At 44.4% G+C, this 60,948-nt stretch overlaps 2 protein-coding genes across 7 annotated transcripts in view; one reads left to right on the top strand and one right to left on the bottom strand.

Moving 5' to 3' along the window:
• The first annotated feature begins 1,695 nt into the window (after positions 1-1,695).
• RUFY1 (RUN and FYVE domain containing 1) lies at positions 1,696-54,816 on the top strand. 2 transcript variants are annotated; one of them, XM_073221741.1, is made up of 18 exons: positions 1,696-2,012; positions 9,929-10,102; positions 11,490-11,607; positions 15,630-15,731; positions 17,465-17,588; positions 22,371-22,432; positions 23,438-23,503; positions 25,649-25,718; positions 28,090-28,191; positions 29,710-29,826; positions 31,828-31,995; positions 45,540-45,637; positions 47,126-47,245; positions 47,830-47,959; positions 49,877-49,971; positions 51,484-51,532; positions 53,135-53,212; positions 54,240-54,816. In XM_073221741.1, the coding sequence occupies exons 1-18, from the start codon at positions 1,727-1,729 to the stop codon at positions 54,384-54,386; spliced, it is 2,106 nt and encodes a 701-aa protein (XP_073077842.1). In that variant the 5' UTR covers positions 1,696-1,726; the 3' UTR covers positions 54,387-54,816. The 2 variants fall into 2 exon arrangements, with proteins under 2 accessions (XP_073077842.1, XP_073077843.1); XM_073221742.1 differs by lacking the exon at positions 1,696-2,012 and adding an exon at positions 9,646-9,796.
• A 2,804-nt stretch (positions 54,817-57,620) lies between these two features.
• HNRNPH1 (heterogeneous nuclear ribonucleoprotein H1) overlaps positions 57,621-60,948 on the bottom strand; it is a 9,170-nt gene continuing 5,842 nt past the window's right edge. Inside the window, exons 8-13 of one of the 5 annotated variants that reach the window (XM_073221746.1) lie at positions 60,809-60,944; positions 60,392-60,451; positions 60,195-60,284; positions 59,460-59,552; positions 58,954-59,003; positions 57,621-58,360 (exon numbers count right to left, since the gene is read on the bottom strand). In XM_073221746.1, coding sequence (XP_073077847.1) covers positions 58,954-59,003; positions 59,460-59,552; positions 60,195-60,284; positions 60,392-60,451; positions 60,809-60,944 — 429 coding nt within the window. In that variant the 3' untranslated portion in view covers positions 57,621-58,360. Of the gene's footprint in view, positions 58,361-58,953; positions 59,004-59,459; positions 59,553-60,194; positions 60,285-60,361; positions 60,452-60,808; positions 60,945-60,948 lie in introns of those variants that run through there. The other 4 variants (XM_073221745.1, XM_073221743.1, XM_073221744.1 and 1 more) reach the window with 4 other exon arrangements.

Raw genomic sequence — 60,948 nt, 5'->3', positions numbered from 1 at the left:
TCTAAAAGGACAGCCAATGCCCACTCCTCCAGTTTCTTGCCATCAGAGAATATACTCTGAGTTGCCAACTCTTCCAATGTCTCAAGAGAGGACATTGGAATCCAGATTTTTATAAGTCTTTTAATTTCTAACCATCTGCAACAACTTCAAAAAAATCTTAAAAGCTGTGGAAGTCATCAAAACAGCTCTCCTAGTTTTGATGAGGCCCACCACCTGGCACTTTGCAAAGTGTCAAATGGTAGCAAAATTTTGAGTTTCTATTTAGCCAAATTTTCTTCTTTTCCCAAAGAGTAAAGAGACTAAACTCCCTACAAGGGGACAATGTCTTGCCCAAGCCACTTAGCTGATTAAGTCATTGATGCCGGGGTTCTTGTTCACAAAGCCAAAGAATGAGCTTCACAAACAGTCAAGGTAGGAGTGCAAGGTACAGGCTTTTATTTAGAGATAAGTGAAAGAACAGAGCTCCCGGCTCACGCCAGGAGGGGACAAGAGAGTCCGTGGTGGTGAGCTGTCTAGGGGATTTATAGGCAGTTGAGAGACCAAGAGTTAGGGATGTGGATCCACCAGATGGTCTCTAAGTGTTTCTTTTCAAAGAGACACTAAGTTTCTTATCAGTTTTTCCGCTTATTTTGTGGAGTTAACATAAGAAATGTACTGTTTTGATCCTTTCTCAGAATAGCAGTTTCTTGGTCTGGGAGTATATCAGTCAAGGCTGCTTGTTTTGCTTTCAAGGTGAGCTGAGTTACTGACTTGATTAGGGCTGGAGGAGGAAAAGCAGCATTTGGGCAAAGTTAAAGATTAACTGGGCCTTTTAGCAGGCTAAAGTAAATTTTACAATAGCATCATTTAATTGGCACAAACAAGACATGGGCTATGCTGAGGTATTTTCTTATCTGGAGGATGTTCAAACATTCCAGGCCAGGTTATTCCTGGCTTTTTAGTTTTAACTAATCTTCACTAAAGAATGCTTATATTCCTAGTTTGATATGTTACTTTAGAGAATTAATGTGACTCTTTAATTGTTTAATATGGAGTTTTGGTAGGGGTCTTTTTCCGGAGGCCCTCGCCCTACTCTGACCACACCCACGGTCCCTGTCTCATCATCACGATTGCTAGCATCTACCACGCACTCCTTACTGCAAAATCTTAACTGAATACTGAGGTAGGTTCTATTAAACCGTTTAACTAATAAAAAGCAGAAGTTGAACATTTTGATTACCAGTCCACTGCAGTGTGCTCTTTCCTGCTAAGCCGTCGTAGTCAATTTCTTTGTAAAAATCCTATTTCCCTGCCTTGCCTGCCCCAGTTTCCTTCCCCGCCCTTTTAGGGCTGGTTTTGCTGGCTGCCACGGAAAATTAACGAAGTAGAGAAACTAACTTATGAAATGAAAATAAAAAAGAGGAACTAGTGTCACAAAGTAATCTGAAGTCATGGGGGCTGAGTTCTAAGCCAGATGGGTGCATCCTTTAAGGAGACAAGGCCCAAGAGTAACTTCACAGAAACAAGTCCTCCAGTTGGTGGATGTTTCTTATGTGATGATTTGTACTTTCCCAAACTTTTTTAAAGTTAAACAAAAGAAACGAGGGAGATAAAGAGGAAGAAAAACGTAGCGAACCGAATAAAACCGGTGACGGAGGCCCAAGAGCGCCCGCCTGCGCCACCCGCGCCACCCGCGTGCCCGCCCGTGCCGAGTCCGCCGTCTGCCGGGCCACGTGACGCGGCCAAGATGGCCGACGGGAAGGACGGCTGTCCAGCAGGGCAGGCGCCGACGCCGGAGCCCGGGCCCGAGTCGGGAGAAGAGTTCGAGATCGTGAACCGGAGCCAGCTACCGGGCGCGGGCGAGCTGCGGGGCACGGCGAGGCCGCGGCCGGCGGCCGAGGGCTGGTCGGTGCCCATCCTGACCCTGGCGCGGAAGGCCACCGGCAACCTGTCGGCGAGCTACGGAGGCGCGCTGCGCACGGCCGCGGGCCTGGGCGGCGCGGACAGTGGCGCGGACGGCGCGGCCCGCGCAGGTAGGCTCCGGCCGGGCGCGCCCCGCGTGCGCTCGCGGGACCGCGGCTATTGGCGGTGGCAGCCAGGCGGCCCCAGTGCGCTTCGCTTCCTGAGCCGGTTAGACGAGTCGTTAAAAAACAACCTGTTAACACACCTAGCTACCCGTCTGTGTTCTTTACACCGTGCAGCCCAGCCAAGATAAATACTTGCAGTCGGATGGCCTGAGATGGGGCGGCTCCCATACTGGGACCCTTCCCTGCTAGCGTGTGCCCCAGACGGCACCTTCATTCTCTTTGGTGGACTCCAGGCTAAGAAAACGTACGAGCTTAAGTTTGGTAGTCTGGAATTTAAAAGTACTTGAGAAATGAAGCCAGTACTGTTCTCTCCTTTAAATCTGAAAATGCCAGCACGGCTCACAGCTCCAGGAGTTGGAGCGTATCCCGACTCACCCAGGAGTAAAGCACGAAGGTGGTGGTTCCAGGCGAGCCCTACCAGCAACTTGCTGTGTGATGCAGACGACTCACCACATTTCCCAGCCTGTAAAGTAGGGACTTTTTGATTCACCCAGTGATCGCTGATCACCCTTTTCAGCCTTTGTCAAAAAATGAAAACATTAAATGGTCATGCTATTGAGAGCCTGATTTAGAAAGCCCAATATTTAGAACTGTGCTAAGAATACAATACCCACTTACCCATCTGTGATATTTAAAGGTTAAATTTAATTCCATCTTCATAGAAAGTGCTCTGAGGCCGAGCTGACTAAGTATCTGAGAAGCATTACGTGCCTTTGAGGTTTCTTGATTCCCTATCTACTGGGTAGATTTGCTGTAGAAGTCATCAGCCAGCAGTACTAGAATAGTGAATTGTGAGAATTTAAGTGGTTAAGAAAGATTAATGAGTAGAGAAAAGTTTAAAACCTGCTTGATTGAGATTCTGGCAAGGAAATTAGGACTAGAAAGTAATAAAAGAGCCTGTTCAACCCAGGGATCTAGTCCCACCAACTCGCCACCTTTGTGCAAGTCAGTGAGTGTTTAATTGTATATCCACCTCTAGGCAGTCAGCCCTGAGAGTCGAGGCAGGGGGTCTTCCAGAGGCTTTTTAGGTAGTTCATGGCATGTAGTAAGCCAATGATAAATGTTAGCCATTCGTTGCCAAATGAAATGTGCTAGTGCGTAGAACAGCACAGAATATTTGTTGAACAAAAGCATATTTGAAAAGTACTTGTTTTCCATTTATAGTAGTGCTATTAAAGCTAATACTGATACTGTGCTTACTGAGTGCCAGGTATTAGCCTTAGATCAGTACATACTTTAATTCATTTAATCCTCACAGTAACCATAGCTGATAGGAGGACTGGATTTGTGGTGTGTGTGCAGTTAATGCAGGCTTTAATCACTGTGGCACTCAGAGTAACCCCCACTTGAAATTCTTATTAATTTTATCTTTGAATTTGTGTTTGGGGAGTGAAGTCCGGTGGAACAAAGGAGCATTTGGGGGCCTTGGAGCCGGGCTCATGTGTGGTCCCACCTTCCACTTGCCTTCCTGGGACAGGTTCTCAATTGCCCTGGCCCCCTCGAACTGCTCCCTACCTCTCCCTGACCCCAATCCGGGACCACTGCTGGCTTGGGGAGGGTTGAGGTCACACCCTCTGAATCTCAGGGCAGGGCTAGGTGTCTACTGCCTTGCCCCAGGCTGGCACTGGCTCAGCTTTTAGGCAGGTACCTGGGCAGGGCAGGGGCCTTGCCCACCCAACCAGATAACCGCATCCCTGCAGCAAGTCATGACCCCTTGGGATCAGGGAATGGGGAGATTGACTTCCAGGCCCCTGCCTATGTTGCTGGCCCCATGTGATAGGTGCCATTTTTATCCCCATTTTACAAAGAGAGAAACTGAATTGACAAAGTTCAAAGGGACGGAGCCAGAACTTGAACCAAGACAGGCTGCCACTCAAGCCCATGCTCTTAATCATAATGCTTCAATGCCTCCATGCCTTTGACTTTATAAGCAAAACGCCATAATATATCCCATGTGGATTTTTTTAATTAGTTGATTTAAAGGAAATAATAAGTAAATAATTTTTGCACAAATCTAGGAAAAATTATGAACATGTATTACTTACCAAGGGCTGAAATGTGGGGACCTGCCAGGATAAGCTGTGTGGCTAGTGCCCAAAGGTAGCCAGAATTTGAAGTCATCAGGTAGGACAGGTGTGGGGTGGGGAAAAGGAAGTGGACCCTGGGCAGCAGGCTGTGCAGAGGCCTCAGAAAGGCTAGGCAGAAGACAGTGGCCACCACCTCAGCCAGGGCCAAGGGCTAGGCCAGGGCCGGCTCATTTGCCTCTTTCATTTAGCTGCTCACCCAGGCAGTGAGGAAGAGGTTTTCATAGGGAGCAGTGAAGGGGCAGAGATTGAAGGTGAGCAGCACTCTTGCCAGGCACAATTTTTTTGGTGATACAGGTTAAAGGATGATGTGATGGACTGCTTTGAATACTTGTTTTTAAAATCTCATCCCATGTGGGGCCTGCTACCATAGCACGCCACAGTGATTGCATTCTTTGGAGTTGTCTGGTTAAGTTTTTTGTTGTTACTGTTTTTTAAGTAATAAGAGCACGTGGTTAAAAAAAAAAGACCAAACCCTACAATAGAACATTCAGAATAGAGCATGTCCTCCTATCCAGAAACTGCCTCCAATCCTATTGTATTTTTCAGAGTGTCAATGCACGTAGCACCCTCACTCATCTCTATACATACAGTTTTCACATAAATCACAGAACATACACACACACCAGGCTCTACATCTTGCTGTTTAGAGAGGCGCTTCCTCCCAAGGAGGTATCACAAAGCATACATGTTCTTAAGAATTAACGTACACAGCGTGATGTCCTCACGTGGTTATTCACGGAAGAAGGCATTCTTTCATTGCATAACTATTTAAATAGACAGATATATGCCTTTAGGTAGGTGGTCTGTTCCCTCCCATGAATTGTATTTTCCATGTGCCAAGTGCTCCTGAACAGCTGGTGCAGCTCCTTGCAAAATGAAGCACATTAACTTTTTCCACTTCATGTTGCTGAACTTAAGTTGAGATGCTATTGAGATAAGTGAAAATTCCTGAAAACTAGCAAGTGTAAAAATGGTTTTCCTCCTTTCAGTACAGTATTATAAGACCTTTTGCGACACCAAAGGGCTCCTCAAAACTAAAAAGTCAAGTTTATAAAGAATCTAGTCACTTCTCCATAATTCAGAATCCCAAGAACAAATCTGTAGCGCCCACACCCCGAGTACTTACACTGTACACCAAAGGTTACAACAAACTGACAGCTGTTTAACTGATAGTTAAATTATTTTTTTATCCTGCACAGTATAAAAGCATTTTTTTAAGCCAATTAGCAGGTTTTATCTAAAAATCCAGATCTTCATCTTGTGAAAACTCCATTGACCCGGCACCATTGACCAGCATTTCTCCAGCAAGAGGCTGGTCCTTGGCCAGGTTGCTGCCTGGAAATGGGCTGTAGGTTCCCTCCAGCTCATCATCCCACAGGCTCCTCTTTTATGTTCCAGGCCCCACCCCCGTGTGACGGTCAAGGTCAAGATCCCTGATCAGACCATTTATTTGGCAATTCAGGAAGTGTAGCACTTGGTGACATTTTGTGTGTTGTGCTGAAACTATTTTTACTGAAGCTTAAAGATGTGAATAGCTTGGCCAAGGTCACAAAGCTAGTAAAACTGAGAGATGGAACAGCTTAAAGATCCTTCCTAGAATTTTCCATAACTCTGTAAATAGAGCATGAATGAAAATAGATGACTAACAGAGCAGGGGGATGGATGAGATGGCTGCACAACACTGACGCGTTCCCCGGAACAGTGGTAGTGAGGTAGGGCAGAGACATGGGACATCGTAAAATCTACTTAGCCTGTGAAAAAGACCCAGTTTATTCTTTAACTTAATCTATAGGCTGTTCTTCCTCTTCTTCCAGTCCCCTAATTAAGTAACCAGGACAGGAGATAGACCTCTGAAGTGTAAATGAACCTATGTGGATAAAGAATGCCAAGATCAAGGTCAACCCAGTCACCTAAATAACCCTATTCTTAAAACAAAACTTCAAAGGAATTATGAATCACCTGTATACATCATGCCTTATGTTGACCCCTACCCAAAAGGCCCTATAAAACCCCAAAACCCAAACCCTTAAGTGCACCTCCTCTCTGAGGTTGCCTGCACTCTTTTTTTGAGTGTGTATTTTTTGCCTTAAATAAAAACTTTACTGCTCAACCTAATGCATTTTGTCTCTGCGCTCTTCCAGTGGTAAGAGTCTTTGCTACTTTGCTATTTAATTCTATTTTCCAGACTTAAGCACAAGTCTTCACCCTCTCTGTCATCCTTCAGACGAGTAGGGAGGACTACTGAGATCTCTGATTTGGGGTCGCAACTTCCCGTCACCTGGGTGACCCGGACAGGACACAGCTGTGCCATCATGCTCTTCAAGTGGCCTGCCTGAAAATCTCCTTTCTTTGCCTTTGGGAAGTTCTCAGAACATAATCTCTCTCCATCCAGTGCTCTGCGGCTCCCCCAGATCCTGGGTGGGAGGGACTTAGTTCCCACACTGTGCAGATCCAAGCAGACACTGGACAACAGGTGCCCTGGCTTTAGGGGTTGTCAAGGGATTTGTCCCATGCCGAACAGGAATTCAATGAACCTCCCTTTCCTCCCTCTGTTCTTCCTTGCTTTCTGCTGCCTGCAAGGCAGCTGCCATTCCCTGCTACTCTCATTTTAGTGAATTCCTTCCTTACCTACCCTTGTCAGACCTGCTCAAGAATTCTGAGAATTCTTTTTCCTTCAGAGTCAAGAACCCTCCCCTGTTCAGGTTGAGGCTTCACCTAGTGCTCAGAGAGAGACCTCCCCAGACGCAGCTGCCCAGCAACAGTAGGAGCCATGGCCACCCAGCTCTGACCAGCTAAAACTTAGTGTTTGCTCACATGATCCCCTAAAAAAAACTTCAGCTTTTAAAGTTGACATAAAATTCTGTCATAATTATAAAGTTTACATTTTCTGGTTTATTATAAATACAGAATTTTTTTTAAATTGTCACATCATTCTTCTAAGTTTATAAAGTGGTATGTAAATACCTTAATGATTTGATATATGCCACTACCCATCTAAAAAATATCAAATACTTGAAAACTTTATATTTTCCCTTTCATTCTTTGAACTTGAATTTCTATTCCACTTCCATGTTTTTAAAATTTTTATTGGTCATCCTATCTCAGCAAAACTTCTAAGTAAATTAAAATTTAATAATTCTTGTGACCAAAGCTTGAAGTGTATAAAATACTTTTCTCCTGGAATGAATTACCATTAAAATTATTAGTAATGCTAAGGTGACAAAAGGAATGAAAGTATAATTTTTATAAATAATTATCATACATGAACTTTTTCTTGGAATTGCTTCTCCTTATAAGCTGGTGTTAGTTTTTTCACAACATGTATCTACAGATGAATATATATGTCTTACTGATGAAATATGATAAGATTTTATCCGTTTTTTGGCTTTTTATGGATATGATCCCCGAGAATACAGAAATTATGGATGAGGAACATGGTTCATATAAGAAATAGAAATGGAGTTTTTTATGGTAATGATATCAAGTCTTTGAACTCCAACCAGTAATGTGCCCCAAATCACACTGACCTATTGTCAACAATTATTTTTTTGTTCCTTTATTTTTTATTCAAAGCAAATGACTATCACCTGAGTTGCAAAAGGATGCAACCTCGTCATATTAAAGGAATTTCACAACCTCAAAAAGTTCCCAAGAAAAGGCTTTACCAGGACTTCAGATGATAATTATACTGTAATTCTTTCACTTAGTTACCTTGTTGAACTGAGAACACTCAAAATGGTTGAACACCTAAACATTGCTTATTTCATTACATGTTTGCCAATACAGTATTTTTTGACAAGAAGACTTAGTTTATGTGTACTTCAAATCCATTTTCATTAAAAACTTGGAGCGACAGTTTTGCCTTATTCAATTTATGGAACATGCCCATCACATTAATGGCACATCCTAGGGAGGGCTACTGAGATTGGCTAAAAATAATTACATCAATCTGTAGTAGGAAAAAAAATTTTGACTTTCTAAATTAAGGCTACCCTGAAGAGGGCTAGTGATCACCCCCTTCCTCAAGACCAGGTTCCCTGAAATACATAAAGCAGTGAGAAATCTGAGGCTCTTCATGTCTTCCCCTACAATTGGTTTGTTGAGCTTTCTGCACCTCAGGTCAGTGCATCTAGAGGCAGAGGCGGGGTAGGAAGTGAATTGCTGTTCCTCTGTAAACTGGGAGAACAAAGTGTGCCTGTGAAACCTGAGGATCTGGAAAAACACTTCCTTTTATCATCTCGGCCTACCTACCCCTGCACAGGAATGCCGTACATGCATTCCTCTCCGAAGACCGCTCGTTTGTGGACCGGCGCAGTGTCTTCGGGAGTAAATATTTCCAAGTTGCTTCTATGGTCATTGGCCTATTCAGGGTTTCCCTCTCTAGATGAGCTTTTATAATTATTTCCTTTGCCAATTATGCCATTCGGTACAGTTTTCAAATTTATAAATGTAATTCATAAGATTCTCTGAAAATTTAAAATAATTGTACCACCCCGTTCAAAAAAAGCTTTACTTAACCCATTTTTCTCTCCGCACAACCCAGATAAAATGTTTAGGCCGATTTTTCTTTCTCAACAGCTGCCTTGGGTTTTGCTCAAAGTGGAAATTTTAGTTCCAGTCTGTCTCAGGTCTCAATAATATTTATCAATACCTTTATTATAAATTCAGTCACAATATAGTCAAGATTTAGTTATACATGTATATGCTCTTTTAATTATTTTTATAATCCGTATTAATGGCCATGACATAAAACAAAGGATTAATATTCAGAATATACAGATGCGTTAGACAAAGGCAATTCAACAAGAAGTTAAAAGGCTTAAGAGGCAATTCCCAGGAGAAATGCTAAACGACAATAAACATGAGAGGCTGCCTACCCTCAGTACTACTCAGACGAGGCCAAACTAAATACAATCCCTCCCTGCATCCAATTGGCAGGTATTTGGAAGACGACGTTCGCGCTGGTGCGGAGCGGCCCCGGGGTCCCCGCCTCGCGCCCCGCGCTGTTTTCCTGCCAGGACTGTAAAATTTGGGGTCTACATTTTTAATTTCTAGGACAGCTTCCTGGACTTGAAGAGGCACTTGTAAGCACATGTCATGGGTATAATACTGGGTGCAAACAAACTTTTACTTTCAAAACTGACGAGATGAAAGTAACTGAAATGGAAATGCAGCCGAGTTCATTTGACTCTCAGTTTTACTTACAAAAAAGTGCAAAACTCGTAATTTTCGCAGTTTGTGTACAAAAGACAGGCAATGACGAGAATGTGAGCTCGGAACTGAGGAGCAGATGCTTCCCCGATGGCTGGTGGGCTGCATGAGGGAACCAAACAGCAGGCCCGGGAGACCGCCTGGGTAGGACGCGGAACGTGGCCGCCAGGGCAGAGACGCAAAATGGCGCCTGCACGCTCTGTGGGCGTGGCCTCGGGCTCGCCCAATAAGAATGCCCAGGGGCGGAACGTTTTCCTTGCACGCCCTCTAGTGTGGGGCGGGGCTTCCTGGAGTTTGCGCCCTTCCTTGGGCCGTTTCCCTAGCAACTTCTGGGCGAGCCCTCTGGAGACAGACAGTAGGCCCAGGTCTCCCAGGTGCCGCCGTGACCTACAAGGATAAGGGGCCGCCTACGAACCTTGGTTACGGCCGCCGGTACGTCCCCGCTCCGAACAGACCGCCTGGCCCCACGCCTGGCCTATCTTCCCTCGGTTTCCCCGCGTCGATCCTCCACGCCCGGGACCACACAGTCCTCTAACGAAGCTGTCTCTGCTTCTGCTCCAACAGCTTCCAAGTGCCAGATGATGGAGGAGCGTGCCAACCTGATGCACATGATGAAACTCAGCATCAAAGTCTTGCTCCAGTCTGCTCTGAGTCTGGGCCGCAGCCTGGATGCAGACCATGCCCCCTTGCAGCAGTTCTTCGTAGTGATGGAGCACTGCCTCAAACATGGGCTGAAAGGTGAGCCTGAGGGGCGTTTGGGGGCGTGGAAATTCGGGCTAGCTGTTTGCCCAGCATGTATTCACCAGTGCCAAACATTATTCTGGGTGCCACGATAACAGCAATGCACAGACAAGGTTCCTGCCCACGAGGCTCGACGTTCTAGAACAACGCTATCCCACAGAAATGCCAGGCGAGCAATTTTTACTGTTTTAGTAGCCATGTTAAAAAAGGTAAAAAGAAGCAGGTGAAACTGGTTTTATGAATATACCTTATTGAACCCATGTACTTAAAATACCACCATTTTGACACATAATCAGTATTAAAAAGCCTTATTAATGAGATGTTTTACATTGTCTTTTATATTAAGGCTTAAAAATCAACTTTGTGTTGTATACTTACTAACACATCTCAATTGCACCAGCTACATTTCAAGTGCTCAGTAGCACATGTCACCAGCGATTGTCTTGGACGGCACAACTCTAGAAGACCAGACAAACCATAAACACAGAAACAAACAACCCTAATTATAAAATGCTACAAATTCAAGGAAGCAAAATGGATTAAATGATAGAATATCAAGGAAAAAGCCTTTCAGCTAGGGTGAGAGGGGACGGTCTTTCTGGGGAGGTGAAATGTGAGCTGAGACCAAATGAGACCTAAAGTAGAGGTAAGAGTTAACCATGCAAAGATTTGGGGCAAGAGCATTCCTAGAGAGAGGGGGAAAAAAAGCAAGTGCAAAGGTCCTGAGTGGGACAGCCTTGGTTTAAGGAAGACACTGGGTAACTGAGTGTGCCGAGAGGGCTGATGGGAGAAAATAGAATAAGGGAAATGGAGGATAGAGGGAGACTGGATCACATAGACCTTTATAGGTCAGGTGAGTTGGATTTTAATCTAAGTGTATTGGAGGTTAAAATCCTTTAAATGTACTTAAAATGTAAGTGGAAAAACATGACCTGACTTACATTTGTAAGAGAACTTCCAGATGTGTGGAAAATAGATTGTGAAGGTAGGGAGGTGACAATATTAGGATCAAGGAGACCCATTAGAAGGTTGTGGTAGCAGTTCAGATTAGGGATGGTGGTGATGATTTGAAGTCAATCACTGATTTTGGCATAGATAGGAGGGAGAACGGGCAAGGATTTTGCAGGTGATCATAGGAAGGTTATTTCATGGAATAAGTACTTGGAGTTAGAGCACAAAAGGTCGATCAGAGAAACCCTGTCCAGGGAAAGGAGAGCTCATTTGTTGGCTGGCCTTTCCCAGTCGCTGAGACCAACTCAGAAAGGATGAAGTGGTAGAGCTCTGCATCATTCATCTGGCTTTTGCGGGAGAGACTGTGGGCCTCTGAAGACATTTTGCAAACCTGTTCTTATGAATAACACTTCTGTTTTCCCTTTTATTTTAGTTAAGAAGAGTTTTATTGGCCAAAATAAATCTTTCTTTGGGCCTTTGGAGCTGGTGGAGAAACTTTGTCCAGAAGCATCAGATATAGCCACTAGTGTCAGAAATCTGCCAGAGCTAAAGTGAGTGTGAAGCAGTTACACCGATTTGATGTGAAAAAGACTCCCCATTTCTCAGTTCCTAACTGATAAAGCTTTTTCTGACTCAGAACACACTAGCATGAGTCACGCAGTAGAGTTTAGTCCCAGCCCTGATGCTCATTAGCAACAACATCTTGAAGCAGAATGTGCTCTCTGAGCCTCAGTTTCCTTTTCCTTAAAATGGAGATAGTGATTCCTGCTTGTCACACAAGGTCAAATAGTTCACGAATGTGTCATCCCCTGAGGAGCAGTTACAGGAGGAAAAGAAGTCCTTGTTACACTCCTGCAGTCACTGCTTCAGACGCAGCTGGGCAGTTTTCTGAATAATACAGTTCGGGCCAGATTTTAGATTCCAGGACATAGGACATTTGTGAAAAGGCTGGGACCCACGAATCATTTGCCATGTGTGGGTCTGCCCTCGGAATCCCTATGCATAGGTTCAAAATTTTAAAAACTGGACAGAACACAAACAAGGCATCATCCTGGCATCTACATTTAGAAGGGGCCCTAGAGATCCTTGGGCCAATGCAAAAGAGTCTCCTGGGGGAACTTGACTGTCTAGCCTTGTTTGATTTGACTTCTGTGGAGCCAGCCTGTTCAATTTTCAGATAATCACAATCACCATTTATTAACGGCTGCCATGTGCCAGGCATTGTGCTTAAGACATCTCTTCCCATTTAGTCCTCCACAACAAAGCTGTAGGAAAGTTGTTGGTATCCCCACTGATAGCTGAGAAACTGAGACTCAGAGGGGCTAAGGAACTTGCCTGAGGTCCCTTGGCAAGTGAGTGGGGAGCCAGGAAGAGAACACAGGGCTGTTGGGCTCTGAAACCTTCTAATTTCACTACATTCCGCTGCCCCCTGCCCTGTGCATTCCTCGAGATCAAATTGAAGCCTTCTGCCCCTTTCCCTGGTTGAGCCCCCTGGGCCTGTATCACACAAGGTCCTTCTGCATGTGACAGTGTTCAGTTACTTATGTGGTGACCCCTCGTGAGCCTCCCACATATTCTGCCTTGTTTCTTCAGTTTTTCTTCATGTGGTCCCCCACCTTCCGATCAGCTTCCCCTCCCCTCTCAGGAGTGAAGCCTAGTTTCAGATGAACAACTTAGTGATTCATCCATTAGATACATTACTAAATGCTCACTGTGATGAGTGTAGTTACCACCTGTTGCCTTACAAGGATATTAAAATATTATGAGCTATATTCCCTGTGCTGTCCTTCCATCCCTGTGACTAAATTATTTTATAATTCAAAGTGTATGCCTCTTCCCCAAAAATACACTAGTCATAACTTCCAAACTGCTGTAGAGATTTTAGAACTTTTAAATAGTAAAACACCGCAGTTCTTTATGGAGCTAAACAGCTGTCCTTTCCCATGGGGCCCCCAGTGAGGCCGCTCCTCCCCAGGCATCAAGATGGGACCTGCTGTGCATTTACTTTTTGGCAGACAGGGAGGACTTCAATATTTAGGCTTGTCCCTTGCTTGCTCCACTGGGTTTAAGAGGAAACAGTGGGTTTAGCTGACAGTGAGCTCCTTCTTAGTGTAACAGGACTTCAAAAATGCCTCCTGTGTGTAACTCCTCCCTGTGCAAGAGGAGCGCTCGCCCTGGTCCCCTGCTATCAGAACACACTGGAGCAAAAGTCACACTGTACTTAGACTTCAGTCCCAGCTCTGCTGCTCATTAGTCACATGATCTTGAGCAAAATTTGCATCCTCTGAGCCTCAGTTTCCTTTTCCTTAAAATGGTCACCATGATAAGTATAGTTACCTTCTGTCACCATATAAAGATATTACAATATTATGAGCTGTATTCCCTATGCTATACTACTATCCCTGTGACTAAATTATTTTATAATTTGAAGTTTGTACCTCTTTATCCCCTTCACCTATTTCTGCCCCCATCCTGGGAACCAATTGTTCATTTTCTGTGTTTATGATCTGTTCCTGCTTTATTTGTTTTGTCACATTTCACAGATAAGTAAAACTATATGTTATTCCTCTTTCTCTGCCTGGCTTATTTCACTTGGTATAACACTCTCTAGGTTCATCCATGTTGTCACAAATGGCAAGGTTTCTTTCTTTTTTATGGCTAAGTAATATTCCATTGTGTATATGTAGCACACCTATTGATGGGCACTTGGGTTTCTTCCATATCTTGGTGATCGTAAATAGTGCTACATTAAACATAGGGATGCATATATCTTCTCAAATTAATGACTTCCTTTCTTCAGGTAGATTCCCAGAAGTGGAATTACTGGGTCATATGGTATATCCAGTTTTAAGTTTTTTTGAGGAGCCTTCATACTGCTTTCCTCACTGGCTGGACCAATCACATTCCCACCAACAGTGTAGGAGGGCTCCCGATTCTCCACATCCTCACCAACACTTGTTATTTCTTGTGTTTTGAATAATGGCCCTTCTGACTGGTGTGAGGCTCACTGTGGCTTTGATTTGCATGTCCCTGATGATCAGCAATGTGGAGCATCTTTTCATGTACCTGTTGGCCATCTGTATGTCTTTGGGAAAATGTCTACTCTGGTCCTCTGCCCATTTTTTAATGATACTATATATTTTTTTGGTGTTCAGTATGTGAGTTCATTATATGTTTTGGATATTAGCCCCTTATCAGATCAATTGTGTGCAAACATGCTCTCCCATACCATAGGTTGCCGTTTCATTTTGTTGATGGTGTCCTTTGCTGGACAGAAGATTTTCGGTTGAATGTAGTCCCACTTGTTTATTTTTGCTTTTGTTTCAGAAAAAGATTTCTAACGTTGATGTTAGTGTTAGATTTTAAACACCTTTCTGTGTCAACTATTCAGCTACATCATTTTGAAGCGGGCTCATAGCATTTGGTTGTATAGCTCATTTATTTACCGCCCCTTTGGGCTCTGTAGTTGTCTTCAAATTCTGATTATCCAAACAGTGCAGTGGTGACCATCCTCAAACATACATGTCTGTGTACGTCCGAAACTAAAATGCCTTAGGACATACCACTAGATGTAGAATTTCGGAAACCTGTGGCCACCAATCGCCTGCCCTAAGAGCTGTGTCCCGTTATGCTCCCACCAAGCAGCACCTGTCTGTTTTACACCTCATGCCAAAATTAAATATCTTGTTCCCTACTTTATTTCCTTTTTACTCTGGTTTAGCATCATTTGGAGGGTGGGAGGCTCAAAGCCCTTTGTAGTGGCGAAGTTAGTTAACCCTTGTGGACCTCGCTCCTGAAAGCCCCGGGACGCAGAGCGAGGCCTTCAGCCGCCGGGAGCTCCTTTCAAGGCAGAAACGGATTACAGCAGTGCCTCTAATATTTTCCTGGAGGTTACAGATGCAGGTGCTCTGCTTAGTCCAAGTCTTCTCCTTAAACAGTGTCAGGTCTGCTGTTGGGAGGCTTTCTTTTCTTCTGACGCTTAAATCAGGCCCTTTCAAAATTGCGTGTTGGAGACTGGTTGCACAACAATGTGAATGTACTTCACTACTGAAATAGCCACCTAAAAAAGGTAAATTTTATGTATTTTATCACATTAAAAATATAATTGCACCTTTGAGCTAATGCCTTAGAAATCCCGTCAGACTTCAACACTTCAACAAACACTATGTTCCACATATTCATCCTTTGAAAGAATCTTTGTCCATATGCAGATCTAGCTAATCTAATATTTCCTGGCTCCCTGTGAAACATCATGAATATATGCAAAATTTTATCTAAGTGTATTTGTTCTAGAAATCAGATTTTCATGGATTGAGATTTTTTTTCCTCTTCTATCAAAAAACAAAACAAAACAAAACAAAAAACATTCCCGTGATAGACAATTGAAAGAGTAGCCAGGGGTCTCGGGCATCCAGGCAGTGTGGTGCCCCTCAGCCTCAAAGCAGCCCTCCTGCAGTGTTCTCTGCACTCACAATGTGTCCATGTGGGAATGTGTGCCTCTCTCTGGCTAGATTGAGTTTTTCTTTGTTTTCGTTGTTGTTATGCCCTAACGGTTTGATTCTCTGAATTCTAGGACAGCTGTGGGAAGAGGCAGAGCCTGGCTGTATCTTGCACTCATGCAAAAGAAACTGGCAGATTATCTGAAAGTGCTTATAGACAGTAAACATCTCTTAAGGTATTTCAGCACCTATCTTTGCTCATCTTTTGCTTTGTAAATAATTAGAACATAGTTCTAGAGATCATTTTGAAATAAAGAATATATAATGTCCACAGATTTTATGCGAATTATTATTAATCGTAAATATTCCATGACTTAGTTTTAAATGAGCAGTAAACAACACGGGTTTACTTAAAAGGCCCTTAAACAACATAGGTTTGACCCGCACAGGTCTACTTACATGTGGATTTCTTTCAATAAATGTATGGGAAATTTTTTTGAATTTTGCAACAATTTGAAAAAATTCACAAATGAACCACATAGTCTAGAAATACCAAAAAATAAGAAGTTAGGTATGTCATGAGTGCGTAACACATATATAGATACCAGTCTATTTTATCACTTACTACCATAAACCAATAGTAGGCTATTAGTACTTAAGTTTTGGGGGAGTCAAAACTTTTGCTCAAATTTTTGGCTTTACAAGGTTTGGCATCCCCAGCCCCAGTGTTGTTCAAGGATCAGCTTTATTTCATCTTTTGAGCAGCAATACCTAAAAGTCATTATGAATGAAGATTTATATATTGCTTTTCATTTTGAAAAGTAATTTTGAAGACAGTCCTTCAGAAATTCCTAAGACTGAGTAACTGACAACCTACTCCCTCAAGTTTCAACAAAATTGTATTTATTAGATTGGAAGGTAATAGGAAAAAATGATTTTAGCACTAGATGCAGTGGGCAATTTTAGAGTATAAACCTCTGCTTTTTGTAAGAGACCATACTTCTATAACCTATTTCAGGATTCCATATCCAGTTTGTCAAATTTTGAATCTCTTAGCATCAGTAGAGACCAACTGGCTATCTCTGATACTTATGACTGGTTATTTTTTATAACTATACAAACAAAAATCTTTATAGAGGGAATTTCTCTAGAATATGAGAATTAGTAAGGGAGGACTCTTTCTAGAGTTAATTCTCTTGTTGAAATGAGGTAAATGTCTTAGAGTATGAGCCTGCCACCCAAACTTTTTCACTGTTTTCAAGCCATGGCTTCTGATTGAACATATCTTTACGTGACAAATACTGATTTCAAATATTTCATGTCCTTTGACCTTTGAGTACAGTTACAGTGAGTAACTTTGAGGTACAGATTTTCTGCTAATGAGCAAATTCTCAGACAGAAAGTTCTCATGCCCTTGCACACATGTAACAATTGACAGGGATGGGGCCCCACTGCATATGGCTGAGGCGACTAGGAGATAAGGAAGTACAAGCAGCCAGCATCTGCACTTTGCTCAGTGGGATGCAGGAAAGAGGGAAGAGTTTTACTCTTGGATGCAGGGGTTCTCTGGGACCCTGCTCCCCTCTGACATGAGTGTAGGTGTAGAATTAGTTCATAGCAATGTGGAAGAAGGATCCAATTGCAGACAGGATGGGTGGAGTACTAGTCAGGAACAAAGGAGCCAGGAGGAGATGGAAAGGTGAGTCCAGTCCAAGGCCAAACAGAGGAGAGCCTTAGACTGGAAGTAGGAAGAGCCCATCGAAGCCCCTGAAAGGGAGGGAAGGCCAGAGAAGAAATAGCCACCCTTGAGGTGGAGAAGGAAATAAGAGGCAGAAGGAAATTCACACCAGGGAGCTTCTGGCTCTTGGGGAAGTTGGCAGCCAGGCAGTCATCTGAGGAGGCCAAAGGCAGGGCTGTGGGAGGCAGGGCCGTTGGGGAGAAGGGGTGGTGAACTGTCACTCTCTTTTAGTGAGTTCTATGAGCCCGAAGCGCTGATGATGGAGGAAGAAGGGATGGTGATCGTTGGTCTGCTGGTGGGCCTCAATGTTCTTGATGCCAATCTCTGCTTAAAAGGAGAAGACTTGGATTCTCAGGTAGAACAGGAATTTGTACTCTACATGGAATGCCTGCTTTGGGCCAGGGATTGAACGTAGAATCTGCAGACCTGTACGTGTGCTGAACCTGAGAGGGGCAGGTGGCAGCAGTGTCCCCTAGAGGGTGGTGCCAGGCCAGAGGCACAGAGGCAACATGTTTGGGAAGAGGAAACAGCTCTCTGCAGCTGGAGCACAGGGTGCTCCAGGAGGGAGGCGGAGGCGGAGGCCGGGCCGTGTGTTGGGCCTTTGGGCCATGCTGAGGGGCTCCGCTCTGGTCCCTGGAGCTCTGGGACACTGGTGGAGGTTCTTAGCCCTGTGCTTACATGACCAGGCCTGGGTTTGAGGTAGATCAATCTAGCGGCTGTCTGGGTGAGAGTAGCCAAGAGTAGAGACAACCAAAACCAGCTCTGGAAGTCCCGAAAGGGGAGGGAGTGGCAACAGAGAGTCAGGAGAGTTTCGGGAAGTCAGATGATCAATCTACGCTGGCACCAATGAAGTGGGTAGTGAGAGCAGAGTGCCCGGAGAGACGGGACGGCCCTCTGGGGATGGGCTGGGCGACCAGGGCTGAGGCTGGAGCACAGGATGCCCCAGGAGGGAGGCGGGGGCGGAGGCCAGGCCAGGAGCTGGGCCATCGGTGGCAGGGACTGTAAATGTCTGAGGGGCACAGACACCCTGAATCCCCGCCCCCCACCCCCACCCCCGACCTCCACCGTCTTCAGGGCATTTGTAGCTGTGGTGGGCCACTGCCCAGCCTTCTTCCCGCCATTCCCGCCATTCCCGCCACAAGTGTGGACCTGAAAGATCTAATGCTTCCCCAATCCTTCCGTGCCCAGGGCAGCTTTTTTTTCGTAAATTCTCCTCCCTTTTTTCCAATAGTTCTGTTGTTTACATATGTTGAAATTTTTTCAAAAAATACAAAGAAGTATTTTTTTTTTTTGAGAGGGCATCTCTCATATTTATTGATCAAATGGTTGTTAACAACAATAAAATTCAGTATAGGGGGGTCAACGCTCAATGTACAATCATTAATCCATCTCAAGCCTAATTAAAGAAGTATTTTTTAAAAGAAACAAAACATCACACATAATCCCATTATTCAGAGACAGCTAATATAGTGTTCCGTTCTGGTATATTCCAGCACATGAATAAGGGTATGTGTGTGTGTGTTTATATATTTTAGAGAAAGGTGTTTGGAATTTTCTTTTTTTGTTAAACCAAAATACGATTAATCCAGGCACATCATTTTATAACTTTTTTATTTAACAGTATGTCCCCCATAGCTCTGATGTTAATAGAGATATAAACCATTTTAAGTGGCTGTATGGAATTCCGTTTTGTGAATGTACCATAATTTATCTAACCAATGCCTTCTCAGTTTAGGTCGTTTCCATATTATAACAGTATTGTAAACATCCTCATACCTGTTTGTACTCTTGTACATTTATTTCTGTAGGACACGTGAGATTGCTGAGTCAGAGCACACACACATTCGCATGAATGTTGCGATGTTGTGATGAGCATTCTTTGGCTTTCTCAATCTGATATACCAACCAACTCATCATCTCAAGTCCCCAGTTGGAGAACTAAGAAGCCAAGTATTTATTTCATGTTGTGTTTGCCATTGGCATCTGGTTCAGCTTCTGTGACTACCTGTTCATCACCTTTGCCCATTTTTCTGAGTTTTCCATCTTTTTCTGCTCCTTTAATATAGATTAAGAGCATTAACTATTTGTTGGAATTTTTGTTAAAAACTTTTTTTCTGGTTTGTCAGGGCTGGAGCTGGTTTTCCCTGTAGAAGGTATTTTTTTTTTTTGGTAGTCAAATGTAATGACCTTTTCCTTTATACCTCCTAAGGTATTGTGCTTAGAAGGTCCTTCCCCATCTAAAATTAACCTAATTTTTAAAATCACTGTGTATTTTTTACATTTAGATAATCTGCCTTTTGTTGTTTGTTTTGGTATAGCAGGAAGTGGGAGTCTAGATTTCTTTTACATATAGTAAACTAGTTTTCTCAACATCCTGTATTAACTATATTTTTCTGCTAATTTGAAATTCCACCCATTGTCATGTGTTGAGTATCCATCATACACTAAGGCCCGTTCCCGGGCTCCTTCTAGCCCCAAGATCTCCTTACTCCTGTGCCATTAGCACAGTCTTTAGTTCCTAGTGCCACACATGTGCCTTATGCTCTGGCAGTCACCTCCTGCCTACTTTGTTATGCTTCTTTCTCGGAGATAGTTCAGGCTGTCTGCCAGATGAACTTGAACATCATTTTGTCAGATTCCAAAATAAAAACTCAGTTGGAATTTTTATTAAATAATAGATGTGACTGAGCCCCCCTGGTCTGTTCTTTAATGCAGTTCCTCTCTTATGTTACCGTGAGGTATGAATGTTTGCTGTTAATGTCTGAAGGATCCTTTTGCTCATGGTTTGAAAGTACCATTCTAGTCTAATATACTTTATAGTTTTATTATAAATGAATGTTCAATGCTGTCAGATACCTTTTCTGGCATCTAGTGAGATGTGATATCTGTTTTTAACTCACAAATGCACTGAATTAATTTATGGGTTTCCTATTATGGTATTACCCCTGCATTCCTAAAATAAACCCTGCTTGGTCATCATATAGTACATTTTCAGTGTACTGCCAGATTTTTTGTGTCTGGTTTATTTGGAAGTTTTGTATTTCCACTTATCAGGGAAACCTCTGAATTTTCCTTCTATACTGCTTTTGTCACTTCATAGTGTCAGAATTGCATTGACCTCATAAAATAAGCTGGATGATATTCTTCTCTCATTTTCTATAACCATTTATTAGGGCAGGAATTATTTTTTCTCTGAAGGCTCCCTAGAACTTACTGGCATGACACTTCAGCCTTATGCTTGTTTTGGCCCTAGCTCTTTGCCACTGTAGTTTTTTGCATTGCTTTTGGTCAAGTTATTGGTTCCCGATGTCTTGGGCAATTGTGAAGTCACTTCTCTGTTTTCAGAAATCCTTCCCTCCATTCAGATCTACTACTTGTATGAGAGTAGCCTCTCACAGCTTCTTAAATCCCACTTCCCTCAGCTACTAAATATCGATCACACCTAGTAGAGCTTTGTCTGCTCTGTTGACCCTGTAGAACCAGCTCTTGCTTTTATTCATCAGTTCTGCTTTGGGAAAGGGGCTTTATTTGCTTTCTAATCCATTCATTTCCACTGTTGGTGTTAACTTTCCTCGTTCTATTGGTTTTTTTTTTCCCAGTTGAATATATATTTCCTTTTTATTAATTAATTTTATTGTATTATTTCTTTTTATTGTTTGATTTTATTACAAAAGAATGCATACTCATTGAAAAATGTTAATACAGAAGCATATGAAGTTAGAAATGAAATCAAATTCCCCTCCTCCCCTGCCCCCTGCAGTCCCATGCTCTTGCCCACAGACAATGGTAAGAATTGAGGGGACAATCTTTCCAGAACTGTTTCTGTGGTTTTTATGCATTTATGCATGCATAGGTTTTGTTCCAAACTAAACCTTCTCTGGTTTTCTGGTGGGTAAGAAATCAACAAATGTAATAGCCACTGACTTGCAGTTGGGGATTGGCCAGGCACAGTGAGGCCAGGACCTCTTGCTGGGGGCTCCCATGGTCACAACCAATTGGCAGCCGAAGGCTTGTTGTCCTGCTGGTCTGTCTTCTGGGCCGAGGTGGCTTGGGGAGGAGGGAGCTGGATCAGCAGGGCCTTCTTGGGTATCTCTGTCCTCCTGTGGTCCCTCCACCTGGTCTCTGGCTGGTGGCTTCACAGTAGCCAGACTTCTTTCATGGAGGCTTGGAATGCCAAAGGCACATGCCCTTTGAAAGATAGAGCCAGGAAGAAGCCACTGTTGCCTTCCTTAACCTGGCTACAGATGTCACAGCATAATTTCTGCTGCTTTTACTCATCAAATCAGGCACTAAGCCCACCTAGGTTCAAGGGTCGGAATGTAGATTGGCGGGAGGCATGGCAGAGAAGTTGCTGGAACCATCACACAGCTTTGAATTCACATAAGGGGGTTACTGTAAAGGATTAATGCTTACATATTAATCTTTGACTTAAAATTTTACTCTGGAGCTTTCTTTATGTCATTTGCACCTCCACTGGCTTCATTCTGTTATGGTTGCATTGGTTCTGTGACATGGCTATACCAGAATTGATTTAAACATTTTTCCATTGATGGATGCAATTTTCCTGTATTTCAAATAGGCGTGGCTTTACTCACTGGAGTTAGGGGGGTGACAGACCAGCACCCCCACCTGCTCTCTCCCAAGGGCTTTATCCCTTGCCATTTAGATGTCTGAGGGGTCTGGATCCTCCCTAGTGCCCGCAGCAGCGGACAATGTTCCCGGAATCCCAATGGGCCCATTTCACCACAGCTGGGACAGGAAGGAGTCAGAGTCAGTTAAGGTCACCTCTTAGTATAGAGACCCAGATCTCTTTTTTTATTACTTTTTACTCAAAGAACTTTGTTGATCTTTGTCAACAACCTGCTTATTGAATAAATATACAAAGTTAATCAACTATGTGGTAAAATTTCAGAATATTTGTTAAAATTCAGATTTTTAGTAAGTTTTTCTCCTAGATAATGGTGGGGTATTTTCATTTGGGTTTGTTTGTTCAATTGGTTACTGTTTTATGGAGCTGATTAGCCTAACAATGTAGGAAGGACACAGGGATGTAAGCACCCTAAATTTTAAAGACTGGGGTTTGTGGAAAGGGGAAAGGTTATTTTTTATTTACACTTGAGCATTTTATTTTGACCAGGTTGGAGTGATCGATTTTTCCCTCTACCTTAAGGATGTGCAGGATTTTGATGGCAGCAAAGAGTAAGTACTGCATTGTATGCTGTTGTCATTCGCGTGTTTAGTGGAACTCTGGCAAAGAATGCTACGTTTGTTTTGCTTTGTTTGAAATTCTAGTTTTTATTTAGCTGTATTTAATTACAGAGGTAATACGTGAATATTGCCATTGCGCAAGGCATTAGGCTCTGCAGAGTAGAGAATCTGAATGAAACTTCCCCATCGCACTGTGCCCTCGTCTCTCTCTCACTCCCACTCCCATTCCTCCCTCAAAGGAAGTTACTCATGTCTCCTCCCAAACCTTTTCTTAATGCCCTGCGGGTGTATATTTGCTGGTAGTATAATTTGCTTTACAGTTTATCTGCCTGGAAAGGGGACGGTACTGCTACATATATAAGTTGCCTTTGGGCTTCTTTGATCCCAGTGTGTCATGGATGTGCTTTCATGCCTGGGTAGTTTGCCCTCATCCTTGTTTACAAGAACATTCTTTTTAAAAGAAGTCCTAGAGAAAAAAGAAAAGAAAAAGCAAATTCTGTATACATGCTACCATTTATGTTATGATAAAAAAGAACTTGGATCCACATTTCTGTGTGGTACTTCAGAGTGTATACTACAGAGAAAGAATATATGTAATTAAAATAGAAAACATACACCAGGGATGTCTCAGGTTTGTTGACAAAAGGCTCTCAGTCCCCTTTTCTTGCATCTTGACAAGGGCGGCTGCACCTGCAAGTGGCTGTTGGTGTCTCCGCCTGGCACGCTGGTGGCCTCTCTCCTCTCCCCTGGTGCCCTGCCTGCCACAGGGCTCCAGGGCACATCCAGGGGGCATTTCTTCTGTCTCCCAAGACCCTGGATGCCGTCCACCCAGCAGCCTTGCTCTGTGTTACTCTGGGGCAGTACAGACATTAATGGGCTCTGACCATCTCTTGGTTTCCTTGTGGTACTTCTGGCTGATTCAAAGGTTGGGAGACAGTTACAGAGTATTAACCATGAGTGAAAAGAATTTCTCTTCTGTTTATGCTCTTTTGAAAGGCATGAAAGAATTACTGATGTCCTGGACCAAAAAAACTATGTGGAAGAGCTTAACCGGCACTTAAGGTAAGGCTCTGCTTTCCCATGTCTCAAAGCTTAGAATTAAGTCTCCATCGTCAGTCACAGTGGCAGTACTTTCTCAGCACCTGGTACTTGTTTCATGGGACCTTTTTGAGTTGCCATATATTTATAACGATTTTTCCAAACCAGGAAAAACATACCGTGCAGTGCTCCTGTGTACATACCAGAGAAGTATGCTTTTTTGAGAAATAGATTTTAGGAGTTCTTTGGTTCATTCTTTTGTGTAGTCATACAATTTAGAGAATAACTAAAGTAAACCTGGACTCTACCCCCAACCCTCAGCCACTCAGTTGGAGCCCTGCTGTGATGGCACTGGTGCTGCGGGGACTCAGCAGACATCTGTGGTGCACTGGGGCGGGACAGAGGGTTGACAGCCACTGGTCCTTTGAGGACAGTTCAGCAGCGATAGCGGGCTTCTTTACCTTGGGTTTTCATTTCGGTTGGAAAGCTGCTGCTGTGTGTTATGAAGCTAATTGTCAGAGGTGTAGGTGGGGGTGGGAAGAGACCCCGTTTAATGAATCTGGGAGACATGCTATCCTCTCTGGCTGCGCCCCCTTTGGAGAGCGTGTGGTGCCCATGAGTGGTGCTCCGCAGGAGCAGCTCTGGCCCCCAGAGCTAGTGAAACAGTGGAAGGTGCTGGCACGTGGGCTGGAAGGGAGCGAGGGAGAAGCTACTCCAGACTCTCCTTAGGTGTGATTTGGCTGTTATTTTGAGAGATCCTCTCTCTCAAACTAGATTCCTAGTTTACTGAGAGCTTTTGTAAGGAGTAGATGTTGAATTTTATCAAATGCCTTTTTGCATCCACTAAGGTAATCGTGACTTTATCCCTTGATCTCCTCATGTGACGGATTTTATTCATGGCTTTTTTCATACTGGACCTGCCCTGTGTCACAGGGATAAACTGTACTTAATGATAGTGTAGTAAATTAATCATTCTTTTGACATGTGACCTGACCTGACTGTCATGCAGTTTTTCCCTCCAGTGTGGTAATAGGGTTTGTAGTTTCATGTGAGTTAGGACAGTTGCCTTGTTTCTTTGCCTGGAGACAGCTACCAGTTTGTGAGCATCATTTGCTCCTGGAAAACGTGAAGCTCAAAGCCTTTATGAAGGCAAAATACTTGGCCGGCTTTTCATTTTTTCTTAAGTGGTTACTTCAGCTAGGTTTTCTCCTCTTGAGCATTTGCCGTTTTTGGTAATTTATAGTTCCTAAGAAAAATAGAGATGTTATTGATATTTCTGTTACATAGTTGGTATAGAATTGACACGTGTATACTCTGAAAACTTTTAATTCCCTTGGATCTTTTATTTGTTCCCTTTTACATTCTGTGTCATTGTATCTTTATTTGTCTGTCTCCCACCCAATCCTTAAACTTTGACTCATGAGCCTTGTCAGGTCTCCTTCTTTCCACCCCCAACACTGGCAAAAGGCACCAGTTTTAGGCAGGAGGGAGCTGTTGCCTAAAATACAGGTTCCAGAGCCAGGTGACCACCCCGTCAGAGGGGTAGGAACATGAATGAGTTTTTCAGTATAAAGTTATGGTTTCCTTATCTGTAAAATAGGTTTACCTCGCAGAACTGTGGGAAGAATTACATGGATCAATGCATTTAAAGTGCTTAGAACAAACAGGGCCTGGCACATCATCCAAAAAGATAGCCACTACTATTATTGTGGTGGTTATTATTCTTTATCAAGTCTACATTAGCTTTTTACATATTTTTCAGTATGAAAGTAGTACAAACTACTTAAAGAATATTTGAAAAAATGGAGCAAAGTATAAAAAAGATTAAAAAACCACTTGATCCTCCTACCCTAAAGCACCAGTATCTTTTTGGGAATATTACTCTGTCTACTGGCCACCAGCGCCATTTGGTTCCCATCTGTTATGTTGGGGAAACATGATTTTCTTTCCAATTGGCTGATAAAGAAATAGGTAGCATATTTTGGGGAGAAAACTTCTCAATGAATGTATACACATGCACACATATTTAGAATTCTCATCTCTGAGTTAATTGGAGACCCTTGGACACTCCATTTCATACAGGAAATCTAGTAATCCCTCTTCTCATTGCTTCCAGATCAGAGAACAGCTTTATAAGTTCACATTTGCTTAATGTTTCATTTTCTATAGTTGCACAGTTGGGGATCTGCAGAACAAGATAGATGGCTTGGAAAAGACTAATTCAAAGCTTCAAGAAGAGGTTTGTAACTTATGAAATTCTTAAAACGGGAAGACTCAAGCTTAAGAGAAATGGTATGGTTGGTTTTTCCGACCAGAACTTCTCAGTAGACAATTGGGAATGGCTATGCTTAGGGTGAGCTGCACGTGCCTCCTCAGACTGTCTTGTTCCTCCCTGTGTGGGGCTCCCATGAGTCAGTGAGTGCAGCTGACCGTGGGCCAGTTCTAGGTGACTAGGTTTACCCCCTCGAGGTCATCCTGCAGAAGGCCGGCTCTTCTTCTTTTCCCGCCTTCCTACGATGCAGTGTGTACCCCCCTCCCCAGAGGCTCAGACTCTGTTCTGAGGGAAAAGTGCCTGACCTAGCACTCGCAGGTCCCAGCCTCGCAGGAGCATGGACGCAGCCTCTCCACAGTGTGGTCTCTCTCTGCTTTCTCACTAGGAAGAGAGAGCATGAAAGGACAGGAAGAAGGAGGGTGAGGCCGAGGAAGAAGGCTTGCTGCCAGCTGCCCGCCAGTCTCCTTGGTGGACACATCTTGTCTCCTGTTAGCAGTTGGGGGGTTGCCCGGCCTTTCTGAGGCTTTCCACAGGTAGTGGTCCCTGGCTGCGCGGGCCTCCTGCCAGGTCCCCTGGGGAGGAAGAGGGCTGAGAGAGGGGCCGGAGAGTGACCCCCACTCGGTGTGGAGGCAGATTGCAGCTGAAGGAGAAAGGCAGAGCTCGCCTTTGTAGTGCAGGACCTGGCTGCAGGCTCACTTTAAACTGACTGCTGTCTCCTGAGAGGCCAGCCCTGGAAAGCTTTCAGGAGAGATTTGTGTGAGGTGAAGGAAATCGAAAGGCAGCGTCCATGGGCAGGCATCCTGGGGCAGACTTCACACACTGAGAACTGGAGGGCGTGCGTTCACCCTGGGTGGGTGGGCCTCAGGGCCTCCGTGTGGGTAGGCAGGTCTTTGAGCCTCAGTGTTCTCATCTCTTAAGTTGGATGATCATCCACACCTTATAATATTGTTGTAAAGATTAAATTAGACGAGTATGATACAGATGCGTCTAATCCAACAGGTGTGTGTGAGGCATTCGAGCAGTTAGTTGCTTTAGAACAGATTCACTCTGCTCTCCCAGACAAGGTGGCATGCTTTGGAAACTAAACAATTGGGTTATTTTTTCTTCAAAAGCAAACAACTATAACAGAAAATGTCCTTTAGAGAAAAGCATGCCTCTCTTCAGGGGTGCGCGCTATATCTTCAGAGAGTGGAATGGGAACTAGCTTATGCTTTTTGCCACTTCTTCCCTGGTAGCAATCGGCACCTCCTTCAGAGCTTTCAGTTTTCTCATTTGGGCTTGGCAATTATGTTCAGAAACCCCAGTCCTGAGCTCTGAGCCTGAGTGGACTTGGGCACTGCTGGTGAAGAGGAGGTGAGGAGTTAGCGCTCCTGGGCCCCGTCAGCTAACGACCAAGAACACAGCCAGGCTGCAGGGGCAGGTGGCCAGCTTCTTTCTCCTTCTCCAGCTTCGCCTTCTCTCTCCAGGCTGTGTTCGGAGGCCAGGGAAGGAGGGCTTGGTTCACATATCTAGCCCTGTACCCTTCCTCTCCTGGTAGCCTCTCCTCAGCAGGTCCAAAAGGCATTCTGCCTGTATACACGCCTCCCTAAACCCTGGGAACTCATCCAAGGCGAGGAAGTCTTCCTAGAGCACGTCTCCAGTGGTCTGGTTGGGATGCCTCTCCCAAGACTCTTTCATTCTCCATCTTTTGATAAAGTACTCTTTTGCCGACTGGCTAGAAAAAAACTGAAAACAATGAAGAATCAGGAAGAAAGCCCATGATTCCTTTGCTAAGTGACAGCTATTTTTATCACTTGGTATCTATGGTCCCATCTTTTCTTAAACATTTTAACATAGTTGGTCTTTTAGGTCAGAGGTGAGAACTACTATATAACCTGCTCTTTTTCCCTGTTGATATTATATCACAAGTATGTTCTCAAGTCACTACAAGTTTTTGGAAACATTTTAATAAATACATATTTCTGTTTTATGCTTCCACTATAATTTATGTTAAGCCATTTCCCTAATATTGGACATTCCGGCTATTTTGTGTCCACTAATCTTTGCCCACATTAAGTAGTATGAATGCTATCACTTATAACAGGAGAAAATCTGAGCAGGGCAGAAATGGCCAGGGGAAGGGGTGGGAGAGAGATTTTACTATATGCATTTCTGTATCTTCGGAGTTTTGATTCATGTGAATGTATTACTTCTTCTAAACAAGGAAATAAAATTTAAAAATAAAGTATCAAATATGTGAAAATACGTTGCCAGTTGTGAAGATGCCAAATGTTAGCTTTTAATTTGAACAGTAAAATTAAATGTGATGTTAAAAAATATAAAAATCTTTCTTAATCAGCTTTCAGCTGCAACAGACCGGATTTGTTCACTTCAGGAAGAACAGCAGCAATTAAGAGAACAAAATGAATTAATTCGTGAGAGAAGTGAAAAGAGCGTGGAGGTAAGAGCAGTCTCACAGCTGGGCAGCTGGTTTCTCTGCCGTGTCCACCTCAGATCACCTCAGATCTCAAGCTCATAGTTTAACGATGACCTGGGCCTCAGAATGTGCAAAGATATCTTGTTTGATGCCATTACACACTCTCACGTCACTCCCAGGCCACCTGGACCACTTGGGGTTTCCCAAGTGCACTGCTCCCCCGCCTCTGGGCCTTTGTACTAGAGAGTTCCTGTTCCCTCTCCAGCTTCTGCACATGCACTGGGTCCTCTGTGATGCACCCCTGGCACACATCGGTGACCAGAGGCCCTCCTCCTCCCATGTTCCCACAGCTCTTTGCCCCTCCCTCCACTAGAGAATCCACTTGTTGTTTTGTAGAGTTCCTGGCTTGCAGCCTCCTCACCTGATGATTTGGGGGTAGTGAGATAGAGACAGACTACATCTGATTCAACTCATAATTCACCTAATGCTGAAAACATGCTCAATAAATAATCCATATTGAATGATGGTTCAAATGGGGGCCTGTCCCACCAAGAACAGCCATTCCATTTTAAAGAAAATTAAATAGAAACTGTTTTCTGAGCGTAACTTTTCAAAAGTTAGTTGGCTTTGAACTTGTCCTTCAAGTTCAATGGTATTTCAAAATACTAAAATTTTAACCTTTCTCTGTTATGCTTAAATAATAGAAGTTGTCCTACCTTTTCAAAAATTACAGTGTATTCTGCTGGTGGGAATGTAAATTAGTTCAACCATTGTGGAAAGCAGTATGGAGGTTCCTCAAAAAGCGTAAAATATATATACCATTTGACCCAGGAATTCCACTTCTAGGAATTTACCCTAAGAATGCAGGAGCCCAGTTTGAAAAAAACAGATGCACCCCTATGTTTATGGCAGCACTATTTACAATAGCCAAGAAATGGAAGCAACCTAAGTGTCCATCAGTAGATGAATGGATAAAGATGATGTGGTATACATACACAATGGAATATTATTCATCCATAAGAAGAAAACAAATCCTACCATTTGCAACAACATGGATGGAGCTAGAGGGTATTCTGCTCAGTGAAATAAGCCAGGTGGAGAAAGACAAGTATCAAATGATTTCACTCATATGTGGAGTATAAGAACAAAGAAAAACTGAAGGAACAAAACAGCAGCAGAATCACAGAACCCAAGAATGGGCTAACAGTTACCAAAGGGAAAGGGACTGGGGAGGATGGGTGGGAAGGGAGGGATAAGGGCGGGGGGAAAAAAGGAGGGTATTACGATTAGCATGTATAGTGGGGGGGACACGGGGAGGGCTGTGCAACACAGAGAAGACAAGTAGTGATGCTACAGCATCTTACTACACTGACGGACAGTGAGTGTAATGGGGTGTGGGGGAGGGAACCTAGTAAACATAATGTTCTTTATGTAATTGTAGATTAATGATAACAAAAAAAAATTACGGTGTATTTTTAATACTTTGTAGTTAGCTTGCTCCTGTCAGTAAACCATTCCTCCTGGTGTTCTTATTTGGTGCAGATAACAAAACAGGACACAAAAGTTGAGCTGGAGACTTACAAGCAAACCCGGCAGGGTCTGGACGAAATGTATAGTGATGTGTGGAAGCAGCTAAAAGAGGAAAAGAGAGTCCGTTTGGTGAGTGTGCAGGACAGAGTGTCTCTAAAAAGAAATCCCTACTAACCCTAGTAAGTTACTTCTCTCAGCACTTTCCACACACATACTTAGGCCTGCTTTATAAAACAAATGAGCTTTTATAGCAATAGAGTTAAAAGTGTGGAAAAAAATATGGAGAGTCAGATCCCAGAAATGGGTTGCTTTAATTTGTCTGATTTCTCTCAGACTGTTCAAGTACAGTTGGACAATATCCATCATATCATAGACAAATTTTCACAAATGCCTAGGGTGCCTAAATGGTTTTCTTGGCTTCACTGGAGATGGCTGGTAATTATAGATTTGCTTTGTTTATGTTACCGTATTCCTATTATGTTAATATGTGTGCGCAAGTTAGTTAGTAGTTTAAAACCTATACATGCTTAAGGTACTCTACAAGAAGATATGTCAAAGAAATAATCAATCCTCCCATGTTTTCTTCCATATGCTACCTCTACAGCTTTTCTTCTTCCTTCCTAATTATAACCCTTAAATAGAATTCATGCCTCATATCGAATTTACCGAGTATCATAATTCCTCTAGGTGGTAAAGCTCGAGACAAGTGCTGGGCATAGAAGCCACAGGGCATAAATCTGCAAAGAAGTAAAAAGCTAACCTTTTCAAACAATATGGCTTCTCTCTCACTTACCAACTTTACATTTCCCTGTATGGCCCCAGAAGATGACTGGTTAGCCAGAGACGTGTAAGATTCCTCAAGGGAGGAACAACCTAAGATAGGCACAGTCGCAGGGGGGGCCAATCAGGTGAGAAATCGGGGAACAATAGTGTTGAAGCTTAGAACCTCACCCCCTACTGTTTTGAGAGAAAGCTTCTGCATCCGTGGATGTTTTCTTGCCCTTGTCTAGGGCACATAGTCTACAGGCACACATCTGATCATCTACAATTGCTCTCTTACAACACTAAACTATGTTTTCTAACTTTATCTCGCATCTACCTGCCACTTCAGCATTTTATTAAAAATAATAATAATAATAAAGGGAGAAATGTGGGATCCACATATAAATCAAGTATAAAAATCAAACGAATATTCATATTTGACCTGATTGTTTATAGTTCATAATGCGTGATCAAAACCGAAAGTTTCTGTGATGAATGCCCTTGTACTGTTCACCATGTAAGAACTTATTCACTATGTAAGAATTCGTTCACCATGTAAGAACTTGTTCGTTATGCTTCAGAAGATTGGAGACTGATGAGAATTAGGCTTGAGATGGATTAATGATTGTGCATTGAGCATTGAGTCCCCTATATAGAATTATATTGTTGTTAACAACCATTTGATCAATAAATATGAGAGATGCCCTCTCAAAAAAAAAAAAATATGGAGAGTCAGAATTGTCCCTCAAAAAAGAAAAGCTATATTATCACTCAGTTCTGCATTTTTTCCAATATCATAATCCTTTTTATGAAAAGGACCAGACTCCGGCTTTCTTTGGCCACACAGCTCCCTCAGTCACAGCTTCTGGTCTGATTATTTCCACCCAGTTTGTGTGGCAGTGACCGGTGTTTTTATTAAACACAGCTCTTGCATTGGCTTCATCTCCTTCCATGGATGTGGGGAACATACGTCCCGAATTATCCAGTAGCAGAACTTTTTCCAAGTGGCTGCACCCTCGATGCCATCCATTTGCAAACTGCTCAGGAGCTCTAACACTGCCAGGCAAGCAAATGTCTCTGGCTTTCAGACCCGTGCCCTCTGATCTTGGGGTTTAAAGAACATGGTGCTGGAGTGCTAGCTGATACTGCCACCTACCAGCTTTCTGTTAACTTGACCCAGAACTGCTTTTCCTTGTAAAATGAGAAAAAAAAGGAGAACTTCATCTAGGTACACTCCGGACAGACTTTCCTAAATCTCTCTAACCTATTCTGACCTTCAGTTTATATTTCAGTCATTGCCTAAGATACATCAGTTAAATACATTTCTCTGATCTACTTAAACATTTTCCTTGTTCATATCCTTTTAAGGAACTTGAAAAAGAACTGGAGCTACAAATTGGAATGAAAACCGAAATGGAAATTGCAATGAAGTTACTAGAAAAGGATACCCATGAGAAGCAGGACACTCTTGTGGCCCTCCGCCAGCAACTGGAAGACGTCAAAGCAATTAATTTACAGATGTTTCACAAAGTTCAGGTGGGGGTTGGCTTTGTGTCCGTATCACAAACCTGGCTTCCCACTGCTTGTCTGCAGTGCAAAGCTTAGCACAGCCTGCCTTCCAGCCCTGTATCCTCCTCCCTGCAGACACTGGGAATAGACGCATCTGTGAGGACCTGGTGTGTGTCTGACCTTGCCCTAGGCCCTGTTAATGCATTATTGCATTTATTTTATTTGAGTCTCCCAGCAGTCCCTGAGAAAGTCACAGAGTGGGAGGAAATGTAAGTGACAAGGCAGAACCGAGTGCCAGCTCACACGCACCTGGTGGCACAGCTAGTAAGTAGAGCTGAAAACTGAGCTGTGTCGTTTGAGCCAAACTTGAACTTTGCCTGCCATACCTTCACTATCTTCCTGCTGTCTCCTCCTGCCATTACTGATTGTTTGCCCCAGTAAATAGAGAAGTAGGTTAAGGGTAGAAGTTAGTATTCCTCCCAGGCTTTACCATTAAGTTCATCTTGCTGGGGCTCCAGGCCACACAGCAAAGCTGCCTGTCTCCAGTCATTTCAGGGTGGTCAGGGGAGCTCGCCCAGCCAGAGTCAGTCGTCCAGAGTCTGAAAGATGGAGTCTGAAATTGTAACACTTCCTTGCCCAGAAGCTACCCAGAAGGATACTATTCTGTGTCCTTTTTACTTTTCTTTTATTGAAGTTCTGTTTCCTATTTGATTGCCAAAACACTCCCATTTCCTTTTCCATGATGGGGTTACTTGCGGTAACGTCGGTGTCAAAGAGAATGTAAGCACACACGGACAAAGTATGTCATTCGGTCCTTTTTTAAAGCTGATACCTAATCAGTACTGTTACCATAGCAACTGTGAAAACTGAAGGAAAAGGAGAAAAGGAGGAAAACAGTCTCACTCTCCTAATAAGTTGTCTATATTAATTTTTCCATGTTTTCTTCTGGTGGACATGATGTTGATGCATTTCAACTACTGTAATGACTTAGCAGACCCTGCAACAGAGAGGCTTAAAAATGTGGAAGTGTGTGTCTTACATAACAGTTCCAAGGAAAGCATTTCAGTCCAGTAGTGTGTCTCCCTGCAGGCACTCAGGGACCCAGGCTTTCAAAGCCACTCTGGTTGTTACGAGGAAAGCAAGAGTCCAGAGCCTGAGATTTGCTCAGACGGAGAAGTTGCACACATCACTCCATCCAATTACACAGGAAAGTTCTTGGCAGCCCAGCTAGGCTTGGCTGCAAGGGGAGCCTCGGGCCATCATTTCTGGGCTGCAGGCCAGATCGGGGGAGAATGTGGTGTGTCTACCACAGTCAACTTCACGGGGCCAACGGGAAGTCCCATCCAGTCCCTGCACCCTTGGCATCCAGTGCCCAGGTGGTGGGCAGCACCCCATCCAGCCCACATGGCCTGTGTGCAAACCAGAAGACCAGCCATCTTTCTCACATAATCCATTCCACCTGGCATGAAATGGCAGAGCAGAAGCAGGATCAGCTCAGTGGAAATACGTTTACAAAGGGGACACAAAGGGCACACACGACAGTCCCTGGCCCACAGTAGTCCTGGCATCCTCAGGGCAAGGACAGTGAAGGCTGCCTGGGATGCCAGGGGCTCCATTTCTTAGCATGTCTGGTTACCCTGCTTCTGCCTTCTAAGGAACTTGACCCTGACCTTCCTGGTCCCTGAGAAGCCCACCATGGTCCGTGGGACATCAGAAGTGGGCTCTTGGGGCATGCGGCCTGGAGGGTGTATCGGGATTACACAGTCACAGACGTGTGCTTGCTTTGACCATCCCTCAGCCGCGGCCTCCAGTGAGTGTGCCTCCACTCAGACCCCGTGTTGGCCACCATGGTTCAGCGGCCGATTTCTTAGACACACTGCTTGGCCTGCTTCTTTTCTTTGCTGTGTCCCCACCTCTCTCACACACACTGATGGCAGGAGCAGCAGCCTGAAGTGGGTAGGAAGCACCCTAACCTGAGCTCTGCTGCAGGTAGTCCCAGGCTTTTGCCAGTCAGTTTGCAGTTTCCTACCTCCTGGTCCACAAGCAGTGGGCTTTTCTAGCCCGTGAGGCCCCTGCCTTGGGACTCTCCATTCCTGTCCGTCTCTGCAAACCCCTAGCTTACAGGCCCTGTTTGGAAGGCAGCCCCCGCACACACTGGTGTCTGACACACCCTGGAGCCGAGGCCCTGGGACCATGGGTCCCATTTTCTGGGCCTGAGCAAGTGCCCCTTTTCCTGGCTGTTTGTCTCAGCTAAGGAGGGTCGCTAGTGTGCTAGCCTGCACTGTCCTCTGACAGCACCACAGCTGAGCACCAAGCCAGTGCCACTTTCGTCAGGTTTCCTGTGGCGGCAGCCACCCCGCATCCCTCCGGCACTGCTGGGAGTCTGCCAGCCTGTGTTCTCTTCACACCCTTCTCCTCTTCTGGGCCTTCCAGGCAGAGGACGTAGCTGTATCCCTCCGCTCGAGGCACTCTGTCTCCATCTCTCCCCATGTATCTATAGTCTATACACCTCTCTCCCTGTCTCTGCTGCCCTCCTGCCTTTTATCCCCCATCCCGACTCCCAACTTTCCTCTAGGCCAGTGTTCTAAAGTGACTCTTTTCATTTATATGTGTCATTCCGAAACCTGTAGTATCATTTGGAGTACCTGAATTTTAATATGCAGAGCAGCATCGTGCTGCAGCTCTCCTGTCCCTTCGGTCCCCTAGGAGCTGCGTCCATCGTGTGTCTAGCTGACTTTAGCATCTACGTGGTTAGTGTCCTGGCGGGGCTCCCAGTGAGGGACAAACGGTGTTCCGCCCCCTCGCTGGCCAAAGACGACCTGGCAGCTAGCCCACGCAGCTCCCCCAGGTCGGGGAGCCTCTTCCTGGCAGCCGTAAGCTGTAGCGCCCTCTGGCTCGTGGGATGCTGTGTGAGCAGCCAGGTCACCTTCTGGGAGGGCTGCTGGGCTTGTGCTGTGACTGGCGTGGGGTTTGTGCGCTCACTTCCCAGCCCAGTGAGCTTGTGCCTCCCTCCATGTTTGCCTGCCATTTATGTTTCCTCTTTGTGACTGGCCTGTTCCTATTTTTTGTCCTTTTACGGGGATAGGGTTTTCTATCTCTTCCTTTTGGATTAGTGGTAATTCTATCTAGGATCTGAATATTGGTCCCTTATTGGTTTACACATTATAAACATCTCCTGCTCTGTCATCCAGTACCCATCAGTCCTTATTTCTGACGTAGTCAAATGTGCCAGCTCCCACGTTAGGGTATGCAGCTTGAGGTTTTTGTCTGAGAAGCCCTTTCTCAAGCCTAGGTGTCAAAGATACCCTCCACTGGTTTTACAGACCTCTCACATTCACGTTTGTCCTGCGTCTAGAGTCAGCCTTTATATACGACCTTACCTAGGAGTCTGGTTTTCTTTTCCACTGTACAGCAGACCCCTTCAGAGCTAGTCCATTCTTTCCTCACTGACAGGTGGTACCAACTGTCTTGTACCAACATCCTCTACAAAGCGGAATGTCTCCGAGTTTCTGTCTGAATTACCGCTGCTTTGCGGGAAGTGGAGCATCTGGCCGGTAGTATTAGTTGGCAAGGGCTGCTGTAACAGAGTACTGCAGACTGAGAGGCCTAACAGATACGGTCACACTGTGTGGTCCTGGGGGTTAGGGCTCCCCCATACGAACTGGGGAGGGACTCGACTCAACCTATCCCTTAGGTCAGTCAGTCCAGCTCTCTTTGCCCACTTTTTTCCCCTCTTTTCTTTTTCAAGATTGATTTATCTACTTGTAAACCTTTATTCTGGATAAAAATTTTAGAATAGTTAATAAATTTTCTTTTAAAACTCCAGCTGAATTTCATAAATGGAGATTACATTGAATTTATAGGTTAATTTGAGAAAAAATTAACCTCCTGGTATATGAAGCCATTCCATCCAGAGCATCTCTCTCTCTCTCCCCGCTCCCCCGTCTCTCTCTCTCCTGTCCTTTTTACTCTGTAAAGGTCTGGTGTTTTCTCTTGGTGGGTTCCTGGAGTCTTTGTAGTTCTTGTTGCTGGTGTGACTGGCGCTTTCTCTGGCCGCAGCCTCCAGTTGGGCCTTGCTGGGATAGAGAAGTGCTTTGTGCTTGTGAATTGGTCTTGTGTTTGACAGTTTTATTGACCACCTACATGTAATAGTTTGCTTTGATCATACTGGTTTTAGATGTAATTGATCATATGATCAACAAAGACAGCTGAATCTCTTCACTCTCAATTTTTGTGCTTTTTTTCTCTTTTGCTTCTTACCTCTCTGACCAGAGCCTCTAGACTATATTGAACAGTAGTAGAAATCTGAGCAAGTTTGTGGTCCTTATCTCAAAAAGAATGCATCTGAAAGTTCCTCCTGAGATGTCTGGTTTTGAATGAGTTAAGGAAGTTGCCATCTAGTTCTTGTTTGCTCAGAGGTTTTATCATAAATTATTAATGCTTTCTTTTTGCATTTTATCTATTGTGGTATTCATGCTTTTTTTCTCCCTTAGTTATGCTGCAATTTATTTGATAGATTCACACTGCTGGAGTCCTACTTGATTGTAATGTATTTAAATATACTCTTGATTCAGTGAGCTAGTACATTTTATTTATTTATTTTTATTAAGGTATCATTAATGTACACTCTTATGAAGGTTTCACATGAAAAACATTGTGGTAACTACATTCACCCATATTATCAAGTCCCCACACATACCCCGTTGTAGTTGCTGTCCATCAGTGTAGTAAGATGCCAGAGAGTCACTACTTGTCTTCTCTGTGCTACACCGTCTTCCCTGTGACCCCTCCTACACCATGTGTACTAATCATAATACCCTTCAATCCCTTTCTGCCTCCCTCCCCCACCACCTCTCCCCTTTGGTAACCACTAGTCTCTTCTTGGAGTCTGAGTCTGCTGCTGTTCTGTTTCTTCAGTTTTACTTCATTGTTATACTGCACAAATGAGGTAAATCATTTGGTACTTGTCTTTCTCTGCTTGGCTTATTTCACTGAGCATAATACCCTCTAGATCCATCCACGTTGTTGCAAATGGTAATATTTGTTTTCTTCTTATGGCTGAATAGTATTCCATTGAATGGGTAAAGACATCCCACATCTTCTTTATCCATTCATCTACTGATGGCCACTTAGGTTGCTTCCATATCTTGCTATTGTAAATAGTGCTGTGACAAAAATAGGGGGACACCCTATGTTTATTGCAGCACTATTTACAATAGCCAAAGAAATGGAAGCAACCTAAGTGGCCATCAGTAGATGGATGGATAAAGAAGATGTGGTACATATACACAATGGAATATTATTCCATTATATGATTTCACTCATATGTGAAGTATAAGAACAAAGAAAAACTGAAGGAACAAAACAGCAGCAGAATCACAGAACCCAAGAATGGATTAACAGTTACCAAAGGGAAAGGGACTGGGGAGAATGGGAGGGATAAGGGTGGGGAAAAAGGGAGCATTACGATTAGCATGTATAATGTTGGAGGGGCATGGGGAGGACTGTGCAACACAGAGAAGACAAATAGTGATTCTACAACATCTTACTACACTGATGGACAGTGACTGTAATGGGTTTTGTGGGGGAGACTTGGTGAAGGGGGGACCCTAGTAAACAATGTTCTTCATGTAATTGTAGACTAATGATAAAAAAAATAGGGGTGCATATATCTTTTTGAATCTGAGAACTTGTTTTCTTTGTGTAAATTCCTAGTAGAATTCCTGGGTAAAATGGTTTTTCTATTTTTAGTTTTCTAAGGAACCTCCATACTGCTTTCCACAGTGGTTGAACTAGCTTACATTCCACCAGCAGTGCAGGAGGGTTCCCTTTTCTCCGCATACTTGCCAGCATTGGTTGTTCCTAGTCTTTTCTATGTTGGCCATCCTAACTGGTGTGAGGTGATATCTCACTGTGGTTTTAATTTGCATTTCCCTGATAATTAGCAATGTGCCTGCCTGTTGGCCATCTGAATTTCTTCTTTGGAGAATTGTCTGTTCATATCCTCCGCCCATTTTTAATAGGGTTATTTGCTTTTTGGGTGTTGAGGTGTGTGAGTTCTTTATATATTTTGGATGTTAACTCCATGTTGGATATGTCATTTACAAATATATTCTCCCATACCATAGGATGCCTTTTTGTTCTGTTGATGGTGTCCTTTGCTGTACAGAAGCTTTTTAGTTTGATATAGTCCCATTTGTTCATTTTTGCTTTTGTTTCCCTTACTGAGATGTGTTCAGAGAAAAGTTGCTTATGTTTGTATTCAAGAGATTTTTACCTATGTTTTCTTCTAAGAATTTTATGGTTTCATGACTTACATTCAGGTATTTGATCCATTTTGAGTTTACTTTGTGTATGGAGTTAGACAATAATCCAGTTTCATTCTCTTACATGTAGCTGTCCAATTTTGCCAACACCAGTTCTTAAAGAGGCGGTCATATCCCCATTGTATGTTCATAGCTCCTTTATCATATATTAATTGACCATGTATGCTTGGGTCTATATCTGGGCTCTCTATTCTGTTCCATTGATCTATGGGTCTGTTCCTGTGCCAGTACCAAATTGACTTGTGGTGGCTTGTGTCTTGTGTCTTGATTACTGTGGATTTATAGTAGAGCTTGAAGTTGGGGAGTGTAATCCACCCCGCTTTATTCTTCCTTCTCAGGGTTGCTTTGGCTATTTGGGGTCTTTTGTGGTTCCATATGAATTTTAGAACTATTTGGTCTAATTCGTTGAAGAATTCTGTTGTTATTTTGATAGGGATTGCATTGAATCTGTAGATCGCTTTAGGCAGGATAGCCATTTTTTGACAATATTAATTCTTCCTATCGATGAGCACGGGATGTATTTCCATTTATTGGTACCTTCTTTAATTTCTCTCATGAATGTCTTGTAGTTTTCCAGGTATAGGTCTTTTACCTCCTTGGTTAGGTTTATTCCTAGGTATTTTATTCTTTTTTGATACAGTTGTGAATGGAATTGTTTTCTTGATTTCTCTTTCTGCTAGTTTATCATTAGTATCTAGGAATGCAACAGATTGCTGTGTATTAATTTTGTATACTGCAACTTTGCTGAATTCAGTTATTCTAGTAGTTTTGGGGTGGATTCCTTAGGGTTTTTATGCACAATATCATGTCATCTGCAAACAGGGACAGTTTAACTTCTTCCTTACCAATCTGGATGCCTTTTATTTCTTTGTGTTGTCTGATTGCCATGGCTAGGACCTCCAGAAGTTTGTTGAATAAAAGTGGGGAGAGTGGGCATCCTTGTCTTGTTCCTGATCTTAAAGGAAAAGCTTTCAGCTTCTCTCTGTTAAGTATAATGTTGGCGGTGGGTTTGTCATATATGGCCTTTATTATGTTGAGGTACTTGTCCTCTATACCCATTTTGTTGAGAGTTTTTATCATGAATGAATGTTGAATTTTATCAAATGCTTTTTCAGCATCTATGGAGATGATTGTGTGGTTTTTGTCCCTCTTTTTCTTGAAGTCATATATGATGTTGATAGATTTTCCAATGTTGTACCATCCTTGCTTTCCTGGGATGAATCCCACTTGATCATGATGGATGATCTTTTTGATGTATTTTTGAATTTGGTTTGCTAATAGTTTGTTGAACATTTTTGCATCTATGTTCATCAGAGATATTGGTCTGTAATTTTCTTTTTTTGTGGTGTCTTTGCCTGGTTTTAGTATTAGAGTGATGCTGGCCTCATAGAATGAGTTTGGAAGTATTCCCTCCTCTTCTACTTTTTGGAAAACTTTAAGGAGGATGGGTATTAGGTCTTCACTAAATGTTTGATAAAATTCAGCAGTGAAGCCATCTGGACCAGGAGTTTTGTTCTTAGGTAGTTTTTTTTATTACCAATTCAATTTAGTTGCTGGTAATTGGTCTGTTCAGATTTTCTGTTTCTTCCTGCATCAGCCTTGGAAGGTTATATTTTTCTAAAAAGTTGGCCGTTTCTTCTAGGTTATCCAGTTTGTTACCATATAATTGTTCATAGTATTCTCTCATAATTCTTTGTATTTCTGTGGTGTCCGTAGTGATTTTTCCTTTCTCATTTCTGATTCTGTTTATGTGTGTAGACTCTCTTTTTTTCTTGATAAGTCTGGCTAGAGGTTTATCTATTTTGTGTATTTTCTTGAAGGACCAGCCCCTGCTTTCATTGATTTTTTTCTATTTTGTTCTTCTCGATTTTATTTATTTCTGCTCTGATCATTATTATGTCCCTCCTTCTACTGACTTTGGGCCTCATTTGTTCTTCTTTTTCTAGTTCCATTAACTGTGAGTTTAGACTGTTCATATGGGATTGTTCTTTCCTGAGGTAAGTATACTTCCCTCTTAGCACAGCCTTTGCTGCATCCCACAGATTTTGCAGTATTGAGTTATTGTTGTCATTTTTCTCCTTACAATGCTTGATCTTTGTTTTTATTTGGTCACTGATCCATTGATTATTTAGGAACATGTTGTTAAGCCTCCATGAGTTTGTAGGCTTTTTTGTTTTCTTTACATAATTTATTTCTAGTTTCATACCTTTGTGGTCTGAGAATCTGGTTGGTGAAATTTCATTCTTTTTGAATTTACTGAGGCTGTTTTTGTGGCCTCGTATGTGATCTATTCTTAAAAATGATCCATGGGCACTTGAGAGAAGAATGTGTATCCTGCTGCTTTTGAGTGTAGAGTTCTGTAGATGTCTGTTAGGTCCATCTATTCTAATGTGTTGTTCAGTGCCTCTGTCTCATTACTTATTTTCTGTCTGGTTGATCTATCCTTTGGAGTGAGTTGTGTGTTGAAGTCTCCTAAAATGAATGCATCACTTTCTATTTCCGCCTTTAATTCTGTTAGTATTTGTTTCACATATGTACGCACTCCTGTATTGGGTGCATAGGTATTTATAATGGTTATATCCTCTTGTTGGACTGACCCTTTTATCATTATGTAATGTCCTTCTTTGTCTCTTATGACTTTCTTTGTTTTTAAGTCTGTTTTGTCTGATACAAGTACTGCAACTCCTGCTTTTTTCTCCCTGTTAATTGCATGAAATATCTTTTTCCATCCCTTCACTTTTAGTCTGTGTATGTCTTTGGGTTTGAAGTGAGTCTCTTTTAGGCAAAATATAGACAAGTCTTTTTTTTATCCATTCAGTGACCATATGTCTTGATTGGTGCATTCAGACCATTTACATTTTGGGTAATTATCGATAGTATGTACTTATTGCCATTGCAGACTTCAGATTCATGGTTACCAAAGGTTTAAGGGTATCTTCCTTACTATCTAACAGTCTAATTTAACTCACTTAGTGTGCTATTACAAACACAATCTAAAGGTTCTTTTCTTTCTTTCCTCCTTTTTCTTCCTCCTCCACTCTATATGTTAGTTACCGTGTTCTGTACTCTTTGTCTATCCCTTAACTGACTTTGGGGGTGGTTGGTTTCATTTTGCATCTGCTTAATAATTAATTAATCTACTTTCTTTACTATGGTTTTATTTCTTCTGGTGGTAGCTATTTAGCCTTAGGTACACTCCCATTTATAGCAATCCCTCTAAAATACACTGTAGAGATGGTTTGTGGGAGGTAAATTCTCTCAGCTTTTGCTTATCTGGAAATTGTTTAATCCCTCCTTCAAATTTAAATAATCTGATAATCTTGCCGGGTAAAGTATTCTTGGTTTGAGGCACTTCTGCTTCATTGCGTTAAATATATCATGCCACTCCTTTCTGGCCTGTGAGGTTTCTTTTGAGAAGTCTGATGATAGCTTAATGGGTTTTCCTTTGTATGTGATCTTTTTTCTTTCTCTGGCTGCTTTTAACAATCTGTCCTTATCCTTGATCTTTGCCATTTTAATTATTATGTCTTGGTGTTGTCTTCCTTGGGTCCCTTGTGTTGAGGGGACCCCAACACCTCCATGGCCTGAGATACTGTCTCCTTCCCCAGACTGGGGAATTTTTCAGCAATTACTTCCTCAAAGACACTTTCTATTCCTTTTTCTCTCTCTTCTGTATGTAGCTCCATGAGCATGTTTATGATTTTTATATTGAAATCTCTTTCATGTAGATTGATAAGTTCAGTTTCACTTGGCCCTCTTTCTGGTGTTTTGCAATTTTGGTTTGAACCAGGTTCCTTTGACGTTTCATATTTGTATGTGGCACCCTCTAGTGCCCAGAAGCTCTACTCTTTGGAGCTGCTCAGCACCTGGAGTGATGGCAGGGGTTGAGTTGGTGCCTGTCCAGAGGAAAAAGGTCTTTCCTGCTTCCCAGCTGCAATGACTGTCTCCAGTGCCAGGGCCAGCTCTTTCAGGATTTGATGAATTTGTATATTTTCATGTTATATGTGGTTTTGGGAGGAGGTTCTCTAGCTAGTACATTTTATTATGTGTAACATATGGGTTTATATAGTTGACCCATGGACAACACTGGTTCCAACTGTGTGAGTCCACTTACATGCAGATTTTTTTCAATAAGTATCTTAGAAGTTTTTTTGGAAATTTGCAACAATTTGAAAAAAAGATTTTCTTTTCTCCAGATTTATTGTAAGAATACAGTAGGTGATACATATAACACACAATATGTATTGGTCAGTTGTTTATGTTATCAGGAAGGTTTCTAGTCAACAGTAGCCTATCAGGAGTTAAGTGTTGGGAGGGGATTAAAAGTTATATGTGGATTTTCAACTATATGGGGGGTTGGTGCCCCAACTCCTAAGTTCAAGAGTCAGCTGTGTATTTGATGGACCTCTAATTTTCTTTCCTTTTACTAACCTTATTTGGCTTCACAATCTAGGTTGGATTGGCATTACAAAATAAGCTTTCCTGCTCTCTTTATCTGGAATAATTCATACTAGATGGCAAATCTGTGTATTTGTGTGTGTGTTATTTTGGTTTGGTTTGGTTTTACAACAATAGTATGGCTCCTTTCAAGTTTCCGGACCAATTCTAATGTGTGTGTGTGTCTGGGGTGGTCTTCCCATGCACACTATGGAGCAATCCTCCAACACCAGCAGGGTATTGGAGAGCACAATGCAATTCTGATACTGTCTGCCCAGAGACAGCATTAGAGTCCTCACAGTAAGGGCTTTGTCCTACAAGAGTGCCCTCCACCTCCTGCTCCAGATCCTGGCTGCAAGAGCCAGGCAGTTCCCTGTGCTTCTGACTTACTGGCTACAGATTGGAGATTCCCACACTTCCCCCTTAGGGTCGATTAATTAATAGAGCAGCTCACAGAACTCAGGAAAACATGTTTGCTTGCCAGTTTAATAAAGGGTACCATAAAGGATACAAGTTAACAGCCAGAGGAAGAGAGACATAGGGCAAGGTCCATGTGGGGTAAAATTGCAGTATTTCCAGAATCCCTGGCCTAGCTTTAGTCCATTTCCATATTAATAGGTGTTTCTTCCTGCAGCCCCCAGGAACAAGGGGTAGAGAGAAGCTGTTCTCTCCTCCCCTCTATTGCACAATTGGTCTGGTGCCTGTCAGTTGCCAGAGCTCTGCCTGAAGAGTTCCTCCTGGAAGGGGCAGGGGAAGAGGTGCGTGCATTCTGGTTGGGAGAGAAAACAGGAGAGCAAGAGCAGTGGCTGAGGAGGTGAATGGAGCCAGGCTGCTTGTAAGAAAATAAAAGGTTTCTCCCAATCTAGCTTTTCCCTTGACTGATTTCGGCTTCACCAGTTTCACTGGTTCATTCACCCCAGGCTGGGAACATGCTTCCTTGCAGAGCTACAGTCCCAAATAAAGGTGTTTCAGTCCTCGTGGAGCTTAGGGCCTGGCTCAGTGACACACGGATTTGGTCTGGTTCCCCAAGCACAGAACCTCTCTCCACAGAGAAGCAGGATGCAAAAGAGCAACATATTCTTCTCAGGGGTTTTGTTTGAGGACTTCATTGAATATAGTCATGACTGACTAAATCATTGGCTCAACCTTTTTGGTGGGGTCCAAAAGTCTCTTATTAACATGACAGGACACCCATTGCACCTTTAAGACTCTACAGGGTTACCAGGAACTGTGAATTAAGACCACCTATACCTGGGAAATAATGTATTTGGTCATATGAATGACCAAATATGTATTTCTTACAGCTCATTATATCACAGCAGGAGTCCTCAGAAAGTTTTGAGAACCCACCTGTGTTAGGGGATTCTTCTAGGATGGGGGCTCTGCAGGTAGGAAGACTTTGGTTACCATTTTAATTTATTGAATGCTCACTGGCCTACTCATATTTTCTATTCCTTTTCAGGAAATTTTTGGTATTTTTAATATTTTTTCCAAAAATGTATCATATTTTGTTTAGGTTTTCTAATGTTTTGGTTCACAGTTGTTCATAATTTTCTTTTCCAAATTTTTTAATCTCTTTCATTCAGCATTTTCTTAATTGTCCTTTTTTTATTCCATCTAGAACAGGTGTGTCTCTTCTAATAATCTTTTCAAAGAAGCAGCTTTTTTCCTAATATTCTTTATTGTTTATTGTTGTTCCTTATTTCATTGATTTTCATATCTACCCTCACTTTTATTATATTCTTTCTTTTGGGGGGGTGCTTTCTAGCTCATTTTCAACTTTTGAAATGCATGCTTAACTCACCTGTTTTACTGGCTTTTAATTTTGTGAACAATTTTATTCAAAGTTGAAAGTTACCCTCAAGTACTGCTTTAGCTCTGGCCCTCAAATTTTGACAAAGTATTTCATCTAAGAAACACATTTTTCACATTTTAGCATCTCTGAGATCTAGATGTATCTTACACTTGATGGTATGACATTTCCAGTAGTAGTGTTTTCTTTCTTAGTGGTCTATAAAATTAGGGTGCATCTAACTCAGTAGCATCTTCAACACAATTAAATATTATACAGTGTCTTCATTGTCTTTCAGCTGTAAGTATTTCACAATTTCTCTTTTGGTTTTTTTTTTAGCTCAATGTTTTTTTTGTAATATACTATTTAGTTCCCAATATGAGATGCTTTTGCCCTCCTTTTGTTGTCTAATTTATTACATTAAGGTCAGAGAATATAGTCTGTAAGTTATATCTTAGGAATGCATTAGGACTTCCTTCTATCTTTAGTCTTTCTGTATCCTTTCGTTTCCAGAGTGTCTCTGGCAGACACACAGGAACGCAGTGCTTTCTTGCCCCCTCCCAGTCACTTCCATCTGCTGTGGTTAAAAGCCTCGACTCAGAAAGTCACTCAGCTGAGGGTCTGAACTCAGCCCCACCATGCCTATGCTCTAGCCTTCAACCAGAAGCCTCTCTCCTGCTCAGAGAAGTGGGACTAACAAGGCCCACCAGGAGACCTCTGCAGAGTCAGATGAACTCGGGGATGTGTTTGGCACAAGAACTGGCTGCTCAGTAACACGGAATCAGATCCAACTCTGAAGCTCCTTTTCGACAAAGAGCATGGACCATTCATTGGTGGAGGAGAACAAAAGGTGACATCACCTGCCTTGTTACCTTTCTTTCTGTTGCTAAAGCTGAGCAGCAGTTAGTGAGATGCTCTTGAAGGTGTTGGAAAAGTGTGAGGTGAACAGTTATGCCCACTTGTAACCCAGAGCAGGTGCAGGTGAGAGAGTGTGACCCCTCTCCTTGCTTTTGCAGAATGCAGAGAGCAGTTTACAACAGAAGAATGAAACCATCACATCTTTTGAAGAAAAATCCAATCAAGTTATGTCTACCATGAAACAAATGGAAGAAAGGTAATCACTTCCCCCTGGTAGATATTTCGTAGAAGGTTCTGTGCATTCTCAAGACCTAGGGACTTACTCAGTCTATCTCAAAAGTACAGACAACTTGGGTTGACTGTCCTTCAGGTCTGTAAGGAGGCTGAATTCCCCAGCCTCACCTAAGCCATGTGTTCACTTAACTTTTAGGCTACTGTACCATACTGTCCTCCAGGGTGGGTGAGGAGGGGATGGTCAGACTATACAGTAAGCACCTTGGCACTGTCACATTTAAATACCGTATCAGTAGTGGATAAGACTAGGGTCTAAAAATATGCCCACACAAATAAGGACAACTGATTTTTCTACAAAGGTACAAAGACAGTTCAATGGAGGAAGAAAAGTATTTTCAATAAATGAATTAGACATCTGTAAGCAAAAAAAAAATGAGCCTTGATCTGTATACCTCACACCTTATATAAAAAGTAACTCAAAGTGGACCATAAGTCTGAATAAAACTTAAAAAGTAAGTAAAAGTTAAAATTATAAAGCTTTTTAGAGGAAAATCTTCATGACTTTGGGTTAGACAGAGGCCTTAAATGTGACATAAAAGCAAATCCATAGGAGAAAACCTTGATAAATTGGACTTTATCAAAATTTAAAACTTTTGTTCTGTGAAAGACATGGTAAAGAGAATAAAAAGACATGTTATATAGATTGGGAGAAATTTTGCAAATCACGTATTTGAAAAGAACTTGTATCCAAATATATAAAGATCTTAAAATTCAATCTAATCTAAAAATGGACAACGGAAGAATGAGATGCCACTATATACCTATTAGAACAGCTAAGTGAGTTTTTTTACAGACAATACCAAGTGGTGGTGAAGCTGGAAGCCACTGGAACTCATATGTTACTGGTGGAAATGCAACAGTGCAACCACTTTAGAAAACAGTTTCTTAGAGCTCTACATCCTCTTGCCATATGACCCAGCCATCCCACTCCTGGCTATTTGCCCAAGAGAAACGAAAATTTATGTTCATACAAAATCTGTACATGAGTATTTATAGCAATTCTATTCATAATTGCTGAGAACTAGAAGCAACCCAAATGTGTTTCACTGGGTGACGGATAAGCAAAGTAGCACTCCCTACAATGAACTATGAACACTGATTGCAGTCATACATGCTGTGCTCAGAGAAAGAAGCCAGTCTCAAAAGTTTGTATAAAGTTAATTCCATTCATGTGACATTCTGGAGAAGACAAAGCCACAGGTCAGCATATGGGTGACTGTCAGGGCAGGGGCAGGAACAGGCAGGCGTGGCTGCGAAGGGCAGGACTAGGGAGTCTTCCAGATCCCAGGGCTGTGCAGGATCCTGATGGAATGTATACGGGTGCTAAAACTCAACTAGACACACATGAGAGTCACTTCTACTGAATATCAGTGTTAATGTAAAGGAAAAAATTCAGGAATTAAAACATGAAAAACTCAGTTAAATCCTGAGGCCGGATCCTTTTCTCTAGGTTGCAGCATTCGGAGAGGGGGCGCCAGGGGGCAGAGGAGCGGAGCCAGAGGCTGCAGCAGGAGCTGGGTGCCAGGACCAGCGCCTTGCAGCACCAGCTTGTCCAGCTGCACGAACAGTGGTAGGCCCACGGGGCGGCTCGCGGCCACCTCCCAGCGCCGCGGTCTCGTCTGCCAGGCTGGCACGAGGCTGGGGGCGGATGTGCTAAGTACAAGGGAGAGCTCGAGGAGGAGATAAGCCGCAGCTGGGCTCCCCGTTTACAAATGAGCATTACAGATGAGGCTCCAGGGGTGCCCGGGTCCCCAGGGCTTCGCGGGGGGGAGGGGAGCCGGGGGAGTGGCTCGCTGCTGACCGTCAGGAACTTGCTCCGGCCTCAGGCCCCGGTATCCCCCGTTGTCGCCTGGCTCCGGGTGGGAAAAGCGGAATGAAGGTTGTACTCGCTGGCCCCTCGGGTGTCCCTCCCAGTAGACGATTCTGCTCGGGCGGTATTGTGCGGTGCAGGCGTTTCAGAGTTCTCCGCCCTCCTGTGCGTCCCGGGCTGCCCGCCAAGTGTGTGCCTGTGCCCACGCTTTGGGGAAGGGCTTAGTTGCTTACTGGCAGTTCGGATTCCTGCGGATTCCCCGATCCCTGTGCGGTGAAGTGGGTTGTGGGTTTTCCACGTAAATCTCCCAGGGAAACTAACTCTGGTTCATTTTGGGAGAACAGCTCAAGTCTGGACAAAGAGTTGAAATCAGAAAAAGAGCGCAGGCAAGCCCTCCAGCGGGAACTGCAGCGTGAGAAGGACGCTTCCTCACTACTCCGAGCAGAGCTACAGCAAGTGGAGGGCCTGAGAAAGGTGCGGTGGGGGCTCCCTGGGAGAACGAGAGCTGCTGGCGCCCCCAGAGGCTCCTGGCTCAGACCCTGCCAGCACCTGCCCGCTGTGTGCCGGCCCCGCGCTGGGAGGCTCCTCACCTGCGGAGCTTCTGCTCAGGAAGCCAAAGGCAAAGCCTAAGCCAGTGTGCGGAGCAGCGGGCCTCCCTGGTGAACGCTGTGAAGAGAACACAAAGGAAAATGTCCCCGTGGTGGGGCAGGGCAGCCTGGGAAGAGAGTCGGATCACAGCAGGGACAGCCATGCAGGGACAGGGGAGTGGGTGACTCTGTTGCAGTGAAGGAGTAGAAAGGGCGGCGTGGCTGAGGCGGCACGAATGCTGAGGCGGAGGGCCAACCACTGTGTGGAGAATGGATGGTAGGCATGCAAAAAAGGAAACGGGGAGGGACCAGAAAACATTTAAACAAGTGCCAGTCCACACCTTTACCCCCGAGGTGGGCAGTCTGTCTGCCCCGGGTTACCACCTGGTCCTGGGTCAACGCAGGGAAGCACACTGAACCAGAGCCCTAAATCTCCCTGTCTATCCCCAGTCACCTCAGTCCTCTGGAGGCCTCACCTCACTTGGAGGCAAAGCCGGGGTCCTGTGGTGAACTGCAGGAGAGGAGGGTGGCATGCCCAAATGGGGCTTTGGCCTGGCTGTAGAACCAGACCTCCCAGGAACTCAGGCAGTCTAGTTTTCCCCCATGGTAGAGTCACCAGACATCTCCCCAGCAAGCAGGAAGGTCCAGCCAGTTCTGGTTTGAAGGTGGCTGTAGCTTCTTGAGCTGCTGGGGGGCATCTCTGGCCTCCACAGCTTTGCCCCGTGGGGCCGGCGGCTGGGTGCACCCTCTGCTCCAGGCAGCCTTCCTGCACCACACCATCCCTGGAGGTAGGTCCCTGGGCCCGGGGCAGCTTTCAGACCTGGACTATCATGGTAATCACTGGATCAGGTACGAAAGAGCCATTTGAGCTGAGAAACTGATTTCTGTTGGGAAGTGCCTAGAGCCAGTCCCAGGGTGGGACTGCTAGGGGCAGCATAAGTTCCCCAAGAACTGCTCAGGCTTGCAGGGGAGGAAAGGAAACAGAGGGCAGAAGAGGACTTCTAGAAAGTTCTGCATCATGAAACATGCCCCCTTAACTCCATTTCAGAATACATTGGTCTAAGATTTTCATTACACACTCTCCCCACATACACACCACAAAATGTGCCTAACCTCACCGTGAGCCTGTGTGTGCCTGTGTTCACAAGCTCTGGGGCAGAAGGCCCAGGGGCCACTGCAGGGGAACTGCCTGCCGCTCAGGCCTAAGCCCCACTGCTGCCCCAGTCTGCCCAGAACGCCATGTTACTGTCCTGGGGCTTCATCCAGACCCTCTCCAGCCTGTCCTCAAGGGGCACTGGCCCCAGGCTACACACGGGTATCAGTGACGCCCCAGTGAGCACCACTCCCCCCTGCAGGCTTCAGTGAGGTCCCCGATCTTGGCCTTCACAGCCTGTTCACCCACTCTCAGAGAATTTTGACCAGCCCTTTCCAAAACAGTTTATTCAGGCTATTTGTATAAGGTTCTTCATCTGTGTACTTTTTGAGATAGTTTGTTTTAAAAGTATTTTACTAGAAACTCAGGCAGTCTTATGTGCCCTGCAAGGGGGGCTGCTTTGAATGTGCCTGAGGCACATGGCTTCCCCCTTCCCCAGCCACAGGGCCACTCCTGTTGGGCTCATATTCTGGTGGCCCATTCTGGAGAAACAAGATGAGAGGTGATCTGTGAGATGACTTGTCTTGAAGTTCATACAGTAACCCTGCTTTTTGCTCTTGAAAAACCTTCTGACCTGCTTGTTGCCGTAATGACTAGACCTTTAAAAAGGACTTTGAATTCTCTGTGAAGCATGTGGTTTGTTCACTTTAGGAGCTAAAGGAGCTCCAGGACGAGAAGGCAGAGTTGCAGAAGGTTTGCGACGAGCAGGAACAAGCCCTTCAGGAGATGGGGCTGCACCTCAGCCAGTAAGAACCCTGCTCTCCCACCTACTGCCTACATCAGGGCCCCCACCAGGGGAGTCACAGCCTACCCACCACACACTCATGCCCTGGACCAGGTTCCGTTGTCAGGAAGGCAGGCCTCGATGACAGCACTGACTTCATTATTTATTAATTTTTCTAGTGACCAGAACCCTCACATTCACTAACTCAGCATTCAGGCCCTGAGGCATGGCTTGCTTGTTCAGCCTGCAGTCGACCCAGAAGGAGCGAGGTCATTTGGGAGGCCAAGCCTGCTGCGGTGGGAGCGTGGTAACCACTACTTACCTTTCTGGGCTGGATACTCACACCCCGAGTCTGTCCATCAGTCTCTGCTGGTACTGAGGGAGCAGAGCCCAGTGCTTATGTCTCCTTTGACTTGGTGGCTCTCATCCTTGGTGCCTTAGTCCTGCCAGTGTGCTATAGGTCACACTGCAGATGGTGGGACTTGTCCATTGTATTATTACTGCATTTTCACACCCATGGCCAGTTTTTTCTCCTTATCTGATTGCACATGACAGAAATTCAATTCAAACTGGCTTAAGCAAAAACAGCCATCAGGAGTCAGTCTCTGCCTCCCAATCTGCTGCCCTGCCTGCTGCTTCCCTCCAAGCAGGGCTGGTCCCCACAGGGCTATCTATCAGGAACAGAAGTTCCTTTCTCCATAGCCCCTGCAGGGCCCTCGGGTTGACTCGCCACTCTCACCAGTCCTGTACCTGTGCCTGATGCAAGTGTGGTGGCCAAATTGACAGGGGTCTAATGGCCAGCACAGAGCACACAGTGGCTGGCATAGAGCACACAGTGACCAGAAAAGGCCTAGAGATGGAGACTAACGTGTGAATGAACTGGAAACACGCTAACATGGTACGCAGATCAGGCTAATCCAGTGACAATTTAGGCTAATCTCAGTTTTTAAGGGCTCAGACCATTCCCCCCAAATTACATGTCCATGGTATTTCATTTCATCTGGTTTAATTCTACCAGTGCAGACCATGTTCAGCCCTGTCAAGATCTTAGGTGGGCAGCTAAGGAATTGTTCTTAACACTAGGAATGGAGCAAGAACAAATGACCATGCCTCCTGGGCCCAACCATCCTAGACTGAGCAGGTGGCAGGAAAAGGGCCAGGGAGGGCCCTGCAGACTCGGGGTCCTGCCCTGGGGAAGCCCAAGCCTAATAAAGGTGCACCTCCCCCTACTCAGGCACACACCACGCATGGGAACGTACTCCCAGGGGAGCCAGAAACCTGGCTTCCAGGAGATAATTCTCAGGTTTTAAACAGCTGCAACTATTTCTGTCTTTGAAAACCCTGCAGCTCAACAGTCTGTCCTTGGGCCAGATTCTGTTCATAGGCTCAGCCTCAGACAGTGGACGTGCGCCAAGGTGATGAGCTGACTCTGGGATGACAAACAGGTGGAAAGCCAGCATTTTAGAACAGCTCATGTTATGCTCCTCATACATGTCTATCACCCTCACTGCTATGAATGATTTTTTTTTTTAAGGTCCAAGCTGAAGATGGAAGATATCAAGGAAGTCAATAAGGCCCTGAAGGTAGTGGGTTATTAATGTTACCAGCCTAAGAACACAGAGCTGTTAGCTAGCTCATCTAAGGCTCTGCAGGCTCTAGGTTTTTGTGTGGCAGAGGGGTGGGGGTTATCACTCCTTTACAAAGACAGCATTGCTCAGAGCCATGTAACTTGGCAGAGATGTGATGCTGACAAGTGGCAGGGTGCAAACTGGAACTTAGGTCTGCCCTCAGCTGTTGTTTAACAGTAGGCCTAGATCACAGCTGCCCTGAGGAAGGACGAGGACAGTGGCAGAGAGAGATCAGGGGTTGTTAGAGAGAGACCCTTCCTTCCCAAGAGGGAGGCCAAAGGCCACCCTACTCTACTGCAGTGCCATTTCTGAGGAGGACTTAAGTCCTGGGCTGGGCCCAATCTCAGGATCATTTTGGGAAGACAGAATGACATACATCACTTAAGGAAAGTGGAAGCACATGGACCAGGTGACCTAGTGCGGGTGGCAGGCTGGCCTGCTGGGGAAGGAACAGTGCGGGGTGCAGGTCAGAGCAGAAGGGACAGCCCACCTGTGGCAGAAGCTCTCACCCTTGAGCGCTTCCCACGTGTGCTGGAGCAGAGCCCAAATGACTGGGCATCTGACTTCCAAGCGCTCCGCAGGTCAGAGGCAGCACAGCAAACTCAGAGCAGCTAACAGCCTAGACCTGTACTTAAGCTCCGTTTATTTCATCCTCCCTATAGATTGAACGCTTCTGGATGTAATTGCTGAGCTGCATATCTTTATGTCCCTTGCACTGCACAGAAGTGTTTGCACAAAAGGACAGCTAACAGCACCAGAGGGAGGATACAAATAAAACGGGGCTCTAGAGTTACCGGGAGCTATTGGACACAAGGCTGAAGCTCTGGGTGCCTTGCCACAGCTCCTAGTCCTAGATCAGTGTCTTCAGGAAAGCCACATCCAGGAGATGCTGATGAGCCAGAGCAGCACATCAGGCCTTGGACCCCTATAAACAGTCCCTGAGGCTGAATAAATCATATCCTAGTTCCCCTCAGGACCTCCAGAAAGGTCTCTCTCAAAGCTTGTCGCCTCCTCTGCAGAATGGAGACATCTGCCTCTCCTTGCTCTGAGGATCGGGTGCTGAGCATTGAAGGGCTTCCCATCTCTAGGGCAAAAGCACGGAGCCTTGTCTCTGTAAGGATCACTTACAACTGTTCTAGTCTAACGGGGTCCACCCTTCTCCCTCCTGCCAGTCAGGTGGGCACTTCAGAGAGCGTCTCAGCCAGGGTTGGGTTGCAAGCAACAGATCCTGAGTGTGGTTACCTCAGCCGAAGGGCATTTATTGAAAGGTGGGTGGGTCTCAGGTTAACCCAAGGCTGGAGAATGTCTTGCAGCCCAGGGGAAACCTGCAGAGGGAAGCCAGAGCCAAGGACAGGCCCCATCTGTAACATGTGAGCTCCAGCTATGCTCAGGGTGGGGGACAGTCCTCCAAGGCTAGTAGATCTAGTGGAAAAGAGAGGCCTCAGATGGGAACTGGGTGCTTTTAGGAAAGGGACAGCAGGGGCTGGGCAGCCAGAATACAGCTGAAGGCCCGCCAGTTGCTGAGCCATAACATGGGTTCTGTCCTGTCCTCCTCAGGGCCATACTTGGCTGAAAGACGATGAAGCAACACACTGTAAGCAGTGTGGAAAGGAGTTCTCCATTTCCCGGAGGAAGGTACGTCACTGGCTTTGCCTCATTCCAGGAAAAGCCCAGGGCCTCACCCCTGCATGTGTTGGCCTAGCACATGCAGCGGGCTTCTGAGCCTGCCCCTTTCTGGGAACCCTAGACAGTCAGCCACAGGCCTTTTCCCTCCCAAGTCCTTTCGATTACTGGCCAATTTCTTTAGGAAGTTGGGGCTGTTTTGTGTGCAAAGGTGGTCTACATGAGTGGATCATATTCTAAGTACCAGCATCCAGCTCAATCAGGGAAAAACAATCTCTAGTGAACCCGTGGGCAGCAGGTCTGAGAACAGGCATCTGAGCAGCACTGGAAGATCCCTGGCAATCTGGGCAGGGCAGTGGCCAGAGCAGCCTGCCTCAGGACCCAGGCAGGTGGGTGGGTCAGGGCAGTGCATCAGTGCCCCAAAAGGAATGCCTGTCACACTGCCACCCCCTGCCCCCACCTACCGCTCTCTAACAGCCTCTGGAAAAGCAGAAGCAAAAAACTTCCAAATTCCAGGCAAGGCCTTGCCATTACATTGGGGGCTACACACAGCCCTCCTGAGGCTGCCTTTGAGATCACATGAGCCTACAAGGCCTGCTGCAGTGGGTGCTCCACAAGGTCTAGCTGTCCCCACCCTTGAATGGCTGAATTCAAGGTGTTTATCTAGCCCACGGGGACGATGCGAGTGATGCCAAGAGCAGCACCCACACAGGCCCATCCTGGTGTCGCAATGTGCCCAGGTTCACGGCAGCCATTTATACAACAGGATGCCCTATCTGGAGGAGCCGGCCAGAGATCCTCCCGTGCCCTGCCGTGGGGGCTGCCAGCTCGCTGCATTAGTCCAGTAAACAGTTTAGACAAAACCCTTGTCAGGCAAGTGCAGCCACAGCAACCCTCCAAAACGGAGAAGCAATGGTCTAGATGCCTCTGTAGGCTGACATGCTTTCTGGAAGAGGAATTTACTGTTAGGGGCTGGGAAGACAGGGCGGGTGTGCAGACAGGGTGCGGCAGCCAGGTGACGCCTGCTCCCATCTTCCAGCACCACTGCCGGAACTGTGGCCACATCTTCTGCAGCACGTGCTCAGGGAATGAGCTGGCCCTGCCCTCCTACCCCCGGCCGGTGCGTGTGTGTGACGGCTGCCACACGCTGCTACTGCAGCGCTGCTCCTCATGCCCTGGCTCCTGAGGCCCAGCAGCCTCGGGCTCCCTGGACAGGGCCACATGCCACTAAGGGGACGACCACGGCTCGCCAAGTCTGCTCACCAGTGACTCAGGGGGAAGACAACGGATCCTCGCCCAGCTGCAGGCCCTGGAACACAGCTCACCAGTTTGGAAGCTGCACAACTTTTTTTGCCAAACTGTATGGAATTAACTCCTCTGGATTGAAATTTCCTTCTCACTTGGCCACTTTATTGGTTTTGGCTCAGATCCTAACAATGATTTTGCTACTACCCTTTTTCACTTTTAAAGAATTCACCTATTTTGCAGCAATCGTAGTATTGGGGGTAATTTATCACCTCAGTGTGCCTTCCCTGCCTCAGTCAAAAGACTTGCCATTTCACACCCTTGTGTCCATCACTGGCCCTGCAATAAAACCATTTATTTTTCACTCTGGAGTAGACAATGAAAGTGCTTGTGTCAGCTTCACAAGTCCGCCTCTGGAGGACGCCAGGAGCAACCCCCACTGTAGGGGGGCCTCAGTGAGAGCGCTGTGCTTGAGGGGCAGGGCCCGAGAGACCCCTATGCTCAGGGGTACAGGCTGGGCTCTGCCCAGGTGAGACAAGGACGAATGGGGCCAGCAGGTCCACAAGTAGGTGCAGAGGAAGTGGCTGAGGCCTGTCCCAAAGCTCAGAAGTTGCCCCCTTACAGAACAGTAGGATACCAATGATTCAGACAGGGAGTTGACTTAGCTGATTATAGATGTGGCCACCTGTGGGCAAGATCCTGGCAGTTACTTTGAATCTCAGCAGCAGCCCTGGGACAGGGTTTGTGGGCTGTGAAATTGGCTTGGAGCCTCCCGCCTGGGACCCTGGCCCTGCATGTGCTCCCCACTCCCCTCAGTGCAGAAGTCCACCTGGGTTCCGGTTAACCTTTGTGTTGTGCACTCGAAAGCCCCTCTGCCTGCAAGCCTCAGCTCACTCACTACCAGTCTCCACCTCCTGCCCAGCCTGAGCTGTCCAAGCCCTGACTTTTGCCCTGTGTGGAAGGCTCACCCACAGCCTGGATCGGATGCTATGTATGTTGTGTTCCTTTTAACATCCATGTTACAGACAACAAACAGGGGAACCCAGGTTAGGTCCCAGAATCTAAGCAGCCAGCCTCCAGAACTGTGTGCTCAGCCCCACAGTGACATTCCATGCCACAGGCTTGCAAACCCGATTGATTAGGGAAGCACACAGCAGCAATAGGCTCCTCCCTCCCTAACCTGAGCAGTCAGCTCTTAGAGGGCCCAACTCATCCCCCAAAAGTTGATGGCTGCACTACCCCAAACTGGTGTGCAGTAGAGATCTGTACCTTCTCAAGCACCACCCCACTTGGACTCCAGCTTGCTGGAGAGCCTCAGCCTTCATCTACACACACAAAAGTAGATTCCCTCCCTACACGCCCTTCCCATTGCTGAGTCAGGCTCTTCCCTTCACAGTAACTTATCAACCTCACCGCACCACCCCAACCCCATAGCAACAGGTGTTCCAGATTACACACAAAGGATCCTTGTGCCAGTCACCAACAGCGAGCTGCACTGAAGAGCACTTTTCTACTCAGACATCAAATATGCACCTGAACTTTGGAACCCTGTCTCTGGCCAGGTAACCTTCCCTGGACCTGAGCAAGTGGGACAGATGGTGTAAGTGCTTCTCAAATTTGTAAACACACAGGTTGATGACCTGGGGGTGGGGGGCTTACCATGTTAAATTGCAGGCTCGCTGGCCTGGAGGTTTTTTGCTCATTCTTAAGAGCCCCCAGGTGATGCTGCAGGTCCATGGAGCCTGAATGGTTCTAGACAGTTTTTTTAGGAAGAGTTGTGTTTGTTGTATTTTCAAAAACATACATGGTTTTGGGAAATTTCCACTGCTCTACTCACACCGCCATCTTGGCTCCGCCTTCCTCTGGACACCTTTTTTAAGCCAAATTGTTCTTCACTAGCCTTTTAGCCTTACTCTCCAAGTTCTTAGTTCTAGTCCCTTCTCTTCCTCCAACAGACCGTGTTTTTCCACAAAGATGCTCCTTGTGTAAGAGAAGTTAACTGAAGGACCCAGGAAGGAACCCTCCCTCCTTTTCAACACCAACTACCCATTTTGACAATTTTTAACTCAGCCAGTATCTCAATACCAGTGCTCCACACTGCCCCTGAAAATTCTAAAACACGGTACACACCTTCCTAGTGTGATATTTTGGTGTCCCCCGCTCAATGCATACCTTTTTCCCCACAGCCCATGTGTTCCACCGTGGCAGAGGGGATACAACAGGGCTGGTTCACCACAGGGACCCTCATGTGCAGCCTCATGGAAGGTGCCCCCTACATTACACTGCCCAAGAAAATTTCAAGTCTAAGCAGCTTTTCAGCATATGCTCACCATACTAACCTCACCCAGAACAAAACCCTTCAGAGAAGTAGACACACACCTGTATCCATAGCTATTTTAAATTCTTTCAACAAAGCTAACTTTCAGAGTCTAGGGGGATGGTGAACAAAACTTCCCAAATTCTCATCTAATGGGGATTCTCCAACTACACTGCTTTATCAAACCAGCCCTCATCTACAGATTCCCTCCCTATACAGCATTTCCTAACAATTATCTAACCTATCAGAACACATCTCAATTACAGATTTAAACAAGTCATGTTTACTCTGAAATGTGGTACATTCTACACCTCAGGAGCTTTATAAAGGGAACAAAGTTTGCTGTTAAATGGACATTATCTTTATTTAGAAAGCAAAAATCTACACTAAAACCTCAACTTGAATGCCACCTATGAGCCAGCTCCTTCTAAGATGCCCCATTATGAGCAAATTTCAAAGAGATGCAATCAAGATTGAGGGGCAGCTCCTATCCCAACCCCTGGCCCCCAGACCCCACGCCACTCTTAGGAAGCTTCTGCACATGCCAAGCATGCGGTGAGGGCACCGCCGCCTCCCCCTCGGCTTTGTGCAAATGCTTTAGCAAGTCACAGGCAGTTCAGAACCAGGTCCTGCACAGCCAGGCCAGACTGACAGCCCTTCTACAAGGGCCCCAAAGCTACCTTTACCTTCAGGTGCACCGGAGGGAAGTCAGTCTGAAGACAGCTACACGTCAACAGCCTCAACTGCCGAGCCACCGCCACCCCAGGGGCGTGGGCCACTGCCACCTAAGCCACAGGCAGGAACAGAGCACCAAGCTACAGTCCACATGACACTGAAGCACAGACAAGACAAAATGCGGTCTTTAAAAGAAAAATTTATTTGACAAGTTTCAACTTAGCGCAATACACCTAAATCACAATACAATCAAAGATTTAAATCAAGGCCTCAGAATTTCATACAAACACCAAGACCAAAATCCTAAAGTGTTGGTATTGCGTCTCAAAATTTTCCCCATTAACTTAAAAAAAAAGCGCTTAAACTTACGTGCCTTATATTATTAAATGAAACTAGAATTAACAAACATGCCAAATATTTCACTTTTGTAGACACAGCTCCTATATTGTTTTACAAAAAAGCATGTCTTTCAACATGCATCCCCCAACAGTGTTCAATGTAATGTGGTATAAGAGCAACATTTAACATAATTCAACTGCTTTAACCTAAATACACTTACTGCTTAAGTACATCCTACAATATAACTAACTTGAGAAAAGCTGAAAGTTTAACAGTTAAACGTGGCTGTCACATCCTACATGAATTTAATGTGCTCAAAAATACTGAACCTTGAGTCTTTAAAACAATCCTGATTTCAACAATTAAGAGTGAGCATCAATCAATCACAAGCTTGTACTGCAAAACTGTTAAACTTTTTTTTCTTTAAAAAAATGTTGACCAAGAGTCAGTGATCGGAATCAATTACATCCCCCATCCACCACTCATACTGGACATGCCAGCAGCCATCCCTCCCGCTCCGTTCACTTCCACAGATGCTCGGCTTCCACTACTGTAGTAGCTGCTGTTCACTGCTCCTTGGGTGCCTGCAAAGAGATCAATGTGACAAGTCAGGAGAAGTATCAGGTTACCAGTAAAATAAAACACGTAATATTCCAAGAAAAAATTTTAAAAGTATACGACTACAAATGGCTGCTGTCCAGGTGGCGAGAAGCATGTTTGGGAAAGGGGACTCCCGACTCCAAACAAGTCTCAATTAACCCCTTTTCTCTGCAGTACCAACTTGCCAGACTCTTGTGCTACACCATTTAATTGGATGCTTCAGGATCAACGTGGAAAATTAAGTTTAAAGGAAAACTAGTGTTTTTCAAAAATTGCAAAATTACTTCATGTTGTTTTTAAAACTAAACAAGGCATTTAAAAAAAATTTACCATAAACATTCACAATATGTCCATCGGATGGCATATATGAATAGGGAGCACGGGGCAGTCTCTTGCTTTTCCTATTCACGGTGGGCAGGAAGTGAGCCAACAAAGTCGGACTGAACTCACTGTGCCCAGAATGGCAGCCTCCATGGAGTTAAGTCAGAGCCACTGACTGCTATGGAAGTAGTGTCCTTACAACATATCAGTATTTGCTATTGGGAATTTAAATTATATTTCTTGAGAAAATATTTACCTATGCAATGTTTGATTGAAAATCACTGGAGTTTTCCTGTAAAACTTGGTCTGCAAAAGGATTTTGTAGGGTAAGACTATAATACCAAAATCACCATTCTTTAGACCAATTGAAAAAAAAATTAATAAAACCAATCCTAGGTTAACTGACTAATAAATACGGTTCTGAACCCAACCACCATTCTACTCTTTAAAATTCTCCCTCCATCTGAAATGGATTTAATGCTAACCAAAAAACAAAAAAACAATTTTCTTTCATGTTTTAATAAATGGAGGCAGATGTTTTCTGGCTCAACATTACTCCAACTTTCAATAATGACTAATTTAAATTTATAAATACTTTTCCCTCCCAATGATTAGTTCTGAAAATTAAGCTATTAAGAACTGTTATATTAGGATCAAAAGCATACAGTTAATAACCCAGTTTCACCAAAGAGGAGCCTGCATATTCCCAGCTAAAGAAACCTGCCTAAAACTTACTCTAAGTATATAAAAAAACACACTTACCATATCCACTCATGCTGCTCTGGCCACCATAGCCACCTCCATAACCACCACTCAGCTGCTGGCTGGCTGGGCCACCATAACTGGACTGGTTTGCTGTTAAGAGAACATTAGAGCCTTGTTCCTTGTGCAGTGTGGTACCTGGTGGTACTGGGCTTGTAATTCTATGATTTTTCAGTCTCGATCTTACATTACTATAACCCTCTGCCTCCTATTATCTACAGACTACCCTTTCTATCCATACATGAGCTAGTCAAACATTTTTTATAAACCAAAAGTCCAACAGTATACACATCAGGAGGACTAAACCCACAATTCCCTAAGTAGAGACATTTGGAGACCTTATGAAACTGAACGGGGTGGAGTTTCCCCCACAATTTGCTACATTAAGGTTCTGTCAATACCCAGTTATAACTAAACACCTAATTAAGCCCAAATGATCATGCCCCAAATGTCCAGTCATTTTGATCCTATGCTTTTGGCTAAATATAAACTTCAGATTTATGCTCCATACTTAGACGCAACTAATTTTTCTCTAGTCCCCTCCCCCAAAACCACCTAAAACTAATTGGCTACCTTACAATTCTAGGCAATCTTATGCAACTCCCAACAATTTAAGCCAGACACAACTCATCAAACTTACTTGCCTAAATTATGCTACACTCATTAAATATAAATGTACTTATATAATCGACTTAGATATAAAAATTTTGGTTTAAAAAAAAAAACGATATTTACACAAGCCCATGCCTCCCATCATTTGGCTACCATAAGCACCACCGCTTGCTCCTGCTGTAGAATTCAAGAAGAGTTCTACATATCTGTGCTCTGAAATGAGAGAAAAGGTATACAAGGTTAGCTTAAAAAAAAAAAAAAAAAAAAAAAGACACTAAATTGATATTTACACAAACTCATGCCTTCTAGCATTTGGCTACCGTAAGCACCACCGCTTGCTCCTGCTGTAGAATTCAAGAAGAGTTCTACATATCTGTGTTCTGAAATGAGAAAAAAAGAGTTTGAGTGTTGGTGAAATAAACAAGATAAGCACTTTAAAAGTTCTTATACAAGCAGATCTGTGAATTAGATTTAGTAAAGAAATTCTAACTGCTTTGCAAGTGATTTAGTTTCAAAAAGCTTGTTTTAAAACATTCACCTAAATTGCTTTTTACATGTGTCAATTATACACACTTCAGATCAATGTTTGTATCACAAACCCCTTTCAGTCAATTTTAAAAACTCACGAACTTTTTAAACACATACCAAAAAACTAACCTATAATCAGAGAACAAAGAGTCTGCATCCTTACTACTCCTTACTATAAGACCTTACTACAGGACACTCGCATCACTTACGCATATTGGCTTTGTCTTTTGACATGGCCGCCACAGCATCTTCATGAGTTGCAAACTCGACATCTGCTTCACCTGTTACTCTGCCATCAGGACCAATTTCAATATGTACTCTCACAGGGTTGAGTGGTGAAAAAAACTAA

Source organism: Manis javanica, chromosome 14 (assembly GCF_040802235.1).
Source record: "Manis javanica isolate MJ-LG chromosome 14, MJ_LKY, whole genome shotgun sequence".
NCBI lineage: Eukaryota > Metazoa > Chordata > Mammalia > Pholidota > Manidae > Manis > Manis javanica.
The sequence above is the reverse complement of the archived record's forward strand: the minus strand, read 5'-3'. Positions and strand labels throughout refer to the sequence as shown.

Bases quoted from the DNA above. Each gene is read 5' to 3' on its own strand.
- RUFY1 (XM_073221741.1), top strand. From the start codon at position 1,727: ATGGCCGACGGGAAGGACGGCTGTCCAGCAGGGCAGGCGCCGACGCCG. The intron at 28,192-29,709 runs GTAAGAGCAGTC...TATTTGGTGCAG, and splicing joins GAAGTGAAAAGAGCGTGGAG to ATAACAAAACAGGACACAAA. The intron at 47,246-47,829 runs GTAGGCCCACGG...TTGGGAGAACAG, and splicing joins GTCCAGCTGCACGAACAGTG to CTCAAGTCTGGACAAAGAGT.